The sequence below is a fragment of the Castor canadensis genome, chromosome 1 (genome assembly GCF_047511655.1).
Source record: "Castor canadensis chromosome 1, mCasCan1.hap1v2, whole genome shotgun sequence".
Taxonomy (NCBI): domain Eukaryota; kingdom Metazoa; phylum Chordata; class Mammalia; order Rodentia; family Castoridae; genus Castor; species Castor canadensis.
Genome location: NC_133386.1, coordinates 167,449,725 through 167,521,813, shown reverse-complemented (window position 1 = coordinate 167,521,813; position 72,089 = coordinate 167,449,725). Strand labels below are relative to the sequence as shown.

Below are 72,089 nucleotides of genomic sequence, written 5' to 3'. Positions count from 1 at the left end.
TTGAATGCATTCCCTGCTTCTTCTCAGGTGGGGTCTGCATCACCTCAGTGCTCCCTCACCCTACAAAAAAAGAGGCTATCACCATGTGTGTACCTTTCAGCATCCCAAACTGTGAGCTAAATAAGCCTCTTGTTTATAAAGTTACCCAACCTCAGGTATTTCATTATAGCAGACTAATACACATATGCTTTTGCTGCCTTCATCAAAGGAGCATTTAGAACTCTGCTGTGGCTCAAGGATGCAGTTATTTGTTGATGGCCTTCTCAGGTATTACCTTGCTGTCAAGGTCTAAATTGTTTTGCAATTTCTTTGGTTGCAGAAGATGGATCCATGAATCATTCCCCCATGTTGTAAACTCCCAGACTGTAATTCTCTTATTCTTCAGAAAATCCTTCTCTTCCAAAGGCAAATCCATTACCTTCACTAACCTTGAAATTCTTCCTCTTAAATAACCCAGTTCCATATTCTCTTATGGACCTAAATATTTGAAAACAAATGTATGGATGGGAACTGATATTTTGGATATACTTGCAATTTTTCCTATTTCTGGGAAAAGAGAAGACAAAAACCACTGCAACCTTCTTTGCATTATGCTAAATAAGTTTGATATCTTTCTATTTAAATTATAGCTGCTATTGTAAAAACCCATTGTTTGTATGTGTTTGAAATAATTTCAATATTTGCAGGATTTGAAAGCAATAACTCTTGCAATCTGCTGTTAACACAAGGAGTGAAATAGCAAGAGCAATATTTAGTGTTTTCTCCATCCTTCCTCTTCTATCTGCTTATCAAATTGTCCACAGAAGGTTGAGATTACAGGGTTACAGTATTTTTATTGGAAAAGCAAGTGCATTCTTTGAAAATGTATTGCTCCCACACCTGTAGTCCATTTCCTAGGCATGTTTTCCAGTCTGTTAGGATGTTCAGATGCGCTTCTGTCAAAATAATGTTGTTATATTTCTGGAGACAAAATATTGAGTGGGCTGAATGTGCACACTAAGGAGCTAAGTGTTTTATTGGGTGATAGGAAGTGAGAGACCCTGTAAAACAGTGGTTTTGAAGACAGTTACAACATCAAATAAACTCTTGAATGGCCCAGATACAATTCAAGTAGAAATAAATAAGAAAATGAAGGCAAAATTTAGAAATAGCAGAAAGCAATAATATTAATAGAAAAGAAATGACAGAATCCTAAATATTTGGCTGTACCTTACATTGATTGCCACAAAAAATATTTTGGTGAGCATCTATAACACTGTCTGAAAATAAAATTCTAGTATAAATTTAGTAACAAATTTCCTTAGAGAGTTGATCTTAGAAAGAACTTTTCACAGGTTCCTAGGAGAAATAATATTGTTAGGTTCTTGCAAGTCTCTTGTCACATTTTCATTAGCTTATCAATACATGAACTTGTTTTATGCATACTTCTGTTAATGACACCTTAATAGCTATCGTGGATTTATTAATATTGAATTTTCAGCCAGCAGCATAAGTCGTGCCTGACAAAGCTTATCTAGCCCATGTATTTCCTCTTTAAGGTATATCACTGCCTTCTTGGGCTTAGGGACATTAGACATTAGATACAGCTTCAGCACCATTTTCTGGAACTGTTTTAAACAGAAAATCAACAAAAGAGTATAAACATGTGGCATTTAATAGACTTCAAAATGGACATTGTGCTCACAGTATGAGAGCTGAAACAAAAGACAGAGTATTGCCTTATTTGACTTCAACTGGGAACATACATACTGGAAGACTTAAACTTTTTACCACACTATGCATGACAAAGAACCACGAAAGCAACATGAATATTAATACTGGAGCTATAAGTAAATTGTAGTGAGTTGTGTGAATTCACAAATGTGAAATCCAGATACAATAAAGAGCTACTATACTTAGAAATATAAATGCTCATAAGATCGCAAGTGCCACAGGACAACATGAACCGTCTTTTAGAGGTTGTGTTTTTTGAATGTTTGAAAGTATTTTATGTTGGATTATAATTAGCTTGGAAAATTAATATTGGGAGGGCTTTTAAAGATTAATCTCATCACTTTTTATATAAGAAATTACTTCCACAGGGGTAACCACCTTTCTCAAAATTGCATTATAAGTCACATGGTGACAAAACAGGACCCACATGTCTTGATTCTAAACCTATTTATCTTTGATTCCTTCTCATACAATATGGAGTATAATTTTCTTAGAGAAATAATATCAGGGCTGAAATTATATCACAGGCTATTCAACTCTTGGTTTGGGTTCATTTAAAACAGTGAAGAATTCAGCATGGCAAAATCAATGAGTATTAATAGTCAATCTTGGTTTCACTATTATCCATGGAAAATTAGAGTCTCATTTTTATTACCTACCATATTATCCACTCTCCATACTCACTGGAATGCAGGTCTCTACATACATGCAAATACCTTCAGCATATACTATTTAAATTAACTAAGTTGGATCTTAAATTGATTGCTAAAGTGATTTTTTTCCATATAGGGATTTGAACTCAGGTCCTTGTACTTACTACAAAGACACACTACTACTTTAGCCATGGCCCCAGCCCTTTTTGCTTTAATTATTTTTCAAATAGGGTCTCAAAGTTTATGCATGGGCAAACTCAGACCATAATCCTACTGTTCAAGCTTCCTATGAAGTTGGGATGATGGGTGTGTACCACCTTGCCCAGTTTTTATTGGATGAGATGGGGGGTCTCTCAAACATTTTATCTAGACTGGCCTTGAACTGCAATCCTTTCAATTTTTACCTCCTGAGTAGCTAGCATTATATGTGTGAGACACTGTGCCTTAACAAGATTTTTCAGACTTCTGCAGTCTATTCAGTGTCAGAATACAGATTTTCATTGTCTCAATTTTTTATATTTTATGTTTATTATGATCCAGTCTAAAGTGCCTTAAAAACACTCAAATAACTGAGCTCCTAAGATTAAAAGGCAAATAACCTTATGGTTATGTTGCTCCTTTAGGGCACTAATGTAACCCAAGAAACATTTATTTCTAAATATGTCTACTTTGAAATTAGTAATAGTTTAAATATTGATAGGATGATTCTAACATGAATGATAGATAAATGATAGATGTCTGGAACATTAAAACATATTTAATCATTTTAATAACATATTCCACTGGAATGTGTCTGTACCCAAGACAACTGACATATTCATTTCTGGGATTAATGATTTTCATTTTGTCCTCAATTTGCTACAGTAACCAGAGATAAAATTTTAATAGTCCATTAAGTTAAATCCACTAATTATTTCAAAATGGCAGGGGAAGGGACTCTGTCAAGGAATTGGTTCGTGAGACCTGAGCTATATTTGGGTGTTTTATAAATATCTCTTCTGTAATGTCTTCCTTCAAATTTGACTACAAGTTTGAATGTGTTGTACTTCTTTTTTCTCCAACAGTTTGGTATGGATCATTAACTGTCCCAGGACTTTATGTATTTCCAGTACTGGAAACTAAAGATGGAACCCACAGGCTTCTGGGCCAGGAGTAAAGGTCTTGGAGTTAAAAGACCACTGACTTGTTCAGGGAAATTCTTTTGGAGGATGAGAATGAGTGGGTGATGGAAGATTATCCAACTTACTTAAAACCATGCATTAATTTAAGTACAATGAGTGATTATTTTAATGACTATGTTCCAAATATAAATGACAGCAATAATGAGGAGGTTAGAAGGAAGCCCCCAGACTTAGGGTCTATAATTTGATATTTATAAAAATCTTAGTTTCTATTCTCTACACCATTATTGTTAGGAAAACTCAGTGTCTTGCTAAGTTAGATTTATTCAGTCTTCCAAGTTATGGTTAAAATAAAAACCAATATGTTTCAAAAGAAGATTGAAGTCCATTCCTGAATAACTTTAGCAATTTTTATTTTAATTACTAAAAACCAAATACAGAGAATCAAATGTAATCTCAAAAATGAGACTACAAGAGAAATTAGTATCCTGGCTAAGGGTTTTGACGTAAGGTAAAATTCACCACCAGCCTGCAGTGGTGCTTCAATTTTCCAGGCTTCCTTTGTAAATCAGAGCAATAACACTTACATCACAGAGCAGCTGTTTGTTTCAAATAAGAAAATGTCTATAAAGTATTAGTTACCCATTGCTGCATAACAAAATCTGCCCAAGCTTAGTGTCTTCAAACAATGTTTATGTGTTATTTGATACTTTCTGTGGATCAGAAATCTGAGTATGGCTTGGCTTAGTGCGTCTGGCGTACATGCTCTCAGGAGGCTGCAGCCACGCTCTTGACTAGGTCTGAAGTCTCGTCTGGAAGGGTGACTGGAGGAATATTTGCTTTCAAGCATGCTCATGTGGGTTTCTATTACCCAGAGCTGTTGGATTGTGGTTTCCTCGATAACTGTTGGCGCGAGGCCTCCCTCGTTTTTCCATGTGAACTGCTCTCCAAGGCTGCCTGATAAAATGGCAGGTGAACGTCCCCCCAAAAAGAGAGCCTGGCTAACTTAATCTCAAAAGTGGTTCCATATTTGATTCATTAGAAGCCAATCAATTAATCTACTCAAGAGTAGGGGGTGTGAAAACCAGGAAGTCAAGCAACCTAGGGCTGGCCACACTCAGTGCCATGAGCTCCTGATATCCCTGGTACTAACACCTTATTTCCAAGTAGACAGACTCCTGTTTTTTGGGTTTTTTTTAAACATCTATTGGTCATGGTAATTATAATAAGAGCAACCTTTATAAAAAGCTTGTTATGTGCCAAAGAGTATTTTGTTTTGATACATATTATTGAATTAATCCTTACAAATTATCACCCTTCCTCTACAGATGAGCAAATAAAGTTATGGAGAAATTAAGTAACTTGTTCATGGTCACAAAGATATTGAGTGTTAGACCTGTAATTGAACATAGGGAGTTCCAAAGCCTGGGAACTTGAACACCAGGTGCTATTCATCTCATTATCAGTGATCCTTTACCTTTCTGGGTGTTGGATCTCTTTCATGAATCTGATGACAGCTAAGCCCTCTCTTTTAGAACAATATACATCATTTTAGAAGGCTTTCAGAGAGCCTGGGGTCCAGAGATGGACACCTGATTTAGAACCCCCCTCTGTATTTCTCTAACTTGCATAGAATTCAGCCAAGGTTAGATTTGTACATAATATGAGCAGGTACCGTGAGAAAGAAACAGATTGTGGGTCAGTAAAATTGAATCTGGATTCCAGCTCAATAGGCAAGCCATTTCACTTGAGGTCATGGTTCTTTTAGTTATAAAATGGACACAATAAGCATTTTTCCATGTAAGTGAAGGGGGAATGGGCCAGAGCACAGTATTCCTGACAGCAGCTGAATCCTGGGAAACCTAAGGAGAGGCAGCTGTGAGCAAGAAGCTGCGCCCAGAGGCTTGGCTCTGGGGTGGGGAACACCTGAACACTTTCCCTGCAACCAGCCACCATGTGCATCCTTCAGCAGGACACAGGTATAACTTCTCCCAGACCTCTTCCATGCTCATGGTCTTACAGCCTGCATGGAAATGGAGAAAGGGAGGGACTAGAGGGACAAAAAGAAAGCCCCCAGGCACCTGGGGGTGGTGGTGGCAGTGGGGTAGTACAGATTTCCAGGTGCCCCTTCTTGCTTGAAAAGCCTTTTTGTTCTTGTTTTCCGATTTTGTTATCTATCTACTTTGTTATCTATGTGGACTTTGGTGGCATCAATATTCCCAACACCCTTCACAGTCATGGTGACTAACTTTGTTTCAATAGTTTTGATTAATATAAACCCTACTTTGCTTTGTGCCTTTACCATCTACATTGCTTTATTTTTCTGCCTTTCAGTTCTTTCCTGAGTAAAGGAAAAGGACTCTGCTCAGAGCCTTCAGACTGTATCATAAGCACTAGCGTACACTGAATGAAAAACCCCACATACACTACCTCGTTCTGGGCACTGTTCCAAGTGCTTTCTTTATAGTATCTCACTGGATACTTCCATGTTCTCCTCTCTTTCCTGTGAGGTAAATTTTATTATAATCCTGTTTTACAGATGAGGAAACTGGAGCACAGATGATGTATACCTTGTCTAAAGTCACATACTAATTGGCAGAGTCAGAAGTTTAGCCAAGACAGTCTGATTCAAAAGTCCATATTTTTAAATGCTACACACTGTCATCACCTGGGACTACTATAAAAATACAAGAAAACACTCCATAAATGGCAAAGTGCTAAAATATTCCAGAAATATAGCTGAAAGGGAAACGGAGCTGATTTGTGTCACGATCATGTAGCATCACAGCTGAATGACCTGGATTAGATGAAGACATTTAATCTCTGGTTCTCTATCTCGATGAAAAAGTCACAGCTCTCCCTTCTTTAAATGAGTGCCTTATAGGAAGGCACTTAATTAACTACATATATCCCCTTATCTGCATTTATATTTCATCTGATTCAATTGACAATACACTTTACATGGGTAAGTAACATTTTAATTAAACAAAAGCTTAAGTTTGTTTTATTAAGAGGAATTTTCAGGAATTAGCAGCTCTGGCTCATGCTTATTCTATTTTAATCTCAATATATTTTTTAAGTAAATTCCACCAAACATTTGACTTGACTTCTGAACAACCAGACCCAACTGGAGAGAAGTTTAAATCTTTGAGACTAGGACTGGCTTCTTCCTTATCATTATTAGTATTATTATTGCAATTTATATCACAGACAATACATTTTAATTCTAACTTTTTATTTCAAAGACCCTAAATAGTTAACTGCAGTAACATGAGAGCTACATTCCAGTTTGATACATGGTAAAGTTTGACCACATATGTATTAAAAATTCATCATGTGTAGTGTTGAGTGTTGACAATAAGCCTAGACTGCTGGGGTACAAATCCTAACTACCACTCCTAGTCTGTGTGACCTTGAGAAAATTCCTTAACTGCTTGGACATCTGTAAAATGGGTGGGGAAATAGAAATAACAGTAGTAATCTTGTAGATTTGTGATCTGAGTCATGTGACCTTTGTACATGAAATATTTAGAACAGTGTTTGGCACATATTAAACATTCAATAAATATAAGTTGTTATTATTTTCCATGACTAGAAATCTCTTTTTCCAATATCTCATTTTAATACCTATAGTATTAAATATAGGTATTTTTTATACCTATATAGTATTAAATGGTGAGAAGACTATTAAATTTTATTTCTGGTTAGGACTGTAATACATTTTCAAGTTGCTTGAAGAATGTTTTGAACTCTGTAGGTGCTATAGATCTAAAAGGGTAACTGTTGTTCCATTTTTAAAAGGGAAAAGATAATTACTATGTGGTCTTTTTTTTTTTTTCAGAAGGAGCATTAGTCAACAAAGTTTTTTTTTACTCTTTTTCTTCAGCGCCCACGGAGGTGCGGTCTACTGTGGGATGATTCCAGTGATATAGAAAGCTCAATTCTGGACTGAAGTAAAATGATTTCCCATATCAAGATTTTTGCAATATAAAAGCAAAGAATGTTAGTTTTCATGTGAAAAAAAAAGAAATCATTTCATAAGAAACACACAACATTTTCCTTAGAGTACATAAAGACAGAATCTATTTTAAATGGCCTTTAAGAAAAATAAAGCAACACATTTTTCTTTGTGTACTGTGTCCACGATTGCCCTCCGCTTTGTATAAAGCTCAAAGGTATCCCAGGCACCACCCAGGTCAGCTTCTCACCAAGCACATTTCTAGTTTTGCTCCTTTGCAGGAAGCAATGAAGCATACAGGCTTGTTTGGTAGAGGTTTTCCCTTATCACCACTAAGGACTATTGCAGTCTTCTTGCCAAACCTATTACATCATGACGTGAACAGAGACTAACTCAAAGGAAAAGCCATTCTGAATTTATAAAATAAATAAATATCAGCTAATAAAATATTATGACTAATAGAATCCAGTCATTAGCAAGACTTAGATATAATAAGCAGAGCAGAGAGTCATGGGGTCACTCTGAGCATTCTAAAGCTTCCTATGACCAAAAGACTAAAAATCGTATGTTCTCCCTCATATGTGGACATTAGATCAAGGGCAAACACAACAATGGGGTTGGACTTTGAGCACATGATAAAAGTGAGCGCACACAAAGGAGGGGTGAGGATAGGTAAGACACCTAAAAAATTATCTAGCAATTGTTGCCCTTAACGCAGAGAAACTAAAGCAGATACCTTAAAAGCAACTGAGGCCAATAGGAAAAGGGGACCAGGAACTAGAGAAAAGGTGAGATCAAAAAGAATTAACCTAGAAGGTAACACACACGCACAGGAAATTAATGTGAGTCAACTCCCTGTATAGCTATCCTTATCTCAACCAGCAAAAACCCTTGTTCCTTCCTATTATTGCTTATACTCTCTCTACAACAAAATTAGAAATAAGGGCAAAATAGTTTCTGCTAGGTATTGAGGGGGTGGGGGGAGAGGGAGGGGGCGGAGTGGGTGGTAAGGGAGGGGGTGGGGGCAGGGGGGAGAAATGACCCAAGCCTTGTATGCACATATAAATAATAAAATAATTAAAAAAAATAAATAAAAAATAAAGCTTCCTATGAAGGCAAATGCCCAAAATCTAAAATTTAAAATCAAACAGAAAAGGACAATTAATTTTTTTTAATTGAATATAATGGGACCTTAAGTCCTATTTAACAAGATTTTCTAAGCAGCTACCACAGACTCCAAAGAAGAGACAAGAAATATGTGCTTATTTGGATGTATATTGGGGAGAAATGCAATGGTTGGACAAGAATTGTAGTATATTGGATTCAGAATGTATCCAGCCTTTCAGTGAATGAAGATGAAACAGGAAGTGTCTTCTTGTGCCTAAGTGAAGTATGAAGCCAGAGAGCCATGGTGTCTGCCACGTGTCTCTCATGGATCAGAAGACCCCATAGCAGAGACTAAGAGACAAGAATACAAAAATAAGCCATGGACACTAGGACAGCCATTGGTTTATTCATACTAGTGATAACAATTCTCCTAGGAATATAGATAGTTCCTCAAGAGAAAAAAACCCTAAATTTGACTACAAAAAAAAAAAAAAGAATATGGTATGGACTGGAAGTGTTTAACTTTTGTTTTGTTTTGTAGTGCTGGGAATTGAATACAGGACCTCCTGCATATGAGTCAAGAGATCAACCACTAAGCCATATCTCTAGCCCTGGAAGTGTTTAACAAGTAAGGTTAACGTTTTGCCTCCTAAGCACAGGAAGCAAGTGAAATTTGCATCTCTGCAACTGAATTCGGTGCAATAGGCTCTATCATATAGAGGACAAAGAAAAAGAAGAGGGCTCATCTCAATGTGAGAAGAACCGAAGGAATTTTGTAATTAAAATACTATAAGTTCTTATGGGCAAAAAGCCTTCTCACTCTTGTTTCTATCTTTTCTCCTGTAGGGCAGGACTGAAAAAACTTACCAGGGCCAGGTTGTGGTTGGAAACACTCTGTAACGTTTCCGAATGCCCGGAGCTACCTGTTCATTGCCATGGTTGTTGCCATTTGACCTTACACTGATTGCATCTGTCATGTTTAAAATGGGACTTGTGATAAACAGCATGATTTCATTTTAAAACCTGTACAGATACCAGTGACGGGATGGAGGCTGGCATTGCCTTAGAAACGATACTTCTGAGTTTTCAAAGCATTAAGTTTCTCTGATGTTTGCTTACATCTTCCTATTTTGTTATCCCCATTGCTAGCTGCCAAGGCAACAACTAAAATGAAACCAATACAATTTCTAGAAATAAATTCTATCGTGTTTCCCCTAGAAAGAAAGGGTCATAGCACATGAGATCAAATGTTGGAAGGCATTTTTAGATCAATGACTTAAACAGTTACTTGTTTTATGCATTGTATTGTGGGCCAGTTGATAAAACCAGGTTTCTATGTCTAGGACCAATTACCAAGTTTAAGGAAAAGAAAATGGGGAGAAGTAGGAAATAGAATAAGAGGGATAATCTACAAAAATCAATTTCTTCTAGGATTTGAGAAGATATATAGTGAAGAAAAGTCCTATTTTTTTTTAATAAAGAAGAAGCAAACTAGTGCTAAGCCAGTACTGTCAAGTAAAAAGGTGAGAGACAAAAAAATTATAACAGATAGAGCCTAGACTAAGAACCTCAGACTAGTCTCTGTATGTTCATTAGTTAGACAAATATTAGTTGAACATACTCCTTGTACTCCTTGTACCAGAGTGTTCTCCACACTGGAAGTTAAAAGGGCACTGCCTTAATGACAAGAGGAACAAAAATCAATACACATATAAACCAAGAAGGTACAATGATCATGACTGGGGATGTTTGTGCAAGTGCATCTTTGCAAGAGTGAAAAAGAAAGTGTCTCTGACAAGATGACAGTTTACCTTAGCAACAGAAAGAAGCTGTAGGAGAAAATCATTCTGGGCACAGGGAGCAGTAGGTGTCAAGGCTCTGAAGAAACTACAAGCAACGATAGTTTTTAAAAGAATACCAAGAAGACTACTGCGCTTAATTTAAAGATCATATCTCACAGTGGTGTGAAATGAGCTCAGACCAATACTTGGGGGCAAAATCAAGAAGGGTGTTTAGGTCATGCCAAGGAGTTCAGTTTTTATTTTCAGTGCAGTGGGAATCAATAGGGAGTTTCCAATCAGGGAGAGGAGGTGATTTGACTTACATTTAAAAAAGTGACTAAAAGCAGTGTTTTCTAAGCCATTGCTGATATATAAACACACACACGCACACATACACACACACACACACAATTATAATTGTGGTGAGGAGTATAAGAGAGCAAGTATGTAAAGTATACTGAAATACACGACAAGGGTTGGATTGAGTAGAAGGCTGAGGGTGCTGAGAAGGTCTCTTTGAAGACATGACAGTAATAAGAGATAAAAGGAAGACATAGCAAACAGAAAGAGAGGCTGGGATGAACTTTTAGACAGAAAGAACAGCTCATTTGAAGGTCTATGGAAAAATAGTACTACTGACAAATAGTCTATAATAGGCATTATGTACTTTAAAATATGTTAAGAAAATAGATCTCATGTTAAAGGTTTTACCAAATAAAAAAATACTCCCTCCCAAATAATTCCACACACACAAAAGAACATAGGGAAAGTTACAGGTGATGGATATATTTAGTACCTTGGTTATGGTGGTTATCATAGGTATATGCATTTGTCCAAACATAAGATGAAGTTTAAATGTGTGCAATTTTTGTAGATCAATTATACCTCAATAAAACTTAAAAACAAAAAAGAAAGAAAAAGACATGATGAAGAAAGGAGCCCAGAAGAACCTTTGAGAAAATATAATAAAACCAGAAAAACTACTGGGATTAATATACAATGAGAAGTGAAAAATCTGGAAGAATAGCAGGGGCTGGCTTATACAGGATTTTGAAATTTGCAGAAGAGTAATTGGAATTGATTGAACTAATTTTAAGGTAGATATTTTATAAAATGAGATGATGTTTTTAATTTGTGCACATTTTACATATTAAGGCGTGTTTATGTATAATGAGGTAAAACCCAATTGACATGTAAAGTATCCTATTCAACTTTTTTTAGTAAATTTGCAGTGTTATGCAAAAATTCCTCAAATCCACTCTTAGAATATTTCTATCACCCAAATTTCCCTTTAGTGTGTTTATGGTCAATCTCTGCTCCCTTCTCTGGTCCCCATTAGTCACTAATTTAGTTCCTGTTTTTATAGATTTGACATTTCTAAACATGTCATATACAGAAAGTGGAATCATACAACATGAAATTCTTTGCCTCAGACTTGTTTCATTTAATATAATGTTTTTGAGAGTTAGTCATATTTTAGAATATATCAATATTTCATTCTCTCAAATAGTAGATGAGGAGTACTTGGATTATTTTCAGTTTTAGCTTATTATGAATGATAATGGTAGGAGTATTTGTGTACAAGTTTATATGTGGAAAATTGTTCCAACTTCTCTTGAGTAGATGTCTAGGAGCAGAATTGCTGTGTCATAAAGTAAGCTTATGTTTAACTTTAAAGAATCTGTCAACTGTTTTTCAAGACAATCTATACCATTTTACATTCTCATCAACAATAGAGTTCTGGTGTCTACACATCTTCACCAATACTTAGTATTGTCCATTATTTGGAGAAGAGCCATTCTAGAGTTTGGGGTCCCCTAGTTTCTCTCACTTTCTCTCTTTGTGCGAATGGAGAAACACAGAGTACCTGACTGCTCTGGCATTGACCAGCTGCAAGTTTTCCTTTCCTGGGCCTTGAACATTCTCAGGCATTGTTAACAGTATTTAGGTGGTTGTTCAAAACACTCAAGTATCAAATATGTTGTTAAACACCTAGAAACTAGCCTTTACCCTAGCCACATTTTCTAATCTTCATAGAAAATCTGTAAACTGAAACCCTGAATAAGGGCATACACAGGTGGTACATCTTTTTTCTTATCTGCCATGACAATCACTGAGATCCTCTTTATCTAAGTTCCTTGAATAAATGCTTTGCATTTAGTGCATCTTTCTTTGGAATCACACTGGCTGTATCTTGGGATGATATAGAACAGTCCTCTGTGGGAACTCACCTGGTGTTGTCACAGGGTTACTCCAGCTACAGGTTCAACCAGACAGAACATAAAGTGTAGACAGTGGTATGTTATTAGTTTAAATGTGAATTTTCCTAATGAGTTTGAACACTTTTTTATATGCTTTACTAGCCATCCAAGCAAACTCTTTGATGGTATATCTACTCAAGTTATTTTAGCTATTTAAAAGAAATTGGGTATTTTCTTATTTAGTTGTAAGAATTATTTTTTGTCATCTGGAATCAAGTCTTTCACTGTATACATGAGGTTACAATATTTTCTTGCAGTCTTTGGCTTATATTTTTATTTTAATCATTTAATTAATTAAATAAGTAAATAGGTAAAATAATTATTTATTTTCACCTTACCAATTTTGTTGAGATAGAATTCATGTACCATCGAATATACTATACTAAAGTACACAATTTAGTGGGTTTTATTGTATTAAGACTTTTGCAACTACTGGCATGATCTAATTTTAGAACATTGTCATTTCAAAAAGAAACTGGTATCCATGAACAGTCACTACTCAATGTGTCTTCCTATCACCCGGGCAACTTCTAATCTACGTTTTGACTCTAAGGATTTGACTATTTTGGATATTTTATAAAAAGTGGAGCACATAATACATGACTTGGTCATTCTAATGAAAAGATTACTAATTTTGTCAATCTTTTCAGAAGAAACAAAATTTGGCTTATATGATTGCTTTTATTTTGTCTTATTTATTTAATTTATTTCTTTATCATTACCTCTCTTTACTTGCTCTGGTTTGGTTTTCTACTCTTTTCCTAGATTTTTTCAGTACTTACTTACCTCTAGGTATTTCTTTACCTGTTATTTTAGATATTTAGAAGTTTTTTATTGTGTTTTCATTTTTCAATCATATAAAATATTTTTTAAATTATCTTTTTAATTTCTTCTTTGGCCCACTGGATTTTTTGAGTGTGTTACTTCCACATATTTATGAATTTCCTTGTGTCATTAATTTTTATTGTGGTACAGAGAATTGAGCCCATGGCCTCATGCATGCTGGGCAAGCACTCAACCACTGAGATACATCTCCAGTCCTTCGTTGTGATATTAATTCATACCATTTTGTTTGAGAAAATACTTGAAATGATTTCAGACCTTTTGAAATTATTGAGAACTTTTTTTGTTGTTTAACATAATTTTTATCCTTAAAAATATTCCATGTACACTTGAGAAGAATTTATATTCTGCTGCTAATACATGGAGTGTTAGAGCTATTTTGTAGTGTTTATCAACTCTTATATTTCCTGTGGATCTTTTGGTTTCTCTATCCACTCCAGCCTGTTGACTATGTAAATCTCCACTTACTATTGTTGCATTGTGTATTTTGTTCAGTGATGGTAGGTTTTACTTCATGTATTTTTAGGTTTTTTTTTTAGCACATATATGTTTGTAATTTTTATATTTCTGTCATGTAGTGATGCCATTATCATCATAAAAGCTTTCATTATTACATCAACAATTTTGAACCTAAAATCTACTTTGCCTCTTAGTAGTACAGTCATTCCAGATCTTTTTTGGTTGCTATTTACTTTTCATTTTAAACCTAATTTTGTCTTTATATTTAAAGTATATCTCTTGTATATAGCAAATAATTATATCTTTGTAAAAATCCATTCCACTATTTTCTGCCTTTTTTTATCAGTGCTTGATCTATTTATCTTTACTGTAATTACTAATAAGGCAAATTTTACATAGACCAACTTGCTATTTGTTTTCTATATGTATTATTTCCTTTTGTTCTTCTATTTTTCCTTCTTTTCTGTTAAGTAGCTATTTTCTATTATACCTTTTTTTTTTGGAAGTACTAGGGTTTGAAGTTTGGGGCCTCATACTTGCTAGGCAGTTTCTCTACTACTTGAGCCACTCTGCTGGTCCCTTTCTTGTATTGAGTATTTTCAAGGTAAGATCTCACACACTATTTGCCCAGGCTGGCTTTGAACTGTAATCCTCTTGATCTCTGCCTCCCAGAAGCTTGAATTACAGGTGTGAGTCACTGGCACTTGGCTCTAGTATACTTTTTAAATTGTCTTATTTCTTTTGCTATTTCATATTTCAGATATTTGGCTCCTTAGTTCTATTACTATAATTGTCATTCAAATTACTTGTTAGTACATTTTGCACACATCAACACAGTTTTAATTTGTTTAACCACATAGGACAAGAAAAGTGTTGCAAACTAAAATGTATTTATCCTGTCTTTTATACAATTATCCTTACTGTTTTCTTTTTTTCTTTGTTTTGACTTGAGTTACCATTTGATTTTTTTCTTTTATTTTGCAAGAAAGACTTGTAGGGCAGGTCTGCTAGGGATGAGTTCTCTCAACTTTTGTTTACTTGACAATGTTATTTTCTCCCTTATTGCTATTTTCTTTTGAGCCAGGTTCACAGGCTGGCCTTGAACTTGAAATCCTCCTGCCTCAGTCTCCCTTTAAGTGTTAGGATTATAGGTGTGTACCAGTGTAACTTGCTCTGTCTTATTATTGAAGAATAATTTTGCCAGCTATAGAATTCTTATTTAATAGCCTTCCTCAACCCCCAGCACTTTTAACAAGGTCACCAAGCAGGTCCATTATTGTAAATAACTGAGAAATGACTTCATTGTGGTAACCTTATTGCCCAATAATTCTTCGCAGCACTGTTTTCTCAGCCATAGTATTTGGACTTTGTGAACCCATGTACTTCTGGGGAAGTCTCCCAGATCTTTGAACACATAGGGTAAAAGCAGAATATTCACATATTGATTCTTTGCTATTATAAATTTAATGCTGGTCCATCAGCCATCTGGCTTATTTTCATTGACCTGATGTTTCAGTGACAAATAAGGCAGTTTGGAACAATAATTGAAATCTTAGAAAGACCTTCAGATTCTACTCTGCTACCTAGGAGTTGGAAGAATTGGGGGCTTGGGCATTTCATATTTTGATGCTTCTAATTTTTTTCAGTGTCTAGAGTCTCCACCATTTTAAATCCTAGGGTATATTATGGTAAGTAATGAAAACTTATGTTTCTAAAAGATATTTCTAAGAGATGACTTGGGGTATAAAACCCAGGAAATATCTAAATCCAAGGCCTTTCCTAAAGCAGGAGGCAATTAAACTGATGGAATAAAACAACTCTAAGAGAAATAAAATCAGTTGAGGATTTTAATTTTGGGATTTATCTTTAATCTCTAGTATGCTTAAAATTGAATGATATGATGAGTTAGAATAGGTTTGCAAAAAGTACTGAATGAAAAATACTCAGAGTCTATACTTACAAGTAGAAGGAGGGCTTCAGTAATCTACTTAAACTTTCTAAAATCCATCTTCTTTCTCCCTTTTCTCCCCTCCTCTTATTCCAATGAAATGAGGCTACCAAGAAATAATAAATTATGAAGCTCTTTTTTCTCTCATTTCAAGATTGTGGCCAGACTTTGCAATTTCTTGCCTCTGGAATGTTTGCTATGTTTCCTGTAAAAAGAAGAAGCTTTGATGTGCTTTTTGAGGTCTGTTCAGCTTTAGTTTTTTAGAGTCTTAAAACCATGAAAGATAATGCTAGTGTTCCAAAGTACAGAGCGTGGGAATCAGGTGACTGAGTCAGAAATAAGCAGAGTAGGGAAAGCAGCTCCTGAGAAATTGGGAGAACAGGAAAAACTGTCACTTCCTGAGAAGAGAGGACATTTATGCTCAGGGATCCAGTTGCCTTTGGGATGATGGCAAGACCTCAGAGAGATGTTGCTGTCATCTTCTAGGTTTCCGATTCTTGCCTAAGAGTAATACCCTCAAGTCTCAGAGGAAAGCAGCAGAGCAACCTTTCCTGAAGTGACCATGTAGACTAACATGATTGTAGATACCTAAATGGACACCAGTATACAGGAGTGATCACCACATGGCTCTACCGAAAGTCTTAGTAGTATTTGATCTTGATGTTACTCAGAGGAAGGACTGGAAATTCTTCAGCAATTGCTGGCTAGATTATCATTCAAACCAATAAGTTGGGAAACAGAGTCAGTATGAGGTTTAATTAAAATAAATTTTCATGAGAAATTTCTTGAGCATCCAATATTATGAACTGAGAATCTGACAAATATTTTGGTTTCCTTCCTTCCTTCATCCTTTTCTTCCCCTGTCTCCCTCCCTCCATCCCTTCTTCCCTTCTTTCTTTCCTTCCTTTTTCTTTCTGTAGTTGATCTGAGTCATAATTATTGCTGTCTTTTTGGAGTAATTGGCTTAATGGGCTGAACCATATTGTTAATGAAGCAGTGGTCTCAGTTTTGTTCAGTCTTTTCCAGAAATCTTTGAATAGAAGTATAACTGAATATGACTCCGGTTATCTGTTCATCAAGAATTCTACAAATAGGATTTGATTGGTTAAAGGGAATTTTATAATTTAATTTGATACATTATCATTACTAAAAGAAATATGTTGCTATGAGCAGAAGTTGATCCTGCCAACCACAAATGTCCTTATGGCAGTAAATGACAGTAATACTTGACATTTCACTCACAGATTGTATGTTTCAGAAGTGACAACCTAATGTAAGTGAAATAATGCTGTTTTTTCCTTCATATTGATACTAATATGAAATGGAATTAATTGTGGATTGTGGTAAAGTTTGTCTGCCGGGTGAGTTTGTGCTTCATCACCACTTCCACTCTTATGCTAACAGAGTTTTCTTTCTCTGGGGCAGAAGCTCTGCAATAGAGATGATCCCAGGGCCTGACCAATCAGAACATGGTATCTGTTCAGGAGAATAATTGGGTAAAGTAAGGCCACACATAGGACATTGATTAGAAAATTCAAGAAAGAACTTTTAAAAAACATCCCTAGCTTTAAGTACGATGTAAGTCTAGATATGTTAGCAAATATATATTATCCTTACCACCTTTTTCCTTAAACTATTTTGAGTTGGGCTGTGTCACTTGCTTTCAAAATACCTAATACAGAAATCACATTCAATCAGAGAATAACTATCATCTACAAGGGCAAGCACAAGATTCCTTGGAAGCAATTCTAAATGTTTGAAGCAAAAAGGCTAGTCATGATAATTGCATATTTTCAGTAACATAAACATTAACTCCATGTCTCGGTAAAACATCTATCTCTGTTTCTTTTAATGACTTACAGTAAGGATTACTCTATAAGAGTAGAATGCTGTTTGCTTTGCTTTTTTGCAAATTTTGAAATTTCTGAAATGTGAATTATTCCTATGTATGGTTTTCATACAAAATAATAACGATTTATCAAGTTACAGTTGTAACTACTTCTTATCTGCTAAACTGACACATTTTTAAGTCACAGAACTTTGTGTAACAGTACAGTAAGACTAGATAATGGGTGGGGGGGCTACATTATCATCATGAATGTTGTCAAGTTCTGGATCCTTTTGCCCAAGAAAGATGGTGTTTCTTTCATTTAGTGGTCTTGTTGGATGAGTGACTGTATCGAGCCAACATATGCTTTTACATCACCAAAGTGTATTTTAGTCATTATGATAGATGACATTATTTTGTGCTTGAAGGCAGAATCTTGATAAGACTGTATTCTTGCAAGTGCTAGCAAACTAGTAAATTTAACTTGCGCTCTGTTTTTGGATTAAAGGAAGGCAGTATTCTGCTTTCTCAGGAGAAAATCAAAACTGCTCTTTAAAACAAAACATTTCATTCTTTTGGATCTTGTATTAGCTTGGCCATAGTATGAAGTTACAGAAGCTAAGTCAGGCTAGTTTAAGCAAAAAGGGGGAACTCAACAGAAGGCTTAATAATATAAGGATGGAAGACTGAACTGCAAGAAGGTCAAAGAAGCTGTTGTACTTTGAAAGAGTTGACACCAAAGATGAAAATTTGAATGATATGAAAAAAATTTATAGAATGTCTTAATAATAATTTTGTATTTTTATCTTGCCCAGCTGTATGACTTATAATAATAGATGTACATATTAGTTAGGCTAGGCTAAGTTCTGCACAAACAGAATCAAAGAATGTAATAATAGTTCAAATACAAGTTTACTTTCATGGGACAGAACTAGAAGGATGAATAAGCTATCAAGACCATCTTCCTCTACATAATTATTCAGAGATACATATTGACAGTCTCTTCTGTGTTCAAAATATAGCTTTTAATATCATGGTACCATTTCTAATCCAGTCACTTAATAGATAATAAGGGCATGGAGGCTTTCTTTGTAAAAGGTACCTTGTAGTGACACCTCCCCACCCCATTTCCTTACACTTTGTTGGTCAAACTTCAATTACAGAGTCACACTCACTCACAAGAGCAGCTGGAAATGTAGATTCAGTTTGGGCAGCTTATATCCAGTACCTAACACCATGGATAGAAGAACAAGAATTTTCAATGGACATTTGTTGGTCATCTCTGTTATAATGTCCTAAAATAGGCTCATCTTTGATTTCCTGGAATGAACCACACCTATTAATGTGACATTATTTTAAGGACCTATATATGAAAATTGACATTACTATGCAGAATCGAGTAAAATTGTGATATTATTTTTCTATGCTAAATATTTTATTTTTGTTACCAGTGTGCTTTTGGTTTGTATAATAGACTTTGGGAAGCTCTGGGAAAGTGTAACACTTACCCATTTTAGTTTTGGAAAGATTCACCTTCAAAATGTCTACAGTGTTTTTCTTAAGAGAAAAATTTGAGACAAAGTTCTTCACTTATTTTCTATTGCTCTTTCATTTAGAGTGTGTATATCTATTTGTATCATTTTTCTTAAAAAAATATTTGTATCATTCATATAATTACATGAAATAGTATCTTAAACTAGAATTTTTTTTGGTTTCTGTATTCTTTTTGTTCTGTTACTATTCCTAATTGGGGGTATAATTTATTTCTATATTTTTAATTAAATAAAATAGCAATTTATAAATTTCTTTGTTCAACTACTCCTTTTATCATCTGTGCTGCCATATCTGCTCCTGCAAAGAAGTTCTTCTGGGAATTATCTATAAATTTAACAGTCTTTTTCAAAAAATATGTTAAATTATTCTCTTTTAATTTTTTACTCCTCTTAATTTTATTAATTCCTTGATCTTTTTCAAAATTTTAAATTTAATTTTAAAAATCAGTTTTAATGAAGGATTTATTAATAACTCATTACTCATTACTATGAAATGCCTCAAGTACATACATGGCTATCAATCACAACTTTGAGATATACTATTCTTATTACCATAATTTCCAATTTCTTATTTTACTTTTTATTCACATTTGACAGAACTTAATTAGTAGATAATTAGAACTCTCTGAATTCTTTCAAATAGTTTTGGCTTCTGATCAGTGTATCTAATTTGTTCTATTGGTATTTTGGTAAAATTTGTTGACATTTCTTTATGGTTGCTGAGTAAAAGTGGATATTTTCAAGATTGATTAGATCATGGTTGCTGACTACATTATTTATTCTTTCATATATGCATGCTTATTTTTAATCTGCTGAATGATCTTCTAGATTGAGAGAATGTGATTAAAATAAAATACATCATCAGAATAAGTATTAAGTTTAGCAATTTTAAAATTGCTAATTGTTTGCCATATAAATAATGATTACAGGTTTATGGAAGTCGTAATTTATGGACTCTGCATGTTATTGTAGAACTCTATGTGTCTTATTTTAATTTTGCCCAAATTGTTCTGTAATAGATAGTACTAGTCCCTTTGTGATATGTTTTGTTCCAATCACTATTTCATTGTTCAAAATAACTTTGTTAGCTTTTTTTTTTTTTTGCTTGTTTTAGTTTGGTAGCACAAATTTTTCTTAAATTTAAACCTTTAGGTCATCTTTCACATAAATTCCTATAATATAATTTGAAGTGAGTGGCTTAGGTATGTTTTAAATGTGTCTTACAAGAGTTCATATGTTAAAATTCAATCTCTATTGTGAGGTATTAAGAGCACAAAAGTTAATCTGACTATGGTGTTTAGAGTTGGGGCCTTTGGGAGGTGATTAGGAGTAAATGACATCATAGGTGGAGCCTCCATGATTGAGTCCTGACAGGATTTATAAGGAGAGAGAGAGAGAGAGAGAGAGAGAGAGAGAGAGAGAGAGAAAGAGAGAGAGAGAATATACACAGGTGCTTCTGGTCTCTTATTGTGTGAAGCCTTATATTATCATAGAACTCTTCTAGCAAGGAGGCCACCACCAAGTGCAGCCCTTTAACACTGAACTTCCAGAACTGTGAAATAAAATAAACCTCTTTTCTTTCAAAGTTATATAGTCTTAATTACATGGTCTCTGTGACAACATAAGAAAGTGTACACATATTGGCAAAATATTGGCGACAATATAGAAAATTTAAGTGATCATTTTAATGGATAAAAGGAATTTAACATATTTCTTTGAATATGGTTAAAATAATATCTTAATGTTTTTAAATCCTAGTGAAAAGGAATTAAGGTTTTCATATGACCTAGCAAGTTCACTTATGTTATATATAGGTGACAAAAATATTGATTAATGAATTGGTTAACTGGCTGAAGCAATTTCCATTAATAGTAATGGAACTACATCTGCTATTAGTTTCCCCTCTTATCATTCTCCCATGTATCTTCACCCAGGAGAATTTGCTTTGTCTAATCCACCTCTCATTCCTCCCAGTTAACTTTTTTTATTCCTTTACCCCTTTTTTATTAGAGCACCTTGCAAGATTCCAAGAGGAAGAATCATGGTCTCAGATATCCTAATAAGGCCAAGAGACAAGTTAAGAAGGAGAAATGTGTTATGCAACTTCTAATGACTTCCAGTGATCTCCACCCCCAGGTATTCACACACTTGTATAATCTTCCTTTGCAAATGAACTGAACTAGCAACTCTTGTTTAAAGAGTAGATTACAGCCAATGTGTTGGGCTAGCTGTATATATGCTTCCATCTTGGTGGCAAGCACTCTTGTTTTCCCTCTCTTGCTGTTCTAATAAAGCCAGCTGACATTTTACAGGGCTTCACTATAGAGAAGCCTAGGTGGCAAGCAATCCAGGGTGCTCTGTGGCCAACATAGCCTGAAGAATTGAAGCCCTCAGTTCAAATACTGTGTGAGAAAGTGAATCTTACCAACAAAAGTGGAACAAGCCTGAAAATTAATTCAGTCATAGTTGACCCTTCACTTGACTGTGCCTTATTGATAATACAAAGCCAAGACATTCAACTAAGTTGCACTGGAATCTAGGCCCAAAGTATGTTGCTGTAAGTTGCTTAAAACAAACAACTAAAATACTTAAGATGCCCGCCCATGGAAGGGTTTCATTACCAGTGATCCGCACCTCATAATTTAAGAACTAGACGAAAATTTCCTCATTATATTTCAGACTGTGGTCTAGTTTTATTATTTCTTTTTGTCATATGCATTTGTTTAAGCCATGCTATTTTGGAGCAGAAAAAAAGTGGTAATACAATTTCTACAGAAAGAAGAAATTCCGTGAGGCTAAAGTTATTTATCTGGGGGTTGGGGATTTAGCTCAGTGGACGAGCAATTGTCTGGCAAGTGCAAGGCCCTGAGTTCGGTCCCCAGCACTGAAAAAAAAAAAAAAGGAAAAAATAGAAAAAAAAAAAGCAAAACAAAGTTACTCATCTGTAATTATATGACAGTTCCAATTAATTACTTGATTCCATAAATTCAGGATCTAAAATCCCTTCAACAATTCTTTGACTTTTTCTCAGTAAGTTTCCACAAGTGTTTTATTTGTTCATTTAATGATTTTTTTTATTACATAGGAAACTTGGTTTAGGAACTATAGCAATTAAGAGAAAATTTAAAATCTGACCCTAATCAAAGTCTAAAACAATTCTTTGGGAAAAAAGAGACACCATTCAATGTAGTCATCCTGAACCACTTTAGGATGCTGAGGGTATAGAGAATGGGGTCAGTGTCCAGATAAAAAAGGATACTTGGTAAATGCTGCTGGGAGTTTCACAAACATGGTTGTTACAGGAACTATTCCAAATGCAGTTGGGTTAGGGAAGAAGGTCTGAAGCAGGAAGCACATAGACCAGGTCCCTGAATCTCAAGATAAGAGTAAGAAAATAAGAAAGGCAAGTACTTCTTAAAGGATAAAAATGACTCTCTAGTATAGCTTGAAGTCGGGTATTGTGATACCTCCAACATTGCTCTTTTTGCTCAGTATTGCCTTGGCTATTCCCTGTCTTTTGTGCTTCCAGATGAACATTAGGGTTGGTTTTTAAATCTCTGTGATGAATGTCATTGGAGTTTTGATGAAAATTGCATTGAACTTGTAGATTGTTTATGGTAATACAATCATTTTCATTATTCTGAGTCTACCAATAAATGAGCATGGGAGATCTTTCCATCTTCTATAGTCTTCTTTGATTTCTTTCTTCAATGGTTTGTAAATAGCATGGTACTGGCACAAAAACAGATATGGAGACCAGTGAAACAGAATAAAAGACTCAGATATGAATCCAAGCAGCTATGGGCATCTAATTTTTGACAAAGGCACCAAAAATATACGATGGAGAAAAGACAGCCTCTTCAACAAAGGTGGCTGGGAAAACTGGAATCTGTCTGCAGAACACTGAAACTAGATCCATATCCTTTACCCTGCACATGAACTATGAGTTCATAGTGGATTAAGGACCTAAATATAAGATCTGAAACTTTGAAGCCAGTGCAGGAAAGAGCAGGGAATACACTGGAAGCAATAGGCATAGGCAATGACTTCCTCAATAGAACACAAGCAGCTTAGCAACTAAGAGAAAGGATTGACAAATGGTACTACATAAAATTAAAAAGCTTCTGCACAACAAAAGAAATGTTTTCTAAATGAAAGAGGCTGCCCACAGAATGAGAGAAAATCTTTACCAGCCATACATCAGACAAGGGACTGATCACCAGAATATACAGGGAACTCAAAAAACTAAACTCCCCTCAAAATCAATGACTTAGTGAAGAAATTGGCAAATGAACTGAACAGAACCTTTTCAGAGGAAGAAGTACAAAAGACTAAAAAACACATGAAAAAATACTCACCATTCCCAGCCATAAAAGAAATGCAAATCAAAACCACACTAAGATTCTACCTCACTCCTGTTAGAATGGCTATCATCAAGAACACAAACAATAAATGTTGATAAGGATGTGGGGAAAAAGGAACTTTCATACATGGCTGATTTGAATGTAAATGAGTACAACCACTATGGAAAACAGTATGAAGGCTCCTTCAAAAAACTAAAAATAGAACTATCATATGATCCAGCAATAACACTCCTAGAGATATACCCAAAGGAATGTGATTCAGGTTACAACAAAAGCACCTGCACACCCATGTTTATTGCAGCATTGTTCTCAATTTCTAAGCTATGGAAACAGCTAAGATGCCCCATTACTGATGAATTGATTGAGAATATGCAGTATCTATATACAATGGAATTTCATTCAGCCATAAAGAAGAATGAAATTTTGTCATTTACAGGTAAATGGAAGGAACTGAAGATCATCATCTCATGTGAAGTTAGCCAGGTTAAGAAAGCCAAAGGCTGCATATTTTCTCTCATATCTGGAATACAGAACTAATATAAATACAAGCAATAGTATGAGAAACGGGTCACACTAAGAGGAGGTTACTTCAAGAGGGTTAGGGTAAAAGAAGGAAACTAGGAAGATGAATATGGTTGATATACTCTCTATATAAGAATAAATATAGAATTTTAAAACCAATTGTAACCACCAAAAGAAAGGGACTAAGGTAGAATGAAGAAAAATAGAGGAGATGAACCAATTGGGGTTATAATACACATACACATGGAAATATCACAAGGAAACTCCCTGGTAGTTACCTTTATCTCAAACAAGCAAAAATGTCATTTGTTTCTTTTTTTCTTCTTTATTCTTCTACAAAATAAGAGAACAGGAGGGTGGAACAGGTCCTACTGTTGGGGGGAGGTCCAATGGGCATGGGGAGGTGGTAGGAAAGAGGGTAAGAGGTTGAATTCAGTGCAAATACTGTGAACCCATGTATGTAAATTCAAAAGTGATACCTGTTGAAACTATTCCACAAATGGGGGAAGGAGAGACAAAGGAGAGCGATGGAGGGAGTGAATTCAAATATGACATATTTGATACATTTTAAGAACTCTTGTAAATGCCACAATGTACCCCCACCCAGCACAACAATTTTTTAAAAAGAGAAAAATGTATAAACCAATAAAAACTCTACCCCAAGAGGGCAGAGAACAGTCCAAATTTGCAAAATGAAGTAAGAGGCAAAGATGTCAGTATAAGAAATGATAACTTTGTAGGGGACCCTTCACAGTTTGGATTTTATCTCATTGGCCTAGGTTCAAAACCACACATACAGACTGGACATGTTGCTCTCATTTTCTGGCAGAGACTAGGAATGTAGTGTTCCTCTTTTGATGAGTACATTTAAAGGAGATGGTTTCCAGGTCCTGCAGATGTTCCTGTGTTGTAGATTTACTTCTCCAGAGGTCAGAGAAAATTGCCAGTTTTATAAAGCAAATACCTTAAGAAAAGGGAGACCAGGGAAGAAACTTGTCCAAAGTTTGGTCAAGCTGAGTAAAATGTGAAGGTCTTCTCATTCAGAAGACAGATGCAGCAATGAGCTCCAGGCTATGGCAACAGTCCAAAATAAAGATTAAGCAGGACACCGTTGTACATTCTATAAAATCCCAGCATGCAGAAGAAGGAGGACCATGAGTTTGAAGCCAGCTTTGGGTTACATAGCAAAACCCTGTCTCAAAAGAAAATGACCTGAATCACAATGTTTGCCCTGAGCAATTTTGAAAAGTTTTACATTTGTAAGTTGTAGTCAACTGGTTGCAATACAAATTAATCTTTTTTCATAGACATGCAAATTAGATCTGAACTCTGTCTGCCATAAAGACAATTCATTTTTTTCCCCACTTAATTCATGTAGAAACCTGTTTTATCTATTTATAAATTATTTACATCTATTTATAAGTCAATGTAATCATTTCTTATTGCTTATATTTGTCTGGTTTGAATGATTCGAACATCTTTCTGGCTCCTTACTAATTAATGAGTTACAGTGTTTGACCTGTGTTTCTCTTATGTTTACATATTTCTTGAGTTAACCACTTTAATTTCTGTAATGGAACAGAAGTTACAAATGTAAGAGGTGGAAAAGATATAATAAATGTGACCGTGTAACAAATGTGGAGGTTAAGAGAGAGGAAAGAGATAATGATGCTATTGAATTATTTATCAAGGAGCTTGGATGGCTGATTTATGATAGGCAGAAATAGAGGAAGAGAAGTTTTGGTGTTTTAGGGAGAGGAGAGGCATGTTTTTCTTTTGCAAATGTTGATTTGGAGAGGTGGTGTTATATTATCCTGGTGAAACTGCCCAGGAACCCCGTTGTTAAAAATTGTATTGCTTATATAAAACATGGTTCTGTAAGATAAACACACATGTGCACAGGCACACATACAAAGTAATTCTATAGGGGAATTAATTAACATGTCTATCATCTCACATAGTTATCCAATTTTCCCACCTGTAGCAATAGCAACTATAATCTTCTCATTAGAAAAAAATTGCTAAATAGAACACACTATTGCTAACTATAATCCTCAAGTTATAATTAGATTTTTTTTGACTTGATCATCCTACATATTTAGGATGGAGACTGGCAAGCTTGTGGAGGTCCAGGCTGGAGGCATCCATCTAGGTGTTGTCTGTACAGGGGTGACCTATAGAGGGGATGAATCTTTGAGGACGGAAGTTAAGAGAGACGCTGAGCACAGAGACTTAGGGAGCATCACTTTTAGAACAGGTTGAGCTGAGGCAGCAGGGTGAGATGGCTCATAAAAGGTGAGTGTTTATTGGTTTTTTCAGGAGTAAGAGCCCTTTTAATTCCTCTCCTATTTCTCAGAGAATTTCATTTTAAACCTCATAATTTTACTTCTAGTTATAAATTTTTTCTTCATGCATATACCCTGACCTTCAACTTTCCAGGATTCATTGCTCTCTTACTGTAGCTGTGAGGCTGACTGTGAACCCTTTCAGAATCCTAGGATCCAGATAGGACTCCCCAAGCTTCCATTAAAAGCTGTGCAACTAAGAGCAAGTGAATTCAGTTCTCTGAGCAGCAGCTTTCTCATATGATAAAAGCTAGCAATTATGCTTTTTCTATTCAGTAATTGTGAGAAATAAGTGAGATAACATGAGACAGTGTCTAGCACAGAACTTGGCATATAGTAAATGTTTTTTGGATCTAAGGATGAATTGCCAAATAGGCTACTCTATAGTAACATGATTCATTTGTAACTTTTGCCTCCAGCTGAAAGATTTATGATTATACCAAAATTTGGGGAGAAGAGCTATTTATCACAATGAAAAAAATTACCTTTCTTTAAGTTTCATTTCCTTATTCTTTTTACTTTCTTGTCTTGGCCTTGTGTGTCATGGGAAAGATTATTTTTTCTTGTTTATGCCTCATTTCATGATAGGCTTTCATGAGCTTATAAACATAGACCACAAAAATTTTCAGGAAAATACAGAATTGTAATACTAGAGTTCAGTCATGTTCAGAACTTTGATTTAATGTGAACCTTTCTATCTTTTCTCCAAAGAATTTTTCTATTGCAAGGAACAAATAGGTTCCTTGCTGTAAGAGTTTAATGTAATTAAGTAATATATTCTCTCTGTCAGCATCAGCTTTTCTCATTACATTACATTTTATTCATAAGCTTTTGTTGAACATATATGTATAGTTGGATGGTTTTGTAGTCCATTTTGTGGCTTTTATTAGTTGTTGAGTTCACATGAAGCTTTCTCTGGGAATGAGTCTGAAAATAATGCCTCTTTATTTTTATCTTCAAGACACTCAATCCAATTGAAGGAGAAAAAGAATAACGTCTGTGATATCCTGTTAAATCTTCATCCCTACTCCTATAGTTTCAACAAGATCAAACAGATTCTACACATTGGCAGCTACATAGAACAGAGACCAAATCAGATGCACACACGTAGCTGTGATATAAAAGAGAGTTTTATAGAAAGAAAATAAAGGCCTGGCAGGGACGGCTGGCTGGAAGCAGAAGAAAGTGCTCCTGTCATTATTAAAGGGAAGTAAATATACTGCCAAGGCTCAGAGAACATAGTATCAAACATTGCACATGGACAGAGGGCTGAGTGTTTCACTCATTTGGTCTTAATGGAAGAGTCTATTTTGAAAATCTATTGAGAGCAAGACACAATATAAAACACTCCTACAGTTTTTGGGACTTGTCAGATTCTTAGTTTGTGTAACAACTGCTAAAGTAACCTAGCATCTATTGCCTATTCCTACTTTTTAACAAACCAATTACTTTACTTATGAAACATACTAATCACTTAAGATATCTTTCAGGAACACATGGTGTAGGAAAGCATCTTGAAAGAAGTCAGTGTAACCATTAACATTTATTCCAAGGGTTATTTCATTATATTTTTAAGGTACTAGCTTAGTTTAGTATTCTTCAGCTAGTGGACCTGTTGAGTGTAAGAATGTACATGGATTGCTTACAGATATGGTGCAATTGGATTTCTTATCTATCCTTCCTTCCTTCCCTTCCTCCCTCTTTCTTCTCTTCTTTCCCTCTTTTCCTTCCTTCTTTCCCTCCTTCCCTCCCTCTCTCCTATTTAACAAATACTTATCGAACATTTACTAAACTGCGGGGGAAGGGTGGGGGGTTAGAGTAATGAAAAGCTTCCTGCACTTGAAAAATCTTTCATTGTGGAAACTTAAAAAATCATAATAAATACAAGTATTTCAGACAATGATCAATGGTATGCCAGTCATGAAATAGGTCACTGTGATGGTAACTAGGCCGTGGGTTTCTTTTGATTAAATGGAAAAACATATGACCTGAATGATAAAAAGGTGTCAGCCATGCAACGAACTGAGGTCAGGCATCCCAGACAGGAGGAACAGCAAGGACAGAGGTCCCAAAGGTGGACAGAGTTCAGGGTACTTAAAAAACCAAAAAGCGGTCAGGCATGCTAGTGCATACTTGTAGTCTTGGTACTTGAGAGACTGAGGTGGGAGGATCACGAGTTTGAGACCAGCCTGAGTTACATAGTGATAAGAAAAGAAAGAAACCAGAAGACTATGAGAAAGTGAGGATTGCTGAGGTCAGAAATGGAGGTATTGTCTGTGTCTGGTCACTTAGAACCTTGTGGGCTATCATAAGGGTGTTGTTCTCAGTACTAGGGTAAGTAATTTAAATGGGCTGCTTATATATATGACAAGTTTTAAAAGATAGCTCTGCTGTTAGGTGAGGAAAACTAACACATGGGAAAAGAGTAGGAGCAGGAGCGTATATTAGGAGGCTTTTGGAGTGATGTACTGGCCATGTGAAAGGCCATTCAATTTGAGGTACTGTTTCTAAGAGGAAAGAGGGTAAAGGATGGTAGCAACTAAGAATGTTCATTTTAGACAAGATAGGAGAAAAGATAGGATAAGATTTAAGAAGTGAGGAAGCAAATAAGCTTGTTTATCCTACACAAGTTATGGAGACTGTTTTGTTCTGACAAGAACAAGCTTTCTTTGAGGTTATATCAATCTTCCTCCATTCCTATTTCATTTTCCTTCAGGTTGCCCACAGGTGCCAGTGATGTTCCCTTCCTCTGCCTGCCATTTCCCATGCCCCTTCTGTAGACTCACTGTCATCCTGAAAACGGACTCTTAACTCAGAAGCTAGGAGAATTTAGGAAGATCCACATCTCAGACTTCATGCTAAAGCACATTTTTGATCAATGAGAACCACATTTGCTTTAGAGATTGGGATAGAAAAGAAATGACCTATTACAACTGTATATTGTTAGTGATATAAGTTTGAACATTTTTAGTAGTTTGGTTTTGCTGCTATTATTTTCTTTACTAAAGAATGGATTTTAGGGATAAGTTTCTCTTTTCTGGGGTAGATGTGTGAATATTCCTGGCAGATGGTTTCAAGAATATTTTTCAGAGTGCCTATAGCATGTTTGTCATGACACTCCAGATTTAACAAGTCACAAAGCATAAATGAATTTTTTTCCTTTAATCAGTATTAGTTACCCTTACTAGCACACTTCCTTAAAGTGATGTTTGACTATATTAATTATTCTTATTTTTTCTCTCAGTGTTTAGTGTTTTGTGCCTAAGGAACAGAATTGGGCTTATTTGATAATTCTCCCTTCAAATTCAGTTAGCTAAGTGGAAAAATGTTAGTAAAGATAAAACATTTGTTTTTATAGTTTTAAAAAGAAGTTTTGACTAAAATTTTCCTGTTTTTTTTTTTTTTTCCCTCAGACTGGTTGTTTTGGCATCGTAAATCTGCCTTCCAAATTCACCCACAAACAGGTTTCTGTGGAAACAGAGCCACAAATAGAAGCAGTGGTTATTGATTTTCTTCTGGGGCTACCACCTGGTTTCTGCAAAACCCTGGAGAGCAGATGTCAATTTCCATGTGCATTTTACCTCCTCTTCTCTGCTCTTACCCCCTCCATATCCAGGTTTAAAATAATCCTGACATTATCTACTATCTATCAAAAGGCTAGTGGATTGGCTGTATCTTAGTCAGCTTGGGCTACTATGATAAAACGTCATAAGCCCTATTCTGGAGGCTGGAAATCTAGGATCAGACTGGTTACATGGTTGGGTTCTGGTGTGAGCCTGCTTCTTGGTTCATAGAAGGCCATCCTGTTCTAGGTGCATCCTCACAAGGCAGAAGGGAAGGGAATCCTCTGGATCTCCTATAATGGCACTAATCCATTTATGAAGGCTCTGTCCTCATGAGCTAATTACTTTCTAAAGATTTCACCTCCAAATTGTCACCTCCATGACACTGCTATTTAAGTGGCAACATAAAAATTTTAGAAGACACAAACATTTCACCTGTAGGAGGCTGACCAAAACCAAAGGAGTCTGACCTGTGCCAGTTATTAGAGTCTCCTAAGTGTGATGTTCCCTATGGCCTTCTGACCCTTCTGACCCTGTGTATTTTGGAAACACAACCCAGACTCAGATAACCCTTCACCCTTCAGTCAGTTGCCCTAGTACCCACCCACCCTATTCTTCGCTGTATTTTCCAGATCTCTGGCTTCACACAACTTTGCTCAGTTCCTTGTCCTTTCATCTGGGCTTCACACCTGCTTGTTGTGCCTCTCAGTTCTTGTCTCAACTAACTACTACCCATCTAAACGCTTGCACTTTAGACATTTTTTTTTTCCTTTAAGAAGCCTTCCCTGGCCCTTCCTCTAAACTAGGTTAGATGTATCTGTGAAATATTCCTATAGTCCTTGTTTTGGTAATAATGATAATTCTTACGTGATCTGATAATAGAAGTCTGAGGTTAAATAAAGAAAACATTTGATATAGTTTGTTTTCTATTGCTGCTATGAAAGAATACAACTTTGGTGGTTAAATTAATAAACAGAAACACACTTTTTTGCACTTCTGGAGGCAGAAGTTCAAAATCAAGTTGATGTCAGTGCCTTGTTTGCTTCAAAAGCTCTGGGGGAAATTGCTTTCTTTGCCTGCCTGAGCTTCTGGTGGCTGTCTGCAATCTTCGGTTTGTGGCTGTCTCACTCCAGTTTCTGCCTCTGGCCATATTACCTTCTTCTCTAAGTCTTGGCTGTGCTTCTCTTATGACACTTGTCACTGGACTTAGAACTTACCTGGATAGTCCAGTATGATTTCATTTTGAGATCCTTAAATGTACCTGCAAAGATGATTTTCCCAACTAAGATAACAGGTTCAGGTTCAGGGGGCTAGAACAAGAATCTATGTCTTTGGGGGCCATCATTCAGGCCATTACACATAATAACTAGCACATAAACCTTACAAAGAAGAGAATTTATTATTAATGAGAAAAAGAATGGCAACAATTTGCTGATAGAGAAATCAGAGTTATCCCTGCTGTTTCTCTTTAGAACAGTGCTTTTAACCTAGTGTATTGTGTCACACTAATTTCCACATTAGTGACTTCCCTACTGCAGCTGTCCAGCTAGAGACACTTCTGTAATCCTTATCTGCTCTTGAGGTGTCATTCAAGTTTAGCCCCCCTCTACAAAGTATACTGTGATCAATAGTGGTGATAATGAAAATACCTAACAGAGAACATTTAGTCTTCCTTTTGATAACCCACACTGTTCTTCCTACCTTTGACTTTCTAAAACACGAATATGTGTACTACCAAAAAAAGTATTTATGTATTGTCAAGTAAACTAACTGCAGGCTGTGCAGGCAACCTATGTGTGAATTCTTTGCAATATTTGATATTTACATAGAATTTATACTATATAAATTACTCTTGTGGCTAACCTTTATAAAGTAATTTTCATGGGCCAGGAACTGAGCTAAATACTGAAATTTTCTCTTTTAATACTCAAATCAATTCTGCAATGTGACTGCTTCAGTTGCTAGCACTTTTCAGATGAAGGTGCTGAAGTTTATAGTTGTTATTTGCTCATGGTAATGAAATCAGAATTTAAACCAAGGCCATCTAACTTTAGAGGCAACACAAACTTGAACATCCTCTTTATTTTAATTTTATTTTTTTGCTTGTACAGGCATTTTGAACTCCGGACTTGTGCTTACTAGGTAAACACTCTACCACTTGAGCCCATGGCCCAGATCATTTTAAGTATTTGCTATGATATCAAGGCCTCATTGGCCTTGTCTTCTGAAACATTTAGTAGATTTGAAGCTTTTTAAGGCTATACTTTTGTTTTCTACAACTGCTTGTTATTTTGCTGAGTCTGTGGAATCAATGAAAGTTTGTCTCATTTTAATGTTGTACTGGGGTACATGGTGGCATTTACAAAAGTTCTTACAATTTATCAAATGTATCATAGTTGAATTCATCCCCTCCATCATTCTCCTTTATCCCTTCTCTCCCCATTCCTGGAATAGTTTCAACGGGTCTCATTTTTCCATTTTCATACATGTGTACCCAACATTCAAATGGTCTAAGTGATTTTGTAGCCACATTCTGTAGCTGTTAGTTCTATCCCTTTAGAAAGCAGATAGTATCTCTAATGCCCTTTGCAATGCAGATGTAAATGGCTGAGAGACCCAGCTCAAAATGTTAAAAATAACTCCCTTATCTTAACATCCCCTCCCACTTTTTTTCAGACTGCTCCCACCATAGGTAGTGAGTCAAGAAAATCAACATGAATAATATTGTTTAAAGTAATGTACAGGTCATTAAATTAGATAGCATTAATAGCATCAATAAGTGATTCAGAACTGAAAGAGAAGTTGAAAGAGCCCTGTGACAAAGCTATCCATGCTCTAATCCAAGCTTGAAGTCAAAGAAGAGAATTACATGGTTGTTCAAGAAATTTCTAGAGCTTGTTTGCTGTTCTTCAACAGCAAAACAGCCTTCCATAAAACACAACCTGGTGATATTATCTTGCCATTCATTTCACTCATCTAAAGAAAAAGAAGATTGCAAGATTGATGAAAAAGTTTTCCCCAAACTGTCCTCAATTATCTAGGTAGTTCACATCAACATAACAGCAGAATTATGTATTTTGCTCGGGCATATCCCAAAGGAATATAAATCAAGATATAATGGAGACTCAAGTGATGAATGGATTAAGAAGATATGGGATACAAACACAATGGAATGTTATTCAGCCATAAAGAAGATTGAAAGTATGTTGTTTGCAGGTAAATGGATGAAACTGGAGAACATAATGTTAAGTGACATAGCCAGGTTCTGAAAGACAAAGGTCACATTTTTTTTCTCTCATATGGGGAAAAATAGATCCAAAAGAGAAACAAGGATAAACATATACACACATGCAAACATGATATATATCATGGTATATGTATATATGTATGCCACACACACACACACACACACACACACACACATATACAAATGCACACATGTCGTACACAAATACAAACATGTTTGTAATAATGGGACAGTTTGAGGGGACTAGGTGGAGGAGGAAGAGGAATGCAGAATGATAGTGAATAATAATATCTAAATTCATTTCAGCTGTGTAGGAAGATAGCATAATGAAATGTACTGAAATTGTTGAATAATGGAGGGTAGAGGGGAAAGGATGAGGGAAAGAGAGTAATATAGGGGTTTAATTTGATTAAAGTGCAATATATTCATGAGTGAAATACCATGGCAAATCCCCTCGGAATAATGAGATGCACACAGGTCCTGTAGGTGGTGGGTACTAGTGGTAGGGGGGATGGCGAATGGACAGCGTAAAGGAATGTTAATGAATATGATCGATGTATTTTATATACTTGTGTGAAAACAGAACAATGAAACTGTTGAAATTACTTTAAGGAGGGTGGAGAGGAGAGATGATGATGGGGATGATCCTAACCAAGGGATATTTAAGCATTCATGGAAATGTCAAAATGAAACGCCCCTATGCAATTAATATATGCTAATAAAAATGTTTTTTAAAAAGAATCACATATTTTGACCCAGCAGCAAAAGATACTATGTAGTTTTCTCCAGCTTTGACTTTGGCTTAATTTTTTAATACTTAATTAATTATTCAGGGACATCTTATCTTCCATTTCTTCTGCAGTACGAAGTTTTATTGTTAAAAGACAAGTTTAAAGTCCTCCTCTGTTTTAATGAAGTGGTGAAAATGTTTAGTTATGTTAGAAAAAGAACTATGAAAAGTTTGCATTTAGATCATCAAACTTGGAAAACAAAAAGGTGAGTCACATTGATATAAAAATATTTACTTTGTCAGATAGATTTCAGAAATAAAAGAGTTACACTTTCCCTTACAATACTCATTTAGTTCTAAATGGCAAGGATAGCAAGTAAATGAGTGTTTATGAAAGCTCAACCACTGTCAGAACCCAGTCTCAGAAGTCTGCGTCTGTATTTGAACTTCACAAAAGCTATCTGACGGGCTGATGGGGTAGCTCAAGCAGTAAGAGCATCTGCCTTGCCAGCTTTGAGGCCCTGAGTTCAAATCCCAGTGTGGCCAAAAAAGAAAAAAAAAGCAAAATGAGCACCAAAAGCTATATGACAAATAATGCCCAGTGAGCTGATGAGAAAATTAAGGATCAAAGAAATTACATGATTTCCCCAAATCATACAGCTATTTAAAAATAGTCGTTATTTGACCAAAGGTAGTTAAAATCCAGAAAGTGTGGTCTGGAGACATGGTTCAAGTGGTAAAGGGCCTGCCTGGCAAGTACATGGCCCTTAGTTCAAACACTGGTACCACCAAAAAATAAATATCTTATATAACCAACACTCTGAAGTCTTGAGCTTTATTTGAGCTCCTTGCTGCTAGAAAACAATGATAGTTAAGAAGTTCTTTTAACCTTTACATATGCCCAAACTGGTATATTTCCAGACAAAGCCCAACTACTCATGATGCCCATAAAACCTTAGATCACTGTATCTGCCTCTAAATATCTCTGGACCCCCTTCTTTTTCTTTGAGATATTCCTTTTCAAAGAATATTATCCCTATGGCAAGAATCTAAAAGAATCTCCTTGGCTGCCACATTTATCTCCATGTCTGGTGCTGTAACTTAGTAAGATTAGACCATGTTTTTGGAGTACCTATGTACTCCACCCAGGTAAGGCCTCTTGGAGCCTTTTGTGTTCTGTTTCTGACTGGTGATTAGGGACCCAGTGGTGGGTCTGATTACTATACTTATGTTATAAGATATTGTCCATGAGAAGCAGGGTAAGTTTTTTAAGTATTTACTTGATTTTTGGTACTGGCCTCCTTGAGTTTGGCTATCTGATCACCAGGTGATATCTGTAAAGGAAATAATGGTTCATAGAGATACTGTCCCTATGAAGTGAGATAACAGAGACTCTCCTTTGTTTGTCTTTTGTGTTTATCCGTGTGTGTATTTTGCTCTTACAACAACTAAGAACTTGTACCCACTGGACAGGGACATAGCTCTTTGTTATTGACCAGTAAGATAGGCATTTCTGCGTTTGTGCAACTAATGACTGAAATATTAGAACTGAGTCTCAAAGTCTTCTCTCTTTCTTTGCAATTCTAAGAGGCTCTTGTCTTTCACTACGTGAGTATAATGTTTTCCTGCCTGCAGATGGTGTTATCAAATTTGATTATACAATGTCCTAAAAGAGTGCTTCTATTCTGATTTGGTTTTGAGGTAAACTATTGCTTATATAAGTTAGATATTTCTAAAATTACCAGAAATTAAGGATATCAAGCTAGAAAGACTTTTAATGTGCTAAATTTAAAAAGTATCCTTATAGAAACCAATTCAGAAATCTTTTAATATTTCAAGCTCACATAATTGAGCTAAATTTTTAGTAAACAAGACCTTAATACTTTTAGTTTAATACTAAGAGCTATGTTTGTTGACTTATCAGTGTTAAATACAGAATTAACCTAAGTTTTCTTTCTTCGTGGGAATGTTCTTTCCAAATGTTTATAAGTTTACTGGTAAATATATTAGTATTTCTTTTATCTAGTGTTTAAGTCATAGAAAGTGTACATATATATTTAAAAAAATCAAAAATTATTCTAAAAACTTTATTTTAAGAGCAATTGTATTTGGTAGTATGTATATATTTGTAGTAAGATAATTTCTAAGATCGTTAGTTGGCTTAAAACCTTGGGGTGATACTAAATTGAGTTACTTACAGGATATTCTTTAGATCCAAGGAATATAGAATATTGGAGCACTAGTTGGTTATCATAGCTTTAAGTTTATGTGCTTTCAGTTTTTACTTTTATCTGTGACAGAGAGACTACATATACTTCAGTCTGTAAATGGATATGTTCATTTTTACTTTTTTTACATAAGCTATAAAAAGTTATGAAAGACTTGTAGAATGGGATTTTATTTGTCATGGTCAATGCTAACTAAAGTTTGATGATTTATTCATCACATTTTAAGAAAGCTTAATTATCAAATATTGTACTGTCATAAATCTAGCATTTAGTTTTCTCTGTTAAAGTTACTTTTTTAGATTACTAGCTTGCTCTTAGTAAGCAACAATAAAATATTTTTCTTTACCTTCTGTGTGATATAGTGATCTACCATATTAACAAAGATTCTGGGTCTTTTGCTGTTGTTGTTTTGCTGGTAATGGGGTTTGAACTCAAGATCTTGCTGTTTTTAGGCAAGTGCTTTATCACTTGAGCCACATCTTCAACACATTTGGCTTTAGTCAGATAGTGTCGCACACTTCTTTCCCAGGCGAGTCTCAGATATAGAGCCTCCTACTTTTGCCTTCCAAGTTGCTGGAGCACCACTCCCTAAGATTCTTCCTGGGTCTTGACGGAGTAGTTTCTATGGTACACACTAACTTTCTTCTATCTTGATTATTTAAGGAAACCGAAGTTTCTTACTTAGAATATGGAGGTAAGCATGAGTGTAGACAACATCCCCAAGAACATCCCCAAGAAGGCAGAGTTTCAAGACACTAAACCAGTGATCCTGTATAACTAAATGCCTTCTTTTACCATCCTTTTTGAACACACTGAACTAGTTATACTCAAGTTCAACAACTGACTTTTTTTTCCCCCTTGGGAAATGGTGAGGTCTCACTATGTAGCGCAGGCTGGACTTGAACTTAAAATCTTTCAGTCTCCGCTTCCTGAGTTCTGGAATTACAGAACTGGAATTACAGTTTTGCCTGGCAAAAACTGACTCTTTAATGCAACAATCTTTTACATAAACATTTATCTTTGCCATTTTAGGCATCTCTGTTTTTATTTTGCTGTACTGGGGTTTGAGCTTTCAAAGCAGATGCTCTACCACTAGAGCCATGCCTCCAAGCGCTTTTTTGATGTGGTTATTTTGGAGCTAGGTTCTTGCTTTTTTCCCAGGCTGGCCATGGCTGGGATGTTAGATGTGTATCACCATGTCCAGCTTTTTTCCATTGAGATGAGGTCTCACTGTCCACCGCCATACCACCTTGAATGCATCTGATCTCATCTGATCACAGAAGTAGGGTCTTGCCTGGTTAGCACTTGGTTGGGAGATGGGATCTCACAAACTTTTTTGCCCTGGCTTGGTGATTCTCCCAATCTCAGCTTTCTATATAGTTTGGGAAGATAGATGCATACTACCATATCCAGATATTGGTTGAAATGGGGTCTCCTGAACTCTGTGGTGGGTTGGCCTCAAACAGCAGTCCTCCTGATCTCAGCCTCCCAAGTAGCTAGCATTATAAGTGAGAGCCAGCAATGCTAAACTCGACCTCTCCCTTTTAAGATGTCTGACTCCAGAGTTCTAAAACAACTAACTTTTGCAATGCCTTTCAAGAGATTGTTCAACTAGTTTTAAAGGAACAATGCAACAAGAATCACCCAAAGACTATTTCTTCAACCCTGCTTCACCACAACTCAGGAAATTTACATTTGCCTCTGAGATCTTTGGTGATGAATGACACTCATTGGTCTTGTACAAAAGAGAGAAAGTGACAATGTTGTACTTCATCTGAACCCAGTTTTTCCAGAAGAGAGCTGAGGGAGATAAACCATAAAGGACCATTCTGCATATTCTAAGGTAAGACTCTCCTCTGTCCTTCCTCCTATTACCCAGAACCTTTGTTTATCTACCATTGTAAAATCCCAAGTCTCCTTTTCTTCAAGACTTTCTCATTAATAAGAGTTCTTCACTTTGCAATAATGTGAATATAATAATCTCAGTTGTTAAATGCATTTGTCTTTCATTTAAGTTATTGATCCATTTCTCATACCAACCTTGTAAAGCAGATATCATCATCCTCAATTTCCAGATCAGAATAGTACCTTTAGAAAACTTAAGAAACCGAATCAAGATCTATTGCTAGTAATTGCCAGAAAATGTCTAATTTTATGGTCTGTGCTTAGTCTGTTAATCTATATATAACCATAAAGGACATAAAGCAGTCATATTATTCTTTTCATATATCACATTGAACTTTGAATAATAAGAGTATGATTTTTCTTTTAGCTTAAACCATAACCAAAGCCCATCACTTGATGGATGGACACTGTTTTGGGCAGAAAAATTAATTGTGTTATTAAATGTATTGTTCATGCAGGGACTCTGGTGAGCTAAGTTTAAAGCACGTGCCCAAACCACTAACTATATGTACATTAGTGATGACAGACCAGATGAGCCAGAGCTTCATTGAAAAATGCACCAAATGCTTTGCATGGGTCCTAGAAAGAAAAATGCCTCATATACTAACACAAATCAAGCCTACTTCTATGCCTATTGATCATAAATATTAGTTACATAATATTATTTAATTGTCATATAAAGATTGGTGTATTACCCTTTGTAAGAATCCCTCATTCTTACATTTTTAAATATGTCTGTCACTGAGAACTCTGCAGCTTTCTCACCTGCATGTTTCTGAAGCATATTCCCAAGCCACAGTAAACTTTTTAGCTTTAATTTGTTCTTCTTTTTTTTCTCTCTTAGTAAAACTGAACAATAAAACAGTGAGCAATCAAGATATTTCTTTAAGGAGTGGCCCTTACATTTTTGGCAATATAATATTCTAAAATAATTGTCTTATGCCTCTGCCTTCAGAAATGACTCTCTCTGTGCTTTCAACTAATGGAAAAGAATATGCATGTGTGAAGCTATTCTAAGAAAAAAAATCCTTCGATATTATCTTTAAAATAACTTTAATTTAGATTCAGTCAATTTTATCACACTTTTAAATGATCTGTTTTAATTAGAGAAAATTTAGTACACCTAGTAAAAAAAAATCAGAAAAAATACCATAATGTCTTTTAAAAACCCTGCTGTTGCTTAGAATACTGCATGAACAATTCCCATCTGCAAATGGTTATTTATTTCTTAGGTATTTTTAGATTTTTTTTGATGCATCACTCACAGTAGCCTCTGGGTGCATTTGCAGAGTTTATTAATTAGCTTTCCTAGTATAGATTACAAACAACATAAAGGACAACATAAACACAAGATGCATTCCCCTACGTTAGCACATATAAACAAACAGGTGAGTAATGGTACTTTTCTTCCAAAGCTTATCAGCCAATGAAATGATCTAATAATTCTTTATAAAACAAGAATCCTAAGTAGTTGACTGTAATCAAGGATCTGCTTTTTTTGTCCAGGGATTATAATGTGTTTCTGGGCTGTGCCTTGTGTCTATAACTTTTAATGAGGCAATAAAACATTTATGTGCTAAAAATGAAATTATTAGCTCTGAGATATTTTTAAAAACCCACAAAATACTGCAAAATTTAAGTGTGACATTGTGAACCAGGCTGCTGCAACTCAGTTACAAAACAATTTACATAAATTCTAATGTAGAATGTGTAAACATTTTACACATGCTAGATACAATGGATGTTGGGAATACCTGTCGTACATAAGAGTATCAAAGGTCTCCCAATCCTAAAACAACTAGAAACACTGCTGCCAGAAAGAATGTGCAGGCCTTGCATTGGACCCTGTTCAGAAAATCTCATCACATCCACAGACCCAGACTAGTGACATAGGTGACTTGATCAGTTAAATGGGGAACCTGGGACTTGAATGGCCTGGTTCAAAAAGGTGAGCTACATCAGTTAGATACCTCTTTTTAAGTTTTAAAAGAAGTTCTAAAGAAAGTATGTGAAGGACTATTGAATTGAAAGATCGTGTAACAACAGGACTAAATCAGTCATTATGGGGTCAGCACAAAAGGAAATAAGAGAGCAGAGACTCAATCTCAACTGAGAGGAAAAAAACTGGGGGGTGGAGAGATAGGGAGAAAGAGGAAGAAAGAGAGGGGAGGAAGAGAAGAAGAAGGAGAGAGAGAGAGAGAGAGAAAGAGAGAGAGAGAGAGAGAGAGAGAAGAAGGAGAAGGAGAAGAAGAAGAAGAAGAAGAAGGAGGAGGAGGAGGAGGAGGAGGAGGAGGAGGAGGAGGAGGAGGAAGAAGAAGAAGAAGAAGAAGAAGAAGAAGAAGAGGAGGAGGAGGGAGACACCCCCTTTCCCAGTCTATTTTTGTCTTTGCTGAATCTTGGTTTTTGACTCTTTTCTGGCCTGGTGTAAGATCAGACTATATCCTTACCTGTTGCATATGAACTTAGATTGAACTGTGTTCTACTCCTCACTACCTAAAGAACCCTTAAAGAAACAGAAGTCCTGAGGGAGCATACTTCCTGCCTTTCTGAGGAAAGGCATTATTAGACCAGGGAAAGAAATCCATTAAGTACATTACAAGTTGGGACACCTGGGCTGTCTAGCTTCATGATCTCTTATGCAAATGAAGTGAAATTCAGGTGTAGAACTGAGTTCTATCGTCTGCCATAGGATTTTCTCTGTAACTCCTAGGGGCAACCTCTTTTCCTTTTTTAGGCACTTAGAAGAGTGACAAAGCCTGAAAGTGGGGGCTGAGGGAAGGAAGAAGAAAGATGCATTCTGGGATCCCAACCACGAATGTATCAAATGATGGTGCTGTGGAATTAAATTGCCCTAGGACTTTGGTGCATCTGATGTTACATACTCACTAGGCCTTTGAGAAACCACTGCTGTTCAACAACCAAATTTGCAGGTTTTGAACTACATCTGTTCATATCTTCGCTAATGGTTTTTCTTGTCTCTTCCCTGTATTTTTACATGGCAACCTTCCTTGTCAAGTAGTCCTCAGCTCAAAGATCACCTCAGCAAAGGCGCCCTTAGTTTCTCGTCAAATTTGAAGTCCCTTTTTCTGATACACCATTATTCTACGCAATCTTCTTCACATCAGTTTTGTCTCCTGACAAAACTGTTACCTCATATATTTGAGAGTAAAGACCTAGTCTTCATTTATTATTGCTGTTTGGTGCTTAAACTAATATCAGAGACAATGCAGAATGACTAACACTACTAATGACATTCTGAACATTCAACCTAATGTCATCTACAACCATTTTGTAAGAAAAACTGCCTGAAGATTTGGTGTGAAGTAAACTTTAGGTTATGAAGGCTAATAAAATTTTGGGGCCATGTTATCAATTGACAGGTTGGTTATAAATCTTCCTATCAATTTCTTTAAAGAGAATCTGTAAGAACTATCTCCAGCCAATATGTTGCTGAGTTGAAAGCACCATAGCGAAGTTTGCTAGTAAAAACTTTTATATCTTTTTTTTAATATCTTTTGTAACTATTGTCTAGTTTTCATGGTGTCTTAACTCAGGCTGCCATGACAAAAATACCATAGACTGGAAATTTATTTTCATGCTGCGGAGAAGCACTTGCCTAGCAAGTATCAGGCCCTGAGTTCAAATTTGAGAACTTTAAAAACAAATTAATAATAATAGTAAAAAATACAAATTTATTTTCTCACATTTCTGGAGGTTGGAAGCTCAAGATCAAGGTGCCAGCAAAGTATGTTTCATTCTTCTCTTGGTTGTACGTGACTGCTATCTTGCTGTGTGCTCACATGCTTCTTCTGTGTGTGGTTTCCTAGGTGGTTTTTCTTATGGGACTATTCCTGTCACATGGCCTCCACCCTCATTATTTCATCTAACCGTAATGCCTCTCCCAAATGCTCCACCTCTCAGTACCAATACATTGGGAGTTCTGACTGTAGACTTTGTTGGGAAGGAGATCAGGATCAGCCTATGCAGGCTATGACATATAGCTATTGTTTTAAAACAACAGATGTGATTGTAGAACACTTCGCCATACATTTTTTAATAAGGTCCACACTCAAGATCTTGTGAAACAGAATTGGTGCTGTATTTCCCAGTTTCACAGATAAGGGAATTGAGGTTCACAAAGACTAAGTCTCTTGATGGATGGTTCTACATAGGCCAGGGAGACAATCCCACAGCTCGAATGTGATCTTTGCCCTAGCCCCTAAAGTAATAAATGAGTTATTGCTTCCATAAAAAGTTTTTTTTTTTCCACAAGGACTGTTGTGGATCATTAGAATTCCACTGTAAGTTTGCAGAACTTTCAAATTCAAAGCTGTATATGAATGCAGATAAGGCCTCCTTGCTAAAAACCATCTAGAGGAAATGGGTAATGTGTACCCCTCATGTGACCTTTGCAGATGACAGTCTATCATCTCTGTGCTGAGTCAAGACAAGAACTGATTAGTGAAGCTGCCTGAAAAATGAATTGGAGTAGCTTCATATATAAAAGTTGATGTGTTTTGCTGTTTTCTGCCGTCAGTAATGAGAAACTCTATGTTGTCATCCTATATTACACTCATACTTTTAGCCTTGTTTGTTTCAACTCTTTGTTTTAAAATATATCAAAAGGCTAATTCTCAAAATTGCTGTTTTACTTTCAACTAGGAGTGAAGAAAAGTGAGCAAATAGCAGAAATAATTTTGGATAGATTTCTTAACTGATCTGTACCCAATGGAAATTTCTTTCATATGAGGTCATCCTTCCTACAACTATGGTCTTTGTTTTGAAAAGCATGCACAGGACAAGGTCTCTCTAACACTTATCCAAATCAGAATGAATGCTGGTCTACTGAAGAAGTACTCAGAGCTTCCTGGATGCTAGCAGCCTGGAAGGCGCAGGGAAGCATTCTTACGAAGCAGAACAGATGCCCTCTGTAAGCTTTGGTGATGCCTGCATTTAGGGACTGAATGTCAATCAAAATGAAAATGGGGAAAGGAGAGAAGAAGTCAAGTCTTAAGAAAATAGAATCCAGCCTGTCCTACTGTCATAAGGAGGCCTTCAGAGGTTTTGGAACTCATTTTTTTTTTTTTTTTTCAAATCCACATTTAGGTAGTTGTGAACATCTCTGACATGAACCATTAGGAGTTGCTGAAAAAAGCAGCTCTTAGCATTAGGGTCTCTAGGACTGAAACAACATCCAACTCCTCATCTTGCTTGATTTTTTTCTGCCCGATTGCTGCCTGCAGACGTATCTGTGGATGATGTTATCTGAACCAAGGTCAGTACTTCATTTTAAACGAGTCTCCACAACTGCCCTATTTCCTAATCACATAAAAGGAAAACAGAACAAAGACATAAAAGGATGATTCTTCTTTACCTTTTTATAGTGTATCTAAGAGCGAGGATCTCAACTGCAGAATGGTACCACACTGGTGTGTCAAAAGGTGGATTGTGTTACAGAAGCTGAGTTACTTCAACTTAAGAGGGGCAGGTTTTGATTTATTTGCATTAGAAAACTGAATCTGAGATGATTTAGGGTCACAGAAATTCAATTTCATCCACTTGGCTTCTGAGATACATTCATAAAGGAGAAGGAGGTGTCATTACTGCCTGGTGTCCCAGAAATGCCTGCAATGTAGTCTATCTAGTGAATGTGCAGTTGCTAATCTGGGTTTGCCCAGGGGAGTGTGTTGTATATATGCACCACATCTGTCCTGTGTGGTGGAATAAGGTCAAGAATTCTGTCAGGCAGTGTTTTTATAGAGACCTTAGTTTGAGCACAGCATATCAAAGTCTACTCTAATGTCATTCACTGTACTAAAGGGGCCTTCAGGGATTTTGGAGGACTAGTAATGGATTCCATACTGGATTCTCTGATTATCATTGCTTATTCTCACACATGCCCTTCATCTTCAATGAGCCTTTGCTAGGGAACTCAATCACCCCTGAAAAACTTTCTTTATAATTACAATTAGATGTGTTTTCTCCCTTCCTCTTCTGTGACTTTGGTCAAAGCCTTACCACACACTGAGTGTGCAGACTCTTGGCTCTCACCCTTTAGATTGTGAGTGTCCATCCAGAGCAGGCTGCAGCTCTGCATGTCCCCATGTAGCCTGGTGCAATTCTGTGACCAGGGTCAGAGAGTGAGTGGTCAGGCTTTCTTTCTAGGGTTGATGTTTCCTCATCACTATGGTTTGAATATGTCCACCTCAAATTTTTATGTTAAAATTCTAATGCCCAGTGTAATGGTATAAGGAGATGATTAGGTGCTGAGAGCAGAGCCCTCATGGATGAAATTAATGCCATTATAAAAGAATCCCCAGAGAGCTGCCTTGCCACTTCCACCATGTGAGGATCCAGTTAGAAGAAGTCATCTACAAACCAGACATGAAACATCTTGATCTTGAATGTCCCAGCCTCCAGAACTGTAAGAAATACATTTCTATTGTTTATAAAATACCCAGTTCACAGCATTTAGCCATAGAAGCTTAATGGACCAAGATATTCACTGTACTCAAAAATAAATGTCTTTCTGATATCTTAAGACCTGAGCAGCACATGCATAAAATAGAATGGGAAGAGATGGTGAACAAGTGATGGTGGAAACCTATCCACTAGGCTTACTTGACTAGTAAAAACTAGTCAAGTGACTCACTAGTCGAGGGATGGCTTAGAACATTGCCACCATAAATCTGGAGGTCGAAGCAAGGAACCAAGTCCCCATGTGACTTCTTACCTTTGCTTCACTTCAGAATTTTAAAAATAATAAAGTTGAGTGACTGGGGTAAGCAGGTTAATAAAAAGATGATTATTTGTTTGGTTCTTACCTAACACACCCACCGAACTTCTTTGGCAAATGGAAGCTGCTTCCTTTATTCATTTGTTTTCTACTTGGGTCAGGCACAGTGCTAGTGGTTCAGGATATAGTTCATTTTTTTCAGTGAGGTGTCAACAGGCTTGTTAAGGAACTAGAGGAAGAATAAACAGACCATTGCAATTCACTGTGGTTCACAGTCATCAAAGGGAACAAAAACACTGATAACATACTCGGTTTGTATTCCACAAGGCCTCCTGTCCTGCTTTGTAGAAAGGAAAATCTGCTATCCTTTGCCCTGATCTATATAAACAAAGGCTTCATACAGTGAGTCAGAACATTTGTACCACTCTACAAGGAGAGAATTCAAAGCCAAGAATAAATTATTTGTGGTAATAGGTATATGTGGAGGTGGGGGACTTGAAGAATTTTGACTAGTTGATGACTAAGAAAGGCAAGAAAATAATTTTTTCCTTTCCAAAGAAAAGTGATTTTTGGGACTGAGTCAAAGTAGATTTTTTGTGGGTCACAAGAAAAAAATGTCTTTTTGCTCATGGTTTGTGTGAGTTTTTAAAAATCCATAAAAGAATTTCAGGGCAAGAAACAGAGTGAGTCTTGTTTTTATAAAAAAGTGAGCAATGGAGGTAGGGGTGTGTGTGTGTGTGTGTGTGTGTGTGTGTGTATGTGTTGTACAGTGGAGGGAGAGAGCATGTTCTTCCAGTTGCACTGATCACATCAGCTCAGGTTGTTTCTGCCTCCTCCCCTGAACACCACGTGCCCATATATTCTCCATGGTGGAGGCTCCCAACTGTCACTACTCTTCAGACTTATCTCCCTCTCCCTTGGAAATCCTTATTTGTATCCTTCAGGTTAGATGATGCTACATTCCTCGCATCCCAGGAACACCATTTTCACACCTTCGTCATAGCATGAATCCCCTTGTTCTATAATCTGTCCACACATCTGTGGCAGTCATTACCAGGTATGGACACCTGGGCATGGACTACATGGGGCCTATTCATATTGGAAAGTGAGATGTGTAAGGCTCTGTTCTGCTCCATAATTGCTATTTAACTTTGGGCAAGTTATCTATGTAAGGCTCAATTTCCTTTCCTATAAAACAATGATAGGAATAGTACCTATCACATACAATGTTTAATTATTCAATAAACTATACAGCCTACACACAAAGAACCTAGAGCCAGTTTTTAGCTGAACACTCACTGACTCTTACATGCTTTGATCACGTCTTCAATAAACATTTATTGTAAGATCTGGATAAATGCTTCACAAGAGTGGTTTTTCCTCAGCTGCATTCTTGCTGTGCTTTAGCTATACCTAGTCCTTATACTTAAGAAATGCAGATATTTATAAGCACTTCAGGCACTGAAAACTTTAAATTCTCTTGGCCATTATAGGAACAAATCTTCGATGACCTACAGAAGCATAATTCATAAAGTTTCAACATGATCCAGTTAAAATGTCCAAGCTTCAATGTAACTGTTATCTTTAGTACATTATTCAATCTCATTTTTCATCTCTCTGAAAGCATTCCATAGCTGCTCTGGATTGATCTCACAAATTGCTTTTGGGAAACTGGTCCCAAGATCCAATGCCCTCACCTCTGCCTTCTATCATCCCAAGAAACAGCTTTCTGATGAGCCAACAGGAAACACAAATTATCTCCTTGTGGTATATATGAAACTGTACAGAGCTGTTTCTCCTGGGTGCATATAATCGTTATTTGTTGGAATAAATTGTAATAGGGAATGAATTGACACTAAGCACTTTTGTAGAGAGGCTCAGAGGTACCATTCTCCTAGTTTCTTCACCTGCAGTTGACAAGCCATGGATGGAGGGGGACGGGTGGAGGGGATGTGACAGGTAAATTTATTCATGTCAAAAGTTCAAGCTGCCTTAGCTAGAAGTTAGGGAAAATAGGCCCCATGTCAGGTTTTTATTTGCTTATTTGTTTTTCCTCTTTCTCACTGATCACAATTTGGATTTTTTTCTTTTTTTTTTTTTCATTATTTAAAGAGAGAAACAGCAAGGAAGGGCAGTCCTCCAGGTGTTTGCAGAGCCAACAGAGGCTAGGTGAGTGAGCCCAGGGCATATCTATAATTCAACTCCGCAATATTTCCCTTAATAATTAATTGAGCGCCACAAAAGGAGGCGGCCTAATAGGGCCCTTGAACAAAGCTGCAGGTGGAGGTTGGCAGTGGCCACCTAGCACCAACGACCCAGCCCAAGGTCGGATTCACTCCAGCAGTTCTGGGCGCGTGCCTCCATTGCTTGCTTGGTCTGTGCATAAGGGGAGTCGGGAAAGGTGCCCAGAGACCTGGTCATCACCCGGGCTTCTGGCTTGTGGCTGTGTGTGTGTGTAAATTCGCTCTTCCCACCGCTAACCTTTCTTTCCGTGGATTTGTGGGAATCGAATATTTATACCCATGTTCAAAGGCATTTCACAAGTGAACACCCATCCGGAGATGGGTACTCTGCCGCCTGGGGCGCACTTGCTTGCCTGGGGGTAGGGGGTGGTCCAAAGTCCTCTCTCCCTCCCTCCTTTCTTCCTCTCTCGTTTTCTTTCTCCTTTCCCTTCCCTTTCTTCTTCTTCTTCTTCTTCTGCTTTTTTTTTTTTTAACGTCTATAGGGTAGAGACTTCCCTAGAGGCAGCCAACCTTATGGGTGAGTCATATTTCTTTTTGCAGCAACAGGTTCCGGGCTGCTCAGCCACCTGCTCTTAGCCCTCGAACTCTCTCCCCTCGGACAGCAGCCTCCTGCGCGCAGCGTCTAGCCAGGGCCTGATTTTGGTCTCAACAATTCGCGACTAATGCATACTTAACGTAGGTCTCCTTCGCGACCTGGAGACGGGACCTCGCAGCTGAGGTCGCCAGACTCCCGCATGCAAGCAAAGCTGAGACTGGGCGAGGGATGGGTCGCGCTCGCTGGCTCCAGCGATGTAGCAAGAGATGCACCCAAGTCCCGAACCCCACAAATTCTCTATGGTAGACAGGAGAAAGGGGGCTCTCGGGGGAAATGTACAGAAAGTAGGTCAGGTAAAGAAGACATCGCAAGGCACCCAATCTCCGGGACTACACCTCCGGTCACGGCAGCCTCCCAGTCTGTCTAGGGCACTTGCGCTGCCGTCGGGTCTCCCACTCCAGCGCCTATGGGGACACCTCCCCAATCCAGATCTGCTTCTTGCCTCTGGGGGCGACAGAAGCCCAGGAGTCGGGGGCTGGGCCGGGGTGGGGGGAGTGCGGGCAGTTGCGGCGTCGTGACTGTGCCAGCCCTGCGGTGCGGGGAGGCGCCCCTGGCGACGGCCTTGAACGCCACACCCTCGGCACGGCCCTGGCCCCGCCCCCGCCCGGCGCGCGTTCGCGGCCAGGGGAGGCGTGTGCTGCCTCTGCAGCCAGCTCCAGAGAGAGGACGGATATTGGAGGAATTCAAGCTAACAAGTGATCGCTGCTGTCTAGGATTTTGTGTCTTTTCTGGGGAACCTTGACTTCCTTTTCCAGTCCAGCCCTGCTGTGCTGAACTCCACAGGAGCCAGGAGTCTTAGGGTCTTCCTTGGGGGCAGCCCCGATCCCCACCCCCAGGCTCCTGAAAGGAAGACTCTGAGCCCCCCTGGCCAGGCAATAGAACTTGTTCCGTGAATATTTTGGAAATTCCACCTGCCAAACCGGAGCGACCCCCCACCCCCCATCATTCTTCCCCTCCTCCAGCTGTTGTAGCTAGAGTGGGGAAAAAACAAACCGGCGGGGAATTTTCTCTATTTTTATTTTTCGCCCCTACTGGGAACAGTAAGTATGATACCTTTCTTGTCTTTCCTCCACCCTTCTCTTTTGGCTGTTAACAAACTGTGGACATTTGAGGGCTAAATAATATCGAGAATGTGACAGAAGGGCATGAATGGAAGGCGGTTAAAAATAAACCAGGAGGTGGGAGAAGGGAGATGCAGATGCTACGCGGCGCTCCGGGGAGCCAACCCCTGGGATGGGGTGAGTGCGCCCTGCTTAATGTGCCCGAGCGGGAACCTAGGTCTGGAGGCGAGGGCGCAATTAAAAATGTCGTTCACTAATGAGGTGGGGTTTGGATTTAGCATCATTTTGCCTCATCTCAGCCTCACCGGCTCCTTTCCTTTGGGAACAGCTGGTGAACGGGTCTGTATTGCTGCCTCTCCCAACATTTGGATTTGCGTGCATTTTCCGAGCATTTGAGCAGCCCATAGGGACTGTATAAATGGCGTGCGTTGAAGTGTGTATGTTTTTCACGGTGTTGGCCTTTCTCATTTTTAATTCTCTCTCTCTCTCTTTTTCTCTCTCTCTAATAAGGTTCAGGTACCACCTTAACACAGTTACAGGAATTAGCATCCAGAGATGAAAAGAGCCTTGTTGTTAGGGGATGAGAGGAGGAGGGGCAGGTGTTTGGGAACACTGGCATGAGGAATGGGTAGTCTGCAAAATCCTGTTAGTTTTAATGGTGTTAAAGAGGAAGGGGAAGTTCTCTGTAAAGGTCTCTCCCAGGCTCCTAAGAGTCTGCAGTTTCAATAGATTCTGTACTGTGAATACCTTGAGGAGGAGAGATTTTAAATCACTCTAGTTTGGACAGGAGGTGGTGGTGATTTTGTTAATCTTTTCCCTTCCTTCCTTCCTTCGTTCCTTCGTTCCTTCCTTCCTTCCTTCTTTCCTTCCTTCCTTCTTTCCTTCCTTCCTTTTTTTCTTCCTTCCCACAGTGAAGTAACTGGTAGCCACTTAAATGGAAGGCAGTTTGCTTTTTGAGGGTAGAAGAGGGAGTTAGATAAATAGAAACAAACAAACCTAGATAAATGAATAATAAATTATTTGATGCAGAGCTGAAAGAAGGCAGGTCAAGATCTTGTGCAGAGTTGATGGTGAGTTAGAAGATCCTTAATTTTGGCCTGGGAGTCACTTGAGTGGGAGAGGGATGTGAGTAGTGTACAAATATATAGGCACTTCAGTTACACCAAGAATTCATTTAAATGGTGTATTAAAACTGTTTGAAGGAGTTGGGAAGGAAACTGAGCAAACTCTCAACCTATTTGGGCTGTGCAGGTCTTTAAAGGAGGTTGCTCCACAATGATTGTAACCCTAGAGCACTTTTGTAAGAATGGACTTGGACACCTCCAGATAGTAAACACTTCTGTGTGTAAGATGTTAGGAGTCAGGCAGAGGAAGGGGATGTCACAGAAGATACCTTCAGAAGCATGTTATCTGAATTTTGTGTCTCAAATAAGCTCCCCTTTTGCCCTGGGAGAATGGTTATGATTGAGAAATCCTCTGCCACTTCCCTGCTTGTTACTTTATAAAATGTGAGTGTATTTAGGTTGCCAAACTGACCTGATCAGCAAGTAGCAGCAGGTGGTCAAGAGCTGAATCCTGTTAATGGCTTCAGAAAGCCATTTCTCTTATGCTTCCCAAGTACTTTCAGTAATAGAAGTTGGTGGATGCCTGAATTCTTACTGTCATCATCTTTTCCAATTCTCTGGGTCACTTTCTGCATTCTTAGAAGTCCTGTTGGACAGACGGAATGGAAGAAGAAGAGACAGGAGATTAGGGTAGGAGGCTTTACAGGGCCTGACTGAGGAGATGAATTTGCTGGACTTGAGTGAGCTGACCAAGAAGTGCCAGGAATAGCAGGTGATAATGGGGACAGATTGGAACTGCAAGGAACATGTGATCAGGAAGTGGGAGATTGGAAATAAGGTGGGGAGGTGGGGTAAATTTGGGAATGGGAGAAGTGGATTAAATTACTAGGGAGTAAAGTTTGATAGGCTAAGAACAAAGTCTGCAAAAGTGAGATTTAAAAGATAAAGAGCTAGTTCTTTTAGAAAAGTGCTGCAGGAATCATTAAGGTGAACTTGGAGGAACTTCAAGAAGAAAGGATGACTATTAGAGGTGTGAAAACTGGGATTAGCTTGTAGGCTGTGGGTGTTAGGGCTTGTTCAGGAATCTGGAGAAGGGAAAACATCAGGGACATGGTCGGGGAGTAAGGGAATGCCACCTTAATACAGGTATGGTGAACCTCAAAATGTCCTGTATGTCCTCACATCCCATCTACTATTCCATACGGTGGCATGGGTCTTAAACATTTGGGAATGGGAAGATAGACAATAAATGCATAGGTTACTGTCATGTTATTCACAACTGCCATGTTTATTGCCATTCATTATGTGCAAGGGAGTGTGCCTCTCTATCAATACCTGTTATCTCATTACCTCATTAATCCTTACAGAGGTGGGATGGAGGAGGTTGTATTGCATTATCTACACTTCGTAAATGAGGGGATCAAAATTCATTCAAGTAGTGGAGTGTGTACTGAAGAAAACTATATTTTTTCTGACTTCTTTAATCCTGAGTCAAGACAGAGAGAAGTGGAAGGGTGCTTTATTCAGAAACATTTTATGAGTGGAAATTTAAAAAAGAATGCCTTAAGATAAATGAATGATGGAAGCAGCTGTAAAGTAACAGCATTAATTATTATGGAATGAAGAGAATGACAGTGAGAATTAAAACCTGGCATTGGTGAAGGGAAGAGGGAAGCAAGAACCATGTGGGTTGAGAATGGAAAAAAGAAAAATAATTGAGTTGTCATGAAAATAGACTGTGCTGAAATAATAACCAAAGAAGAAGGAAGAAGGAGTAAAGTGAGAAAGATTTAAGAACACCTTGCCCCATCCTCTTGAAAATTTATGGTCTCTTGATACATATTATACGATTGGTCTGAGGACAAGATAAGGAAGTGTATGTGAAGTAAAATGCTCAGATTGCTCTTTATGATTTGATTCTTCTTTTTATTTTTCTCCTATGCTTGTTTTCCACCCTTTTTCAGGTGAAGTGCTTCTTCTGCATGATTTTAACCGAAGGATGCTCTACATTTCCTTGATTTCTATGGAGACCTCAGAGCTGGGTTTGCCACTGCTGACACCTCATCTTGCACCTTCTGTACCTCCCAAGGTCTTTGCCTCTATCTACAGCTTGGCATTGCCTTTGGGTCCAGGAAACCTTTGATAAACTTCCAGGGAGAGCCTAGAGAATTATATCCTGATAGACTTTGAGCAGCAATGGCTGGACATGCTGTAAGCCACACCTTAACATGGGTCAAGTCTTCACTAGAAGGCAAGTGTTAAGACTAAAGACTTATTTTAATTTCATTTAAATTTGATGGACTGGGATTTGGACAATTTCCATGGCAGAAAAATATATTTCATTTTCTAGGCACAACTTATGGCTGTCAGATTCTTGCTGCCTTTGAGTCTTGCACCATCATCACTGACCACATCCCCAAAATACTTCCAGATTTGAACATCTACCCCCGAAACATAGGTGTTTGGGAGACCCCAATATTTTCTAACTTAGGGTTGAGGAGCATTAGGCTGTTTATCTTGACTAGCTAAGCTCTGGAGAGCAATGTTAAATCTCTGAGAAGAGAGAGCATGGGGTGTGCTGATTTAAAAACAGAAAATGCAAAGTTGGACTGAAAATATCCTTAGTCTTCCAAGCAATCTGCTTAAGGGTTCCAAACTTACCTTAATTTGGTGAGAAAAGAAGCTGCCCTATTTTTCTTTCTTCTTCTACAACTGGATCCAGCCATTTCCAAAATCCACCACCATGGAGGTTGCGATGGTGAGTGCAGAGAGCTCAGGGTGCAACAGTCACATGCCTTATGGTTATGCAGCCCAGGCCCGGGCCCGAGAGCGGGAGAGGCTTGCTCACTCCAGGGCAGCTGCAGCTGCTGCTGTTGCAGCTGCCACTGCTGCTGTTGAAGGCAGTGGGGGTTCTGGTGGGGGCTCCCACCACCACCACCAGACACGAGGGGCCTGCACATCCCATGACCCTCAGAGTAGCCGGGGTAGTCGGAGGAGGAGGAGACAGCGGCCTGAGAAGAAGAAAGTTCACCACCGGCAGAGCAGCTTTCCTCATTGCTCAGACCTGATGCCCAGTGGCTCTGAGGAGAAGATCCTGAGGGAGCTGAGTGAGGAAGAGGAAGATGAAGAGGAGGAAGAGGAGGAGGAAGAAGATGGAAGGTTTTACTATAGTGAAGATGACCACGGTGATGAGTGTTCTTACACAGACCTGCTGCCTCAGGATGATGGGGGTGGTGGTGGCTATAGTTCAGTTCGCTACAGTGACTGTTGTGAACGTGTGGTAATAAACGTGTCTGGCCTACGCTTTGAGACCCAGATGAAGACTCTGGCCCAATTTCCAGAGACTTTGTTGGGGGACCCGGAGAAGAGGACGCAGTATTTTGACCCTTTGCGCAATGAGTATTTTTTTGACAGGAACCGACCTAGCTTTGACGCCATCTTGTATTATTACCAGTCAGGAGGCCGCCTGAAGAGGCCAGTCAATGTCCCCTTTGACATCTTCACCGAAGAGGTGAAATTCTATCAGTTGGGAGAGGAGGCCCTGCTCAAATTCCGGGAGGATGAAGGCTTTGTGAGAGAAGAAGAGGATAGGGCCTTGCCAGAAAATGAATTTAAAAAGCAGATTTGGCTTCTCTTTGAATATCCAGAGAGCTCCAGTCCTGCAAGGGGCATAGCTATCGTGTCTGTCCTGGTCATCTTAATCTCCATTGTCATCTTTTGCCTAGAAACCTTGCCTGAGTTTAGAGATGACAGAGACCTTGTCATGGCGCTGAGTGCTGGTGGGCACAGTGGATTGCTGAATGACACCTCGACACCCCACCTGGAGAACTCAGGACATACAATATTCAACGACCCCTTCTTCATTGTGGAGACAGTCTGTATTGTGTGGTTTTCCTTTGAGTTTGTGGTTCGCTGCTTTGCGTGTCCCAGCCAAGCACTATTCTTCAAAAATATCATGAATATCATTGACATCGTCTCCATTTTGCCTTACTTCATCACCCTGGGCACTGATCTGGCCCAGCAGCAGGGGGGTGGGAATGGCCAGCAGCAGCAGGCCATGTCTTTTGCCATCCTCAGGATCATTCGTCTGGTCCGAGTATTCCGAATATTCAAACTCTCCAGACACTCCAAAGGCCTGCAGATCCTGGGTCACACCCTCAGAGCCAGCATGCGGGAACTGGGCCTTCTCATCTTCTTCCTCTTCATCGGGGTCATCCTCTTTTCCAGTGCTGTGTATTTCGCAGAGGCGGATGAACCCACTACCCATTTCCAAAGCATCCCAGATGCATTTTGGTGGGCTGTGGTAACCATGACAACTGTGGGTTATGGGGACATGAAGCCCATCACAGTAGGGGGCAAGATTGTGGGGTCACTGTGTGCCATTGCGGGTGTCTTAACTATTGCTTTGCCAGTGCCAGTGATTGTCTCTAACTTTAACTATTTCTACCACAGAGAGACAGAAAATGAGGAACAGACGCAGCTGACACAAAATGCAGTCAGTTGCCCGTATCTCCCTTCTAATTTGCTCAAGAAATTTCGGAGCTCTACTTCTTCTTCCCTGGGGGACAAGTCAGAGTATCTAGAGATGGAAGAAGGAGTTAAGGAATCTCTATGTGCAAAGGAAGAGAAGTGTCAGGGAAAGGGAGATGACAGTGAGACAGATAAAAACAACTGTTCTAATGCAAAGGCTGTGGAGACTGATGTGTGAATCACTTTCTCCACCCGTCACTGCCCCCCCAGTATCTCCAAATATATTTATGCATAGAGAGTGCAGTTATGAAAATGAAATATGCAAACAATTCCAATGCATACAGTAGTACGCTGTTTACTGGTAATACGTGGCATAATTGTTACTAAACTTGTATTACATATCAAGAAAATGATACATCTTGGAGAAGAGGGAGGCTTAAATAGGAGCAAATCTATCTTTATATTTTTTATTAGAATGCAAGAATTTTGCACATTAACTGGAAATGATGTTAATAGTAAAGATGGTTCCATGGAGAGAGAGAGAGAGAGAGTGTGTGTGTGTGTGGGTGATGTGAGTGTGTGTGCACGTGTGTATGTGTAAGTAAATTGTCAACATCGTTGGTAATTGTGAAGTGATGGGAAAAGTTGGCATTTTGAAGTATTTACTATGTAAGAATTAATGAGTTTGAGCAGTCATTTATCAGTGCTTTAATATCATTTCCTGTGTCTTTGAATTCTGTAGTTTTTTTTAATTGTAAGAATTATTATGTAGAAAAAAGAGAAAGTAAATTATTTACTAGAATATAGGCCACAATTTTATCTTGGATTTAATTAAAGTTTATTTTTAACTGGAAATTAACTTTTAAAAAGGCTGCAGGGGCCTTTAGAAATTGATTATATTTTATTATTAATTTTGGGAAGAGATGACAGCAGATGCCTAACATTCTGAAAGAAATGAAATTGCAGAAAATGTAACAAGTTTTCTTCACAGGTAACAGGACTGGAATTTTTTTTTTTTTGCCTTTGCACTAATTTATATGCTGAAGATGGAGAGAGTCTTCATACTGTGAATGTTTACTAATATATCAGTTCAATGACAATCATTGGAAGAATGATTTCTTAGTCTTACTTTCTTGTTCTCTTCTTTTTGTTATGTCAGACTAAATGACCACACATATAACAGAACATTCTCTCCTAAAATTTAAATAACTGATCTGCAACGGGACTATGAAGTAAAATTCAGCAACTGAATCTTTTCAAATTGGTCTGTTACAATGATGCTTCAGAAACCATAGTATTTTAAATATTCTTCTGCCTTTTAAATCCAGAATAATTTAACCAAAGTTAATGCATGCACTGAAAGAATTCTTGAAGAAATAAGATGCCCAGCAGCTATAGTGATTATGGCTTCAGATCTTTCTATTAAACGTACAACAGAAATGCTAGATTTATTAAGTTCATTTCTTTGTGCAGTTACAGAAGAGCAAAATGTGGGAATTCACCTCAGAGTTTAGCATTCTATTTGCTACAATTAATGCAAGGAAGAATTGGGTCAAAATATTTAGTTTCATTATCACTATCATTATTATTTTCATTAAAGGATTTTATGACACCTGTAATTGCATTTAACTCACAACAAGGTGTTTAGAATGTTAGGTAACAACTAGTGATTGGCCTCGTACTGGTAGAGCATAAGGAGATGTGTTTAGAAAACTCAGAATACATACATAAGAAGCCTTACCCTCCCATGTTTTTTCCCTCAAACCTCCATTCTTTATAAAATGGTTGTCCTGAGGTTTGAGGGAAAAAAAAAACATACCATGTAGACTATCTCAGCACATAATGACAACTGTGAACTAAAAAAAAAAAAGAAAGAAAGAAAAACCTGGAATTGCTTTTCTCAAGCTTCCTTAGCCCCAGAAATCCTTTCATAAATCTTAACTTCTCTTTTAATGGTATTTGAAATTCAAAGTGAAGTGAATCCAATGTTAAGGCTAAAAGTGAATCTACACCCTTCTCCCTGCCCTTTCCCCATCACTTGTATGGAAACACTTTCTAGAACAACATTTGGAGAAAGTAAAGCAAGCAAGTTGATTGAATGTGAAAACCAAAGATCAATAATGCACAACAGAGAGTGACAAAACAAGGAAATGCCCTCTTATGATTAAGACTTCATAGATGACATTTTTAATACATGTTGGATTTGAAGCAAAAATATAAAAAGCATTTGACTAGGGATAAGGCCATTTGGGTTGGTCACCATTTCTTTGGAAAAGTCACTTTGTATTTCTGCACCTAAATTTCCTCGTTAGTAATGAAGAGGACACACAAGCGTGTTCCATCATAGAATTATGAAAAGCAAGTGAAAACAGACAAATTCTAGAGTGTGAGTTCCACGAAAATGCCTGATGCTGTATCTAAATTATTTAATCTTTCTCTTCAGAGAAAAAGGGATTTAGAATTCATGAGTTTCATTTATGTTGTTGGGATACCCTAAAAATCATGGGTTGTTTCTTTAATGTTGGTGTCCTTACAATAAGTTGATTTACAAACACAATATAGTCAATCATTGACTAACTAATTACTGGAGTTTCTTTTTTGGAGGAAGACATGGCCTAAAAAGATAACTGTAGACAGGGAACTGTGCTTTTTATCTCCAAGTAGGTCCAGTTATATCTTAAAATATTTTAAGGGCTGTAGAATAGGATGTTTATTAACCTTCTGTAAGAGCAACAGCAATGATTTGGCTATGCTAAGAAGGGAAAGTGTACTGAATTTCATTGTTCCTATGACATTTCTTTTTTAACTCAGAAAAGTTAAATTTATTTGATGATGCTTATTATACTGATAATTCTGAGAATTGAAGAAATATACTCATTTGGTAATCCTGAGACTTGCCTTTATGTCATATGGTATTTTTAGGGTAAGAAGGTCAGAAGTGACAGTCAGAGGCTTTCAAACCAAATATTATTTGGTTGTCACTAAAAGTCTCTTTTTTTCCCCCCCTACAAAATACATTTACTTTAGGGTGTCTGAATCTCGATTTTATACCGAGAAGAAAGCATTTAAGTCTTTCAGACTCGTTTAGGGGCCTTTCTGTGTGGAGCACTTCTTTTACAGAGAACGTGCGAAGGCAGAGTGTTCAGTGCAGCTGTGAATTTACAGCGTTTTTCCAAGTGGATGCTAGGCAAAGTGCTTTAGAACCATTTGTGAAATTTTTATACTGAGGAAAATGCTTCCAGGGGCTCTGTGTAATTGATTTAGGAAACTGTGTCTTCTTAGAGGGTATCATACATGTTTGGTTGTAAGATTAAAAGAAGTGACCCCATTTAGAGATCAGAATTCACAGGATCTGGGATCTTTTAGTTGCTTTTCAGATGATAATAAAGGTTACCCACAGCACAATGTTTGAGGGTCATCCTAATCAGAATCTTTTCAAGGGTGGATGCGTTGTTCTCTCTCGCAAAAGCTTAAAAGGAAATAGTTATGTCTAACAGTTATGAGGAAGAGGCAAGGAATAAATATTCCTCTTGATTTCTGTGAAAGAGAGCTAGTCGGTGCCAAAGGAATGACAGCTGGTCCAAGGAATCAAGAGAGCTGGTTTGTTAACCATGGGCAAATCCTTTCATCTTGATTCTCAGAGATTTTTTTTTTAAAGTTTCTTTCTTCTTTTATTTGTAAGTGTAAAATGAGAATATTGGGCTATTTGGTCCCTTTTAGTTCCAAAATTCTACTGTGGGATTGAAGGAAGCATTAGATGAGTTTGAGATTTCATAAGTATCCCTCAAGTCTGACAGCTTGGACTTTTTAATTAAGTACAAAGAGCATGATAGTTTTAATCATTGTTTAGGTTAACTGCAAGACCAGGAGTTTGAGATTTGTAGAATGAAAACTAAGCTGAATGAATAAAATATACTTTGAAGCTTTTTATTCTAACAACTAAAGGGAAGGGATTCACTTAATGAAAAATAACTCCTTTGCATCCAGTTGAATACGTATGCTAATATTGGTAAGTAAACATTTTGATTTCTTGATCTGTGTAGTACAGCCTTGTCAGTAAACAGAGGATCTAACCCATGCCTGAGAACTTATTTTATGCTTAGACACAAGTAGCATTTTCCAAGTGCTGCTGAAGTCCTTGTCAAACTTGTTTTAAACAGGATCACTAAAGCTTTGTGAAAAATCTTCTCATTAAGCATGTATCAAAACAGAACCCCATATTTAAATAAGATATACCTAAAGAAAATACTCTGAGTTAACATATTTTCCATTTTTAAAAAAAAATCAACATTAACCAATGGAAAATTATTTTTATTGTCATTGGCATACTAACAGTAGCACCTCACCTTCCAACTGAATCTGATATGGTATTGTCTTAATTCTTAGGGCTTTGATGTGTCTACAACACTAACATTGCAGTGATTACTAGGTAGAGTAGGAGAGACACCTAGATTTGGTTTACATTTTGTAGTGAACCTGTGGTGATGTGCTTATGTGCACGATGCAGACTGTAACACCCCTCTTTATTTTTTTTTTTTTTTATTGATACAGTTTAGAATGATTACGGGTTGTCATTCAGTGACAAAAGGGCCTCTTCCAGGAAATCTTCTTGACCCAAAAGTCATTCTGAATTCTGCAAGGAACATTTGATGTGGACAAAAGGTACCTCTTGGTTTTCCTGCCTGAAAAGAAACTTGATTTTAAGCACAGAATTTTCCAGACTAATGTAACCACTGCAGATTAGACCACAATTCTACTTTCTAGTAACGGGATCAGTTTTCCTATTTGAAAGAAGGCTAATGGAGTCATTTATGTGTGAGATTGAAGGAATCAGAGCTATTTTTGCAGTGGATGGGAATATGTACTTCTGAAAAGTAAATTAAGATTAGGACTGTGATATGAGTTTTATTTCTGGCTTGGTTTTCTGTTACCATAGCAGTCCCAATTTCTCACAGTATCTTCTTCATAAAAGTATGCTAATACATATCAGGCCATATGGTCTAATTTGAGGTTCAGAAAATATGGTCACTTCATTTGTGGTAAATAAATTAACCCTTAGGCGTGAGTTTGTTGCTTTGAAGGTAAGTCATGCACTAAAATATGGAGTCTTGTCACTCTCTTGGAAAACATATTCTTCAATTCGTTGGTCACTGTTTGCTGACCTAAACTTTAGTTTTTACTCCACTTGTTGTCATTGGTATCTCAGAAGGAGAATTTGTGTCGAGGGTACCAGCAGCTAAATAATTTTGCTAGTTGATCCACCGTCAATTCTTCCTTCCTGACCTCTGAATGATCTATTTTGGAGATTATACATAGCTGGTTTGTCTTCTGAGGATGGCTTTACTCAGACTCATAACCCATGGTCTCCTATTAAATAGCTGGTATAAAAAATGAAAAATCATAAAACTTATAAATTAATATAGTACAAAGTGCTGGGGGGAGTGGTACACACCTGTAATCTCAGCACTGGGAAGCTGAGCTTGAGAACTGCAAGATTAATACCAGTTTAGGATACATAATGAGACTTTGTCTCAAAAAAAAAGTAGTAAAAAGAAACAAACCACCAAAACTAGAGAGCCAAGCAAACCTAATTGGGAAACTAAATCTGTTGGGTCAATATGCAAATTCATCAGAATTAAATACAGAGAATTCAGGGCTAGCCCTTCTCGGGGCTCCTCACCATTAGCAAAGATAACTAAGAGGTGACTGTTGTGAGGGAGGTAGCTGAACAAATATACACAAGTTAACATTTTGTGTGAAAATGGCAGAAATGCCAACCTATCTTCACAGTAGTCTTAATGGTAATAATTAATAATAACTAATTATAGACTGATTACAATAGGTTGTTTTTTCCAGTTATTGGTATTATGTAGAAATGCACTTGGATTGTTGTCTCACAATTCTGTACGTAAAGAATGTATTTTCAAAGTCTTAGAGAATGAGGCCATTTTTATCCATAGCTTCTTAAACTGTTGGCTATTGAGGGTTAGTCACCTCTAACATCAGTCAAAGCAGTTAAGCAAATAAACCCTGCCGATATCAATTAAAGCTGTGTCAGTGCTGGGTCAAATAATTATAATTGTTTCAAAAGAAATATCCAAATATATCCGTATGTTCATATATATTATGCATTTATTCTGCCTTTATTCTGACTGAAGACATATAAGCTAAATGAATAGGGTGTGGTATTGAAATAGTCAGCTTGAAGTGAAGTGAAAGTTTAGAATTCCCACTAAAAGTGTATATGTTTTGGAGAAATTGTGATACTTGAAGACTGAAAAATCTGCACACTCTAGTTTGGACTTTTGTGACATATAATTATACTGGAATTAGGCCTAATCTCTAAAGTGTTCTATGGGAAAGGGAATGTAGTTTCAGTCTTAAGAGGAAGGGTCAATTTTTATGCTTTCTGGGACATTGCAAAAGCTTATTTTATTTTATTTTTATGTACATTATTCCGATTATGTGAAGGATGCGTACAGAAAGGAAACTGAACCATATGATGCATAGATCTACTTTATGTTCTCTAGAAAAAAGACTTACCTAAAGCCATTATCACTGGATTTTTCTTGGTGCTATTGTTTGATGTTACTTCCTCAATTGTCTTGGGTTTAATTATAGCATTGAAAGTCTTAGAGTATTGTTTTTGGAACATGTTCCAATAGCTCTCAGCCCCTGAGGACATTCATATAAAAAGCCATAAAATAGTTGGAGAAGGCCAAGTCTTTTACAGAGAGATTTTGTCTGAACCTTCCCGATGATAAGGGCCATGTTAGTTAACATGGAGGATGTGTGTTATTCTATTTATAACAGAATACACTTTTACTTGAATAGGTTGATGATTTCCCCAGAGAACACTAATGGTGTTGATAGCACCTGAGCAAGTCTTTTTTTTCCTTCTCAATTGCTGGGGATCATGATCCAAGTGAGGCTTTCATGTGCTATCAGACAGAGTAGGAAATAATTAATGAAGCTCTCATTGGACTGAAATCTATCAAGAGCTGATAGAATCTCTAGGAAATGTATTAGGCTTTGTATTTATTTATTTACTTGCTATTGCTGCCTGGGGTCATTGTTGGCATTACTATTGGGGGTAGATTTTAATTTTAGGATGATTTGCCTAATATTAAAATGAATTTTGATAAAAGCAGTTAGAGATTCTAAGCATTACCTATCTTATTAACTTTATGTCTATCTCTAGCTAAATGTTTGAAGACATTAATAGGAGATTGCGATCTGTATCTAGAGCTATTTATTTGGAGGAGAGATTTACTCTATAAATAATGATTTATCAGGTTTCTTAAGAGGATAATGGAATATCTTTGTTTTTTCTTCCATTTTTTTCTTGACTTTTCCACATTATATTTAAATTGGTGGATTTCATATAAAAACTTTGTCTTCTAGCAAACCAAGTAAAAGGCCTGGCTATGAGTTGATTAGTGGATGATGAGATTATTCAACAGTCTTTTTTGCAACATTTGCTGTAGATCAGCTTAGAAGCTATAAGTACAAAATACAACATGGGGAAATGACTATACCATATCAGAATTTTCATGACAAGGCAGGAATATTAGGAATAGGTTTTTTTTCTAAGCTTCTAGAGTATTCTCAGAGCTCTTAACCTGTTTCTTCCAAAATTGATCCAGCCAATGAGAAGTTAGCAAACACATTACTCCTGGAGGAGCAACAGGGTAGAAGCAGGATTCAGGATGAGAGCTGTTTGGGTGATGGGCAAGGTGGGAGCGAGTTGTGGGGGGAAGCAAGGAATTACACCTCAATGAAGTCATTAATTTGATGGTGAAAATGGCTAGATAAGTCTAAAAACTGGTACCTTTGATAGCGCTACCTATAAATTTTTGTTAACCCAGAATATCCAGAAAAGTGAATTCATCACTTAGAGTAGTGTTTGTAGATGTCACAGTGTCCCATTTCTCTTTGCTTTTGTCTTCGAGTGCACACAACTAACTGCTGAGAATTAAAGCTCTATATCTTATTAAGGATAAAGCTCACTTTCCCTTTCTGAGTAAGGGACTCTCCCATCTTTAAGAGAATACTTATTTGGGCAGTTGTATTTCAAAGAGGGAGAATTCACCTTTTTATTCTAATGTAGAATGACAGCATGGTGTTACATTAAAACTAAGACAGAATAAGCAAACAATAGAAGCTCTGGGGATGAATGTCACAGAAGAGCATGATGTGTTCTTGGTTATTACTTGCATACAGTCGAGGAATGAAGAAATCATAAGATTTGTGCAACCTAATTAGAACTCTGATGTCATCTGCCCCTTGCTGATTTAGTGTTGTGAAGACGCTTCTCATCCACAGAGAGAAGAGGTGCCATTTCACTACTAGAATCCACGTGCTTCACAGGCTTCCAGGCAATGTGAGGGACAGTGGAGAAACAAAGGGCTAGATTAGATACATAAACATGAAGCAACATGCAGTATCGCAAGGTGTGAATCATCTTTTGACACTAGACTATTTTTACTTTCTCAAGGGATTGCGTAGAATCTTTGGATGGGCGCACTTCTGTTCAGGAATCACTGTTTGTTTTGTGAATGTCCATATTGCCATTGTTAGAGCAGGCAGGTATGTCCTGCCTTCAATACTAAAACACACTGAAAATTGCATGCTGGAAGCATTTTTCCTTATTTTAGTTATGAAAAACTGTAGTTGTGTTATAACTTTTGCAAGGGATTTTAAAAAAGTCTCCTGACTTTTAAAAATTTGGTTGTACCCCTGAAAGGATTTGGTAATAAGCAGAAATAGAAGATTCTAATAACAGTTTAGACCAAAGTGTGCAGATATCCTTTTTGGTTTTTTTCACAGTTATTAAATTTTTTTCTTTTCTTTCTTCCTTTTTTTTTTAAACTTCAGAGATAGACATGTAAAGTGCTTGGCTCCCTCACCTTCCCAGCACCCCTCCTCACATCACTCAGCTTTACTTCAACAAAAACCCAGATCAGTGAGGCTTTTGCTGTCTTCTGTTCACAAATTTCTCAGGGAGAGCTTTTTTGTGTGATTCAAGTAGACGTCTTGCTATTTTGCAAATCAGGTCATGTCAGCTTCTACAGTCACCTGCAATATAAGTCTGCTCTGTTCCCTTATTATGCTTGCTATTTTCTGCCTTATTACTACTGACCATTTGGCATTTTAAAAACAGCTGTATGATTAGTTGTTCCCCCTTCCCCCCATTTTTCATGCAGATGCTTTATTGCTGTGTAGAAACACCCCAGTGTGGAATGACCTGGGCACATAATAGCAAAAATCTGCTCAGATGCAACTGTTGTTAATAGGACTTGAATCAAGAAAATTAAGGGCAGTTTGGCTATTGTTTGACTTATAAACATGTTGTTTTTTTTATATAGCATCCTCATTTCAATTCCTAGGCAAAGTGGTTGATTTGCCAACTTTTAAAATGCCTCTCCCATATTGCTTAGCTTGTGAAGCTGGGCTGTTACATTTATTTGCTTAAGGGGAAGTATCTACAAACAATGAGACATTACCTGAGTTTTCCATTCATGGTTAGCATGAGGAGCTGACAGAGCAGGCAAGCTACAGTCCTCTCACTCAACAGAGAGTCTATTTTTAGGTTGGTACCTTTGTGACTGACTTCAACCCTGACTGGAGGGCTTAAAATTCAAAAACAATTAAGTGTTTTATTATGACGATTTGCAGATTTGTAAGACTATATTATGTTTTCAAATGGGCAAATTTTATTCATGCACTGTTTATTGGTTCCTTACACAGAGTTAAAAATTAAAACAAAAAGACTGTACAAACTTCTTTTCCTACATCAATTATTCTTTCAACAGATGTTTGTTAAGCTTAGGCTAGGTGTCTGTGCTGTGCCAGGCATCTAATCTCTAGATGTACTAACTCTTCAAAAAATCACAGTTCAGGAAGAAAGATGTTTGAGATATGGCAAGATTCATTTTTTTCTTTCCTTTAAAAAGCAGGATTCTTGTGTATTATTATTATTGCTTTCTTCTCCTCTCAAAAATGATATAGGTAACTAGGTCTAGTTTCTCCTAAGAGAGTGAATTGTCAGGATATTGTGCTTAAACTCTGTTTAAGCTCTATCTTGGTTATAAACTCTATCTTGGTTATAAACTCTATCTTGGTTTCCAAAATGTGCTTTATTTTCTGTAATAGCTTCTATCCAAAGTACAGTTGTAAATCCCACGTGCCACTTTCTTTTTAATGATTTTTGCCCAAGTGATGACAGTAGTCATTGTTTTCTCATGGCAGAAGTGATTGTATATAGAAAATAATTGTTCCTTTTAATCTACAGAATTTGCATTTCTTTTATTATTAAACTAGAGAGCGAGAGAGGAAGGAAGGTGTATAGGAAGGGGAAAGCAGAGTTAAAAAAACAATAGAAATCTGTAAAACAGTAAACAATAGTCAGATTTTTAAAAAAATCTTAAATTAGTATTTTTAGGATCATCATGCTTCTGTTCGCACCAAAACATTTTCTTAAAAAAATTACCATCTGCGTCTTTGGGAGAGATATAAGTGCTATTGATGGTGCATGCACAAATTCTGACTTGAATAAGACATGAGTTTCTTTCTTGTGTAACTGTAAAAAGGGTTTTCTTTTGGTGTTACTATTTCTAACTAGGGAAGTAAGTTGGAATTACATCACTGAGGTGGACAGTAAGGACAGTCGAGGCAGCCTTGAAGATTTTTCTGAGGTGTTTGCTGCCTTCATTGATCAGATTCAACAGGTATTTTAAGTTTTCATGACAATGTCTGATTCCTGTCTCTTGAAATTAATTCTTTCACATTTGAAATGCAGCTGGAATAGCATTTTTAGATTTCTCCCACTAGCTTAACTTTCTCGAAAATAGTTCAGACATCTCCTGTGAAATATATCTTAAGGACTATCATGTTTCTTTTCTGAGTATTCTAGAACTTATTTAGAGTCCCTATCTTTGAATCTTCACTCAAGCCAAACATTATCTTTAATTGAAGCTGCTTCTACTTGAAGCCAAAATAATTGGTCAGGTCAGTGAAGGAAAAGAAAAAAAAAAAAAAAAAACAAGTTTGCTGTCTGTCATTATGAAGCCACCAATTCAATTCTGCTTCATTAAAGCCATTAAATTTAAAAGCATCCTGAATTATCCTTAAATGGGGAGATTTTTCAATTTCAAACTATTCTGTCATGAAGTACCTTTAATTGTAAAACCATTATCTTGTGGGATTGTTATTTTTTACTTTAGCAAACTACAACTATTCCTTGTGCCTTAGAAATATGATATTCTGCATATTAAATGCAAATGAAACCATGTTTTGGTGATTTCTTAAAAATAAGACATTTTTTTCTATGTAATTTTTGTTAAAGCACTTGCAAATGTGAAAATGTATGTTAGCCTAAATTAACCAACACACAGTTAATATTAAAGGTTTTAGACAACTAGCTGAGCTGTTTACTAGTACTGTATGAAGGAAGAAATGACATAGTTTTTTTACATATTAGAAATTAGAGATGGAAGGTAATATTTATTTACAATTTCTGAAAGAGACTATAAGTAATGGATGTCAAAATGTTCTGTGTGGTTCATACAAAAGTCCTTTGAAGGAAGACAAATACATTTAAAAAACATTAGAATTTACTTTGCCTCACCAGAAGGTGTAATTTAGAAATGTGGTACTTACATTAAGTAGCTTATATTTCTGAATTACTAAATACATTTATATCATAAATTATCCCTACTTAGGGTCTATTTGTTTGCTTTTTTTTTTTTTTTAACCATACTAAATAGCCTATGAAGCTATGTGTCAGCAGTATAGAGTTTGGCAATTTGAGAGTCTATTTCCCTGGAAGAAAATACCTTTGCATGTATTCATTTGAATAAATATTAGCCTAACTGTTTTTAACTTTTATTTTGGATTTTGACCTTACAATTTGGCTCTGGGTTTCACTTTTTCTGGAGTCAAATGGATGGTTTCCATGGCACTAAGCAACATTAATTAATTACTTTTAGAAGTATTAAGCTTTGTGTTAAAAATAGGAGGAACTAATAATTTGTTCAGCTTGACCGACCCCAAGGAAAATTAACACACAAAGCAGACAGTCCTTTTTTCACTGGCTAGTTAGAGCATCTTCTCAGTAATAATGTTTTTCTGCTTTCTAAAAATTTCAAATACATTGTTTGACTAAGTACTGAATTTATTGCAGTCTAGTCATGCTATTTATCAAAACTCGATCATTTGCCATAGAGAAGTAAACCTCTTGGTCTCCATAGTGTAGTATTAAAAGCATCCTATAATAAAACTCACCAGAAAGATGGTTTAATGGCAGGTTTTAAAGGACAGTATACTAGACAACTCCAGGGTATTTAGTGGTATTTTACATAAATATAAACAACTAAAATGATTCAACCTCACCTCTCCTCCCCCAAAGCCCAGGTTCTTAGTAAGTGGAATGTTGCCATAGCTCCAATCTTTTAAATTTTATTAGTGAATGGTCAAATAAGAAATTGCGATGTGGTATGGCAGGATAGACAGTTTTACTATTAAGGTAATATTTTGTTTTGACACATTGGTACTCCTATAAATAAGACTTTTATCTTTACATTTTTGATGGTACTGGGGTTTGAACTCAGGGCCTTATGTTTGCTAGACAAGCACTCTACAACTTGAGCCATGCCTCCAGTCCTTTTGCTTTAGTTATTTTTCAAATAGGTTAACCTGGACCACAATCCTCCTATTCATATCTCCTACATAGCTTGTATGACTGGTGTATACCAACATGCCCAGTTTATTGGTTGAGACAGAGTTTTGCGAACATTTTGCCTGGGTTGGCCTTGAACCATGATCCTACTGATCTCAGCCTCCTAATCTCTGCCTCCCAAGAATCTGGGATTACAGATGTGAACCACTGCCCCTGCCCCTGACAAATTTTAATTATAGGTTATTCTTTGTCTGTAACAAAAGATAACAAGAGCAAATGTTCAAAGCTATATTAATTATTAATAAGTAAAATTTTTCTTTTTTGTGTTTGTATTAGATTCTACAACACTAACCTATTAGATCGTAATTTCTGTGATTAGCCTGATAATACCAATAAGCGTTAATAATTTGTTGGTTTCTAGGGATTCCTGGGGGAGCTGAATGTAGCCAGCTAGCCAAGACTTTACTGATGGGCAGACATGGTCATAGTTTACCACTGCCTATCTCCACTAGTACTAGGAACATATTTATTTTTCAATATTTAAAAAAAATTATTTCTCAACTATTGAGGGAAAAAAAGTTTCCTTTTTTTCCCATACTGTTTTTGAAATAGTGATCATGTGGCAACAGAATGTTTGGGAGAAGCAGTTTGATGCTTTTGTAGTTAGGACCACTTTGGTTGGTTGTCCATGTCCAAATCAATACTTATGTATGCTTTGTCTTAGTTGGATAAAATGGTTAATGAATGCTTTTTATCTGTGTGAAGCATTTTAGAGACTAATATGCAACTGATAAAAGTGTCTTCATTTATATTCATGCTAGTGGATATAGGCTTCATCCATAGCCCAACTTGTGTTACTTAATGGCACTGGAGACCCAAGTGGGTATGGTGTGCGCCATGCATTTTAGCAATTTGTAAGATGCTCTTAGAGCATGTGACGTGCCTTTATATTGATGAGGGTGACCAAATTATTTACTCATTGATTCTGTGGGTGCTGTGCAGTTACTTTCATAAATATTTTTAAAAATACTAGTGAAGTATGTTTGTCTTATGACAGCAATATAGTCATATGATATCATATAATATATAGTAATATCATGACCTCATCTAACCATGGTGGCATGGAATCACAATGAAAAGTAGTAACAGTTATTATAATTAAGTCTGAAGAATTATTTTAAGTCACTTTTACTACTATAATATTACTATGTTAGCTTTTAATATGCAAAATAGAGAAAAAGGTGTTTTGTAGTTGAACCCTCTGCAACTCCTTCTTCTCCAGGCATTTTTATCCTACCTCATTGTAATTGTAATATATTTATAATCTGGCTGCATTTTCTTAGTGTCATTGCATAGTCTTTTATGTTTATTCCATTTTATTGCCAAAATTTTTGGCCTCTACCAAATTCTTTTCAATGGGTGTGTATAGCTTTCTTGGTCATTGCAGTATGATGGATATTTTGTCAATTTCTTAATTTTTTTTATTATAAATAAGACTGAAAGAGTGTGATGAATATCTTCAGGATTATACTGTTTAAAAAAATTTTAACCTATTTTTTATGCTTGCTTCCCAGGGGAAGTTGTTTGTTTATAAATAAAGGGATTTAAATTTAAATGATATTGCATTCTTTTACAATATAATATAAAATATTAATAATGAATCAAGTGGGGCAAGAAATAACTTTGGGAAGTTATTCATTTGCTGTTCTTTGCATTTTAGCAGCATTAATCATTTAAATATTATCAATAATGTAATATCTATATATTGACCTCAGCTTTGCCTATTCATATAGCAAATGGTTTCAGATGATAAATGTTGCACTTTGATGACAAAGTAGTTTGTATTAGTTTTCTGCTTTCCTATTGCAAGTAGACTCTGTACCTTTTCATTTGTCTGATGGAGATCAATTTATTTGTATGTCTTTCTGTTTGTCTTGGCTAAAGATCCTTCCTTCTGTTTTCTTATCTCTTTGAACCTCACCATTACTCATTCAAGCCCTTGATTCATTCTCAATTCCCTAATCTCTGCATGGCTTGTTGAGTAGTTTCACAGTAATTTCCCTATAAGATATTAACTGGACACAGGTTATCTCCAGTTCTTTCTGTTCTCTTCCTTCTTCAAATCCTTTGTTCACATGCAAAAACTTGCAGAAGATGCTTTACTACTGAGAGGCAGATAACAATAGGGAAGCCCTCTGCTTGTTTCTTTTTTTTTTTTTTAATCTTATCAGAATTGAAAGATTTTCTATAAAAGCCAAGACTATTCAGAATAAATTTACCAGCCTGTGTACTGGTAAGAGAATTCAGCTGCATAGACCACTGAATTTTACCAAGAATAAATGTTATATTGTTGTAGTTATCTCTAGAAACAATCCCCATTGTTACTGGGAATACTAATTCCTGCTCTTAAGAATAATCTCTGTCTGCCTAACTTTCTTTTATGAAAAATCCAGGGAAGGGAAGCCTCAGTTAGTATTCTTTTTCTTCTCCATGGTAGTTAAAAGCATATTTTCAGCTTCCTTTTCCAGAACTTTAAAAAAAAATTATCATAATAATACATTGTGTACATTGTGACATTTACCAAAGTGCTTACAATGTATCTTAGTCAAATTCATCCCCTCCATCATTCTGCTTTATCCCCCTCCCTCATTCTTAGAATAGTTTCAACAAGTCTCATTTTTCCATTTACATACATGAGTATATAATATTTCTACCATATTCACCTTCCTACATCCTTTCCTTATATCCTCTCCGTTCCCACTGGTTCTAACCTCAACCCCCAGACAGGACCTGATTTACATTCCTGTCCTCCATTTTTGAGAAAAAAAAAAGTTATTTGTGTTTAAGATATTTATACAGAGTGTTTCATAACAACATTTCCATGTATATATGTTTTGTATCCCACATTGGTTCATCCCCTCCATTTTTCTCCTCTCTACCCTTTTCCCCTTATCCCATGTTGTTTAACAATTTTCAGTGTCTTTCCTATGTCTTATTCCTACACAAATGTGATGTATTTCATAATTATTCCCTATCTTTCGTTCCTTATTTTTCTCTTCCCCTGGTCTTCTCTACCAGTCCCACTTTTGGATACATGCTCTGTTTATATTTCCATGTATACATAATATTACTTATATTTGTGTTGGGCCCGTATTCCTCCTATGAGAAAAAACACTCAGCCTTTGTCTTTCTGAACCTGGCTAACTTCACTTAAGATGATGTTCTCTAGTTCCATCCGTTTACCTATAGGTGACAAAATTTTATTCTTCTTTATGTCTGAATAAAATTCCATTGTATATAAATACCACATTTTCTTAATCTGCTCATCATTTGTGGGGGATCTTGCCTATTTTCATAGCTAGTCATTTTTTTTCTTCCGTATGGCAGTTACAGCATATTTTCAGCACACTTTTCCAGATCTCTTAAAGGATTCTGAAAGCTTTTTTAAAACTCTACTTATTCTAACTCCTAATTGTGTTTCTTATTATCTACTCAACTTCAGGATTGTCAGTTTTGGGGAAATTGATCCAATTCAATTAAAGTTGTTCCAGTTATTCTAGTAGTTGCCTTTTATGCTGGAGAGACATTGTAGAAATAAATGAGTATATTTTTTTCATCAATTTGTATCAAGTTGTAGACAGCTTGCCAGCTGTACTTCTCATTATGCATTATTTGTCAGATAGCACTCTTGCTATTTAAGCTATAATCTATGGTATTTTAGGGTCCAGTCACTTCAGATTAAAAAAAAAAAAGCGGTAAAGCCAGAAACTACTTCTCATTTTCTAAAAAAAAAAAAAAAAAAGCAAATAAAGAAATCAAAACATTGTAATTTATTAATACGGGCCCAACACAAATTAATTTATTAAGTGAGATAATTAAGTTATGAAAAACACTTATGGTTTTGAAGCTTCATTGTTATTTGGGGTTGTTTTTTGTGCACTGGCATAGTCATATCAGTTGCCAAATGTTAAATGCATCTGTATTAGTTAGATGCTAGGGAGCCACAAAGTATCCAAGGGATTGGCAACTCCACTAACGGTCTCTTCAAGACCCAGTGATTCAAGGATAAACTTCTGGCACCTTGGGAGAACTCCAAAACTAGATCCAGTGCTAAGACCATGTTCTATCCTGATCACTCATACTTTACCAATGTTGTATATACTTTAAATATTAATTCCTGGAATGAGACCAGTCTTCAGGTAATCCAGTAGTTCTGGCATTTCAAATATTAGCACTTTTAGATTCTGTCTCTAATTCTAAAACAAACTTTGGCTTCCAATCTTCTAAATTCTATCCATCTGTACACTGGATCTGATGAAACCAACTCACAGGAATTGGGGATAAACCTCAGCTAGAATTTGTAAAGTGCTTAAAGGGTTTAATTATAAATTGACTTGCATATTAGCATGTATTTCAATTGGAATTTTTTGAGTGTAAGTTCATTCTGAAACTTAGCTATTAGGTATGATTTTGTAGGTTGGCTATTTGGGTTGGGTTTGGTTGGGTGGTTCTTCTGCTGGGATCACAAGAGTGCCCACATGTAGCTACAGTCTGCTGAGAGTTCTATTCTTGCAGATGGCTTCAAACACGTGAACAAATACAGTGACCAAATCATGCATTTTGAGCATCCAAGGGGATAGCATGGACTTCTCTTCCTAGAGCCGGGTTCCAAAAGCAGCAAGAGGGTAAACACGATAAGACACATCTCTCAACTCTCTGTTTGCATTCTCCTTGTTAACATTCTATTAGCCAAACAAGTTACATAGCCAGTTGAAGAGATGGAGTCAGATTCCACTTTTTGATGAGAGGTGCTATGGAATATTCATGTCCATTGTTTTCATTTTATAATATCTTAAGATCACATTTATTCTCATGAAGAGTTTACCCTAAAACAAATATGATAGAGGTAGCTATCCCTGTATGGAAAAAAGGAATATTTTAATTTAGTCTCCTTTTTAAATTCTCTTTTTCCTTGAGATATTTATGGACTCTATATTATACATGATTTTGAAGGTATTATTTCATAAAATGTGATTTAGAGTTTTTATCTCTTTTCAGTTTTCTTTCTAAATTTCTTTCCTGCCTGAATAAATTATAAGGTATAAGAAATAA

At 36.8% G+C, this 72,089-nt stretch overlaps 1 protein-coding gene across 2 annotated transcripts; it reads left to right on the top strand.

Moving 5' to 3' along the window:
- Nucleotides 1–48,322: 48,322 nt before the first annotated feature.
- Kcna4 (potassium voltage-gated channel subfamily A member 4) lies at nucleotides 48,323–64,359 on the top strand. Of its 2 annotated transcripts, none has more exons than XM_020187015.2 (2): nucleotides 48,323–48,743; nucleotides 51,793–64,359. In XM_020187015.2, exon 2 carries the CDS (start codon nucleotides 52,572–52,574, stop codon nucleotides 54,534–54,536), a length of 1,965 nt encoding a protein of 654 aa, XP_020042604.1. In that variant the 5' UTR covers nucleotides 48,323–48,743; nucleotides 51,793–52,571; the 3' UTR covers nucleotides 54,537–64,359. The 2 variants fall into 2 exon arrangements, with proteins under 2 accessions (XP_020042604.1, XP_073899431.1); XM_074043330.1 differs by lacking the exon at nucleotides 48,323–48,743 and adding an exon at nucleotides 48,832–49,103.
- The last annotated feature ends 7,730 nt before the right edge of the window (nucleotides 64,360–72,089 follow it).

Coding starts and splice junctions, on each gene's coding strand:
- Kcna4 (XM_020187015.2), top strand. CDS start 52,572: ATGGAGGTTGCGATGGTGAGTGCAGAGAGCTCAGGGTGCAACAGTCAC.